Below are 72,089 nucleotides of genomic sequence, written 5' to 3'. Positions count from 1 at the left end.
GAAATCTATTCAACTTATACTCTTGCTTGTAGCTTCTTAGAGATGACCAATGTTTTAGATGGATGTGAAGAGTACCCTCATGAGGAAGCCTTTATGGAGAAGCGTCAGGGTTTTTTAAAAGATGAATCTCTAGTTTTTAGACTTTGGGGTCATTATAAGGTCACAAACATGCCCCTTGAATTTGGTATGAGAAGATGGATCCTTTTTGCTTGCTTCACATTTCACCCCTTGTCATTCCAATCATACAATATGCATAAACATAATGGGATTGATCTTTTGGTACTTGTGTTATATGTTGATGATCTCATTATTATGGGTAGCTCATCCTCTATGATTCAAAGTGTCCAAAGAGATTTGATGGAGTAATTTGAGATGAGAAATCTCAATCTTCTATACTATTTTTTGTGTCTACATATTTTTTGATCATCAATGGGATTTCCATACTCCAACAAAAGTATGCTTTTGATATGCTTCAACATTTTGGCATGCTTGATTGTAAGCATGTGCCCCACAACATTTTAGTCAGGTGCTATTTTGTCCACCACATGCACTACTCCTCAAGAGATCCCAAATTATGTAGATAATTGGTTGGAAATTTGTTGTACCTAACACATACTCATCCTAATATTTCCTTTGCAGTTGGCTTTGTCTCTAGACTCTCAAATGATCCTCATCAGAGTCATTGGCAAATCACCAAACATATTTTGAGGTACATTCATCACACTACACGTTAAGCAATTCACTAGACATCATGATTTCCTCACGTTGTTGGCTTCACTTACTCAAATTAGGATGGTGATGTCAATGATTGTAAGTCTACTTTTGGCTTTTCTTTTTGTCTTGGTTTTGGTCTTATCACATGGTTTTGCAAGAATCACACTACTATTACATTATCATCTACAAATGTTGAGTATTGAGAAATAATTTTAGTTGGTCATGAAATTCTTTTGCTTCAATAATTCGATGAGAGAGTTTGGGTTTTCTTTTGATGGCCCCACTAATCTTTGGTGTGACAATTAGGGTTTCATTCACATTTCATGCAACCTAGTAGAGCATCAATAGGATAAACAGATTGAGATCCATGTGCACTTCATTGGACAATTGATTGAGGATGGTTCTTTCATCCTTGAGTACATACCTACAAAAGAGTAGGTTGTAGACATTTTCACTAAACTGGCATGAGCCCTAATTAGTGTGTACAATACAAATATATTTAAATACACACACTTTCTAAATATCTTATTGATATACTTAATTAATGAATATGCTATTTATCTTGGTAATATTACTATTAATCTATAAAAATTTAAAAATTATTAATTTTTATTTTTAAATTAATTATAATATACCACGATATAATATAAATCATATTACATTTATTATAAACTAATAAATTACTAAAATACTAAACGAGATATATAATTTTTATTAAATATTATTATACAAAAAAATACTATCAAATAGCATTAACATATAAGATGTATTTTGGAAACAACACACAACTTTTCAAAATCTAGGATATATAAATTTAAATAAAGGAGAATGATAGGATTAGAAAAGTTTTTTTTTTTAAACAATAGAAAAAGTTCTATTCAGTATAGTGGAACATAATCCTGTCATTCCTCAGGGTAAAAATAAAACAAACAACTTATACCAAAGTGTGTAAATGAAGATGCATCAGATACCTAGAAATATTCTACATACTATAAGATGAGATGGCTTAAACATTACACACTAAGGCTTGATTCCTAGGCAAAAAGTGTTAAATAGTTAAAGTTCACTTATTTTATAAAGCTTAATTTCTTCTTTAATGTGTGACATTTAAGAGTGATCCTATAAGAAGACTTAATACACAAAATCTGATATACATAATAAAATGTGCAGATTAAGAGGCTGAGAAGAGCAAAAATAAATAAAAATAATAAGAAAGGATCTATATAAGAGATAAACCATGCAATAAGCGAGTTAAAATTGACAATGGAAGCAACCATGGATCACTTCCATCACATAGAAGGCCTTGGAAGGTTCAACAAGATTTTACATAATGAACGATTATAGATTTTTACTAACATAAGTGTTAAGAGAATGATAGACATTTGGAGTGTGGGATTTTAATATTATCTCCATAGGAGTGGTGAATCTAGTGATATAATAGTAATACTAATGTTCTGTTGAGATATTCAGCAATAGTGAGTTATTACATGTCATTGCAGTGGTCATTTGAAATAAGGAGTTCAATCTGAAAAGAGTAAACTTATGAAATTCAATCAACATAGTACTTTAATGATATAGTTCTATCCGATGCTAGAAATATAATAATAATATTACTACCTAATTTCCTTGGCATCAATCATAAATTATCATTTGGCCATCAAACATTGTTAAGATAATGGATCAATATAAGGAACATAGTGACAAACATGAAAGAAGAAATATTCACATCCATGCATTCAACACCTAGGGCCAATAGCATACGATGAGGAGACTATGTTGGTGGGAGAAATTACAAAATCTAACATTTCTATTTGTTGCATAAATATTATCTATACCTCTAGAACATAAGAGAATTGGATTGAGATTATAAAAACTACACATGAACACAAGGCAAGTTTAAGGAGAATATTGTGTCCTTGGATGAATGAACTGGGAAGCCTACAAACTAGCAAGTTTCAATCAGTCACTGCCACCTTCTAAGGATAGGAAGTATAAGCATCCAAGAGTGTGAAGTTTATAATTGTTGGAAATGTAGTATAGACTGGGTGACTAAGAGGGCGAGGGGGGGTGAATTAGGAACCAATAAAACTTATACTTTAATTCACCAATTAAGCATTCACCATATAATCTAATCCAATTGCATGCATGAAATACTAAAAGCAATAAAACATTCATAACACTTGACACAATATTGGTAATCCATAAACCTTCCAAATAAGAAGTAAAACTAGGGTGAGGATGATACCCACAAGCTTTATTACTATAGTATAAAGTTAGCCTATTAAAGCTTACAATTGATCACTTTTGATGATCTACCCTATTAGGAGCAATAAGGACTATTAGGTCCACCTTGTGAAAGGATTTTCAACATACAATGAAGTATGCACTCTGTTAGGAGATTTGGAAAAGACTGTTAAGTCCACTTGGTTAAAGGATTTGGTTGATGTACCTGTTAGGATGAATCAATGGTTGATCTCTGATCTGTAACTCAATTTTCTAAATGAGATTCCTTTGAAATACAATGATCACCTAATTGTGATAGATAAGACTCTACTTTTCCTTATATTACTTGTAGCCTTCTTAATTTGCACTTATATTGCTTGCTTGATTCACTTCCATGTTATATCTATCTCATTGGATATGAAAAGATATATTACATATATATACCAGTCCAATTAAATTACCTTCTAAAGTTGGCTACAATACCAAATTCAAATAATTTTCACAAAGTCAGCTCATTGCTATAACACGGGTTTTGAAGACCACTTAGGTGATGTTCTAACACACAAAAACACTTTTCAACACTTGGAAAACTCTGGGACTTGGTTGATGTAGATGCTCAATCCATATTGATCACTTGGGGTAGCAAGAACTCGGTCAATGCTAGATGGCTTGATGAACACTGAAGAACTCGATAGACTTGGTTGAGGCTAGAATGCTCAGTCAATAATGCCTTTATTCACTTTGTTAACATTGCCAACTCGGTAGGCACTACAAAGCTCAGTTAACACTATACGTGTCTCAGATGCTCAGTAGACATTATGAAGCTTGGTATGAACTACAATCAGACTAATTGGCTTGGTAGAAACTGAAATACTTGGTTTGCATTACTAGTAGTGTGATAAGCTCAGTAGCAACTATAACCAACTGACTAAGTGTTAAGTCATTGATAGACAAATGGCTTGACCTTAATGTCAACAATCGCCCCCTTTGGCATTAGTGACAAAAACACTTATCATGCCAAAATACTAAATACTCAAAAATTCAAGTCAAAACTCCCCCTATCAACATGTCTAGATCTGTAACTCGATTTTGACTATTGTCTGCTGCTACTACTACTCGGTAACCTCTGACTCTATTTTTTATTTTTCAAAACTGTTTTTGTAAATATATTTTCTACTTTGTATATACATCTTTCATACTATACATGTATTTCCTTCTTATATATATACATTCCCATATACATTCACTCTTGATTTACATATGATATACATTCTATATTCCCCCTTTTTTTACACAAATTCCAAAAATGCATAACTACAAGGTAACACCAAAATGTGAAAGGAAATCACTGTGTAACTTCAAAATTATGGACATTTACTTATCCCAATTCTCTTGTAAAACTTTTGATGTGTGCAAAGCTACATGCACCTCTGCTGATAATTACATCATGTGATCTGCAATAGAGAAATTGTTGTCATGGACTAATGTCTTTGCATGTGCAATATGATTTTGCATTGCATCCATGTTGGGAAGTATCATGCCTTATATTTCTACTAGTGTGGCCCTTATCCTAGCTTCTTACCTCAACAATTCTTCCTAGAGATCTGTCAGATATTTAAATTTTACAAAATGTATAGAACTACAACTAGGCTCAAGTGACAATTGATGTGCACTTGGCTTTTATGTCAACATCTATCTCAGATAATTTCTCCTTTATTTCTTTAGTCAAGTTAGATATATTACTCAATTTCACAAATAAGGAAACAACATTATTTACAGAAATTTCAAATGTAGCAAGAATAGTAGATAATTCTACTTGATCAATAGTTATCCTATTGGCTACCTTCTCCATAAATTTATTTTCAGATTTTCTTTCAGCCCTCTACAGAAGTTTGTCTTGTCCATCCATTTCCTCATTTACTTGTGAACAATGACAAGTTGATCCAAAATTGGTTGTTTATCATCAACCTCAATATTCAATGCATCAATGAATATGTTCTTGATGTCTACAAGCACTTGATTCTTCTTTTTCTCTTCCTCTCTGGGCTTTTTTTGTTTTGCCTTCTTTTTCCACAACTCGCCAAGGGCATCCATTTGATTAAGAGTCAATTCAAAAATATCCCAATCTGGTATTACAAAGTCCTCCTCTAGACCAATTTCTTCAATAGAGGCTTATACCTCTTTACCCTTTTCCTTATGAATAATTGGAGGAATAATTTCCTTGTCTTTCTTCAAAACTTCAGTGCTCGATTAAGGCTTAACCTCAACTATCATTGCACTCATTGTAGATGTACTCGATAAAGAAACAATAGTAGAAATAGTATCAATAATAGTCATAAGAGGAAAACTTACTGACGTTGGCTTGGAGTCTGATGCTGAGATTATTTGAGCTTTTTGTTGGGTAGATGAAGTGATGGAAACTTCATTCATCATTGCACTTGGTAGTATTGCTCCAATGGTTAGTTAGGTTCTTGGTGAAGTAGTGTTTACCTCAACTAACTTGGTAGCATCCTTCTCTAAGCTAGGTTGCACTAAGGCTTTTCTCAGAGAGAGAGGAAGGGAGTTCGTTACCTCTTCTGTTATCTTTTCAGGATCTAAGTCTTCAATACTCTGAATTTCCTGAAGATCTCCTGATGTTGCTTCTTGATCATCTTCATCCTCTGTATCATCTTCTTCTACATTATCAATAGCATCAATTTCTCCATCATTTATTTCCTCATCATCTTTCTCAACATTTACTTCATCATCGATTTGTACAACCTCCTCACTAGGCTTGTGTAGACCATAGATGTTTTTCCAAGCAATTGTGTTAGACTTCACAACTACTTCAATATCTTTTGATAGGATTAGGAATGCATTGAATCTAGGGGTCAGCTTTGTTTCATTCTCCTTCAATGATTCCTTCACTTCCTTGTCAGATAGACTTGGCATAAGTTGTCTCATAGTTTGTTCTATGATGTCGCTAACAACATTTAATGCATTCTCCCAGTGATGTATTACTCCCTTCAATAGGATATTAGGAACTTGTTTTGTCAGTTCCTCTAGGCAGTACTTCCATTTTGCAATTTTAGCCACTAGGGCTTCTTCAACTTGTTTATGCTCCGCCTTGGTCCTTGTTTCGTACTTCACAATTTCAAATTAGACATACCTCGACTATGTTGAATTCTTTTCAAAATTTTGTTCAAAGGTGAGGGTTGATATCTTGAATGATATTTGTTGATCTTCTTCTTCATCATCATCAACCAAATTCAACATATTTATGGACTTTGCAGACCTTCTAGTGAATACTGCAAGGGAGGACTTTGTGGGTTTGGTTATGATAACCTTCCCTTTCTTCTTGGGTAGTTGCTCCCTAGATTCTTCTTCCTGTGCGGATTCATCTACCTTTTCCTCTTCCTCGATGTCATCTCATTTTCCCTCTGTCAGTAGAAGAGGAGAGTTGGACTTCTTGGTTTCTTTTAGAATCTTTTTAACTTTCTTTCTTCCTCTCTTCATAACCTAAGGAAGTTTGATCTCCAGTGAGATCCTAGCCTTGGCTTCCTCATAGGTACCAAAGTATGATGTCTTAGGGTCTACTAGCTTATTCACAAGAGATTCAATTATATCCCTAGTGTCATCTGTGTTAACCTCATATTTAAGAGGCTTAACCCATGCCACTCTAGACTAGACCTTACTGCTTGGATATGCACTTTGTCACAATCCACCAAAGAACAAATATCTTGCTCATAATCTTCCACAAGTTTCTTTGGAATCCTATATCTACTCTATATTTTCTCCTTTAAAGTTTCAAAATAGACTTCCATAATGCTTTCAAAATTATCACACATCTCTATTATGAATTTATTGATTTGATATAAAATTGGTGTATCCTTCTTCCACACCACAGTTCCTTTGGAAGGAAAGAACTTTTGCACATAAAAGAATAAACAAGTCAACAAAGATCCAAACTTACATGGATTGTTCTTTTATGACCAAATTCTTTCCATGTTCTTGCTTAGTTGATTGAGTTGTAGCTTGGCAAGGTTGAAAGATAAGTTGTTCTTCACAACTTTACACACTAGGCCAACAACTTCGCATGAAACATTGTTTAGTCTACTCGAGCTATAGATCTTATGGGAAATGACATGAATGCTGAATTTGATCTCCATGTTTGTGAATTTTTTTTATCTTCATGCCTTTGTCATCCCACTCGACAAGAATCCTCTTAGCAAATTATACCTGACCTAGGATTTTGGTGGTTTTTTCTTTGTTCTGCATTGGCAACCCTGTGACTCTATGAATCATCTTCTTGGTGTTTTGAATAGGTTGATCCAACCAAAAATGCATTTCTTGAAATCAGCTGAGGATTAACCTAATCCATTTTCCTTGGAAATCCCTTGGCATATGTAGGATATGTGTTAATCCTTTCATCTCCAAATGCTTGTGCTCGAGTTTCAAGCTCCCATCCACACACAACTCATTGTATGCCTGGTACATTTCTATGGTTCCTAGCTCTTGAATAGAATGGTGATAATATGACTGAATATCATGAATTAGAATTACCTTGGGAGGAATTTGATATTGTGCTCCAATTGGGTCAAGTTCTTCAAAAATGGTCAGACTCAGCTTGAATGTCAGAGCTTTACAATCGACTCCTTGAACTAACATCTCTGAACCTTTCTTAACTTTGATGCTAGAAGATGCCATAACGCTTGATAAAACTTCAAATGTTGAAAGAACTTTGATGAAATTTCTCTTAATCACTTAAGGGCTCTAGAATTCTTTTCACTCTATTTTCTCTAAAAATTGGGGTGAAACAATAACCTTTGATTTCTCCTTTTAACAAAATTGTCTTCAAGTCACCTTTAATGCATTTTACAACAGTTGGCTCGGTGACAGGCTATCCTCCACTAGGCTAATTCTTCAACATTTGGAAGATACCTCCGACTTAGTAGGAACTTCAAACTTGGGAAAGTCTTCAACTCGATAGAGTCTTCAACTTAGCACAAACTTCGATCTCACCATCTACATCCAAGTTTGGTTAGGTCTTGCAACCCAACCATGCTCACTAAGATCTAAGACATCCTTTATCTATCATTCCAACTTGGTGATCCTTGTGCATCTAAAATATTGATATGGATCTTCTGCTTGTTTACTAGAACTGATGCGAAATAACTCCTTTTGAATCATAGTTCCAGTAATCTCCATAAATAACTAGTTTGAAATGGTTGAGTCACCCAACTAATTAAATTGGGTGTCAATATTTTCATTACTTTGATTTGCATCCTCAGAAGATTTACTTACCTATTGCTGCCTCATCTGACTTTTGATATTGTCAGTCTTTGCTTTCTTTTCATCTTCAACTCTTCCTCGATTCACATAGTTCTTAGCAAGGTGTTCACATTCTATACATTTAAAGCATCTCTTTGTAGTGTCTCTCTTCCTTGTGTGATGTTTTATGCAATTTGCTCCAATGTGCCCAAACTCACACATTAGTGACATTTGCACCATGTATTGTAATCCTAACCGAATATAGCTTTGGCAATTTGTTATGTTGGATTCCATTTCTTGGTCTGTCATTCTAAATATTTGTGCCCTTTTTTGTTGCAATTGAAACACTTTCCTTCAAACTTAAGTTTCTCTATGCATTCACTTGCTCTATGTCTTGGTTTGTTGCAACTATAACACTTTCTACTAAACTTTGATTTAGCATTGCTCCAATACTTGTTTGATGTATTTCTTATCTTTCCACAATGATTACAAGTAGGCCTTTTATTCTTTTGAGCTCCTTGTTAAGATGATTCATCTTCTTCTGTGTATCCTAATCCAGCTTTGCCTTAGTGTCTAAATTGAGTTTGTCCATTCAATTGATTCATGCTTTCATGAGATTTCATCATCCTCTCATTGGTTTGCTTCTCTATGTTGAGGTCATTCCGTAATCTTTCATTCTATGTCCTCAAGTTGATAAGCTCTTGATTTGCATCATTGATTTGATCAATCAGATCTATTTGTTGAAGAGATAGTTGTTGAATTTCATTGTCCTTTTCTTGTATTTCTTCTTTGGCTTTGTCCTTTTGTTCCATGACTTCACACATTCTGATTGATTGAATTTCTTGTTCTCCTTTCAACTTTTTGACTTCTTCATGAAGAGTAAGATTCTTTTCAAGTAAATCTATGATTGTTGCATCAGCTTCATCCAAACTTCTTTCTTAAAAAACATCTTCAATTCTTTCTTCAATGTAGAGATTATCATTCATCTGTGCTGCAAGATCTTTTCTTCTTTTTTAGGGATTCAGAGAGTTGCTCCATTTTATTGAATTGATCCATGGCCAATTGCATATCTAACTTTTCATTTTCAATAGCTTTCTCCAGTCTATAGACTTCCATTGTCTCTAATATTTTATCAAGCTTTAAACTCTTGATGTGAGAACCAATAGCTCTGATACAAATTGTTGGAAATGTAGTATAGACTGGGTGATTGGGGGGGTAAATTAGGAACCAATAAAACTTATACTTTAATTCACCGATTAAGTATTCACCATATAATCTAATCTAATTGCATGCATGAAATACTAAAAGCAATAAAACATTCATAACACTTGACATGATATTGGTAACCCATAAACCTTCCAAATAGAAAGTAAAACTAGGGTGGGGATGATACCCACAAACTTTATTACTATAGTATAAAGTTAACTTGTTAAAGCTTACAATTGATCACTTCTAATGATTCGCCTTGTTAGGATCGATAAGGACTATTAGGTCCACCTTGTGAAAGGATTTACAACATACAATAAATTATGCACTCTGTTAGGAGATTTGGAAAAGACCGTTAAGTCCACCTGGTTAAAGGATTGGGCTGATGCACCTATTAGGCTAAATCAGTGTATGATCTCTGATCTGCAACTCAATTTTTTGAATCAGATTCCTTTGAAATATAATGATCACCTGCTTGTGATAGATAAGACTCTTCTTTTCCTTATACTGCTTGTAGCCTTCCTAATTCACACTTATATTACTTACTTGATTCACTTCCATGTTACAACTATCTCATTGGATATGAAAAGATATATTACATATAATACCAATCCAATTAAATTACCTTCTAGAGTCGGCTACAATACAAAATTCAAACAATTTTCACAAAGTCAGCTCATTGATATTACTCGGGTTCTGAAGACCACTCTGGTGATGTTCTAACACATGGAAACACTTGTTAACACTCAGAAACTCTGGCACTCAATTGATGTAGATTCTTGGTCCATACTGATCACTTGGGGTAATAGGAACTCGATCAATAGTGGATGACTCTGCAAACACTGAAGAACTCGGTAGACTTGGTTGACATTGAAATGCTCGATCAACACTACCTTTAATCACTTCATTAACACTGACGGCTTGGTAGGCACCATAGAGCTCAATTAACACTATATTTTGTCTTAGATGCTTGATAGACATTATGAAGCTTGGTATGAACTGCAATCATACTTATTGCCTTGATAGCAATTGAAACACCTGGTTTGCATTACTAGCAATATGATAAGCTCGATAGCAATTGTAACCAACTAAATAAGTGTTAAGTCACTGATGGACAAATGGTTTGACCATAATGTCAAAAATAACATGGAACAATGGGTAAACCTTATCTAATATTTTTAGGGGTAGCTGATAATTAATCTCAAGCTTGTAAAAATAAGTTAACTTTGACTATTTAACACTTTTAGTTGAGGAATAAATCCTTAGTGTGTAATGTTTAATCCGTCTGCTAGTGGAAAAAATTATAAGAATAACTAACTTATTTTCTGCCCAACAAGTGGCCTAGTATATATGCCAAGACATTTATCAAAGGAGAGAAGGAATCTTTGTTTTAATATGGAGCACATGGTATTGAATAAAGATCATGAAGGATTCAAAATTAGTGTTCACCAAGTGGTAAGTACTCATGATAGAAAGAAGAAAATAAAAGAGACCACCATTGGATATAAAATAAGGGATCAAAGACATAAATTAAGGTAATCAACCAGTGCTAAAAATTGGCATACTTCACCTCTAATGATAAAGGAGTGTAAGTGTTCAAACAACATGATCCCACATACACACTATTGTAAAGGTCAAAGGTGTTGAGCATTGAAAAGGATTGAATTAATGGAAGACATTATTGGGTGGATTGTACACACAACACAGGTACAAAAGGACCCATCGCTTATTAAGAAGGGATTTAATGTTGCAGATTCAATATAATGGGATCCCATCATGGGAATATGAAAATGTAAGTTCAAGTATGATTATAATAATTATTAAATTTTGATTAGATTTATAAATTGGATCTCTATAATATATTATCTTAGGATATTACATAATTTTATAGTTAGAGCCTCACTTTGTGATAACACTTCTTAAATTATATGTGTGTTCCAAAGGAGGGTTCTTATGCCCCTTAAATATATGACACAAAAATGTGAACCAATTCATTACCCAAGTGACATGTTTAATCGAGCATCCCATGGTTTTGAAAACAAGATTAATATTTCTCATTAAACAAAGCTGGTAGTAGATAAATATATCAATGACAAGGCAAGAACAACAATAAAAAGGTAATAAAAACATACATGAGCGGTGCACAAGAAAATAACTTGCCACAATAAAATGACTTGACAATGGATTTAATTTGACTCAAACATAGATGATGACATGGACTTCTACATTGGTCAAGGTAAGTATGAGTGTTTAAAACAATGCCCAAGCCATAATCAATATAATACTTCATACTATCATTGGCCAATGACATAGTACAATTGATAAAGGGGTGGGTCTGAGATTTATCAAATAGTAACACACACATTGATATGAATTGATTATTCATAGTTATACTATATTAATTATATTGAAATGTCATCTAATATAAGTTACAAACACTGGCACTCCCTCTTAGCTAGGGAGGATGGTCACGAACTAATAGTCTACTTAATGTCAACTCATTTGACATTCAATATGTGCCTTTGAGTAATGGCCTTTCGAATGTTGAGTTACAAGATATTCACCAGGTACCATGAGTAACGGCCTCCAGAATGTCAACTCATTTGACAATCACCAAGTACTTTGTGTAATGGACTCACGAACATCAATTTACATAACATTCACCATGTACTCAAAAATGTTCATAAGGCATGTACACGCACATTCTCATAATGCTTACCATGTAAACATCCACCATGCAAAGTATGATCTATCATGATCTACATAGACATCGTAAGATATCCACCATAATATAAAAATTAAGTTATTGTAAGATTTCAATAACTTCTGCAAATACAAGTGATAATAATTCAGAAGTCATCACTTCCTCATGATGTACACAAGGCCCATATGAAATAACTTCTATTAATGAGTAATTCATTTGTACAATAATAAAATATCCTGAGACTCTTCTTAGTAATTACAACATACCAATTTTACCTTGAAAGTGATCCACTTTTTTCTAGAGGCTTTGGTCTAGACGATAAGGAACTCCCTCTTAATTTGAAATTTCACATATTTTAGTTTTGAAGCTCCTTACAATAGATCTTTCTCTGAAGCCAGGCTTGAATTATTAACTTTAGTGAAGGAAGCTTGATGTTCAAGTTTTTCAAGACTAGTGTGATCATATTTGTCACATCGAAAACTTTAAACATTAGAAAGATCTTTATGTTTCTTGAATGGATGTTTATCATTCTTCCCCTTTTCCTTTTTTAAGTTTTTGGTGAGAGCTTGAATGTATTCATCTATGGACTCCATGTTGATTCCTCTATGTTTTTTAGTACACTCTTCTTGAATGCGGTCAACTTTTAGTTGATCGAATTCGGGACTAGCACCTATTCCTTATCTAAAGTTTTCCCATGAAAAGGCAGCCCATTTAATGATACCATAATTAACTCTTTGTTGTTATAGTTGTGACCAATTGTTAATAGTTTCTTTCTTAACTCTATTGTCCTCATAATGTATGAGGTTGTGATCTCTCCTTTCTTCATCATTATATTATTGAGTTGATTTTTTAGAGTGAGAATCCTGCTAGTGTTGTTGATCTTGAACATGTGTTTTAGAGCTTTGAACATACCATACACAGACTCTAATTTTGTGATAGTAGGTAGTAGATGATCTTTTACTCCATCGGTGTTTTCAGTTTCGCATTCATTAGTCTTCTTATTTTTAGGAGGATTTTCCACAATCGTTGTTAACTTATGTTTTCTTTGTGTCATCATTATATGCAATTTCCAAGCTGCAAAATTCGAAGCACCTTCCAATCTATCTTCAATCCTCATTCAGCTTATCATTTTGATAAATAGGGTTTAAGAATGTTTGAATGCACTGAATAAATAAATCTAATGTTAAATTTGATTAGATTTCTAATTTTGATCTCTATAATATATTACCTTAGGATAATATATAATTTTATAGATAGAACGTCACTTTCTAATAACACTTCTTAAATTATATGTGTGTTCCAAAGGAAGGTTCTTACCCCCTTAAAAATATGCCAAAAAAATGTGAGCCAATGTGCTACCCAAGCGACATGTCTAGTCAAGCATCCCATCAATTTGAAAACAAGATTAATATTGCACGTTAAAAAAAATTGGTAACGGATAAATATGTTGATGACAAGGAAAGAACAATAATAATAAGGTAATAAAAACATAAAAGAGTGGTGCCAAAAATAACTTGCCACAATCACGTGACTTGATAATGCATTTAATCTGACTCAAACACAGATGATTACATGGACTTCTACATTGGTCAAGGTAAGTATGAGTGTTTAAAACAATGCCCGAATGATAATCAATATAGTACTTCATTCTATCATTGGCCAAACACATAGTATGATCAATAAAGGGGTGTATCTGAGATTTATAAAATAGTAACACACACATTGATATGAATTAATTATTAATAGTTATATTATATCAATTATATTGAAATGTCATCCGATATAAGCTACAAACATTAACACTTATTTATAAAGGATTATATAATTTCTTTTTTATTATTTAAAATATGAAATGAAGATTTATTTTTAGTTTATATTTATTTGGAAGAAATATATATTTGTGATTAGATTAATATTATTTGTTTCTTGATTCATAAATCAAATGATAATAACATTGGGTATGTTGGAAGAACTGTTGTTTTTTGTTAGAGTAATAAGATATTGCCTTATTAATTATATCATTTTGATTTAGTTATTAATTCACTTATTGTCTCTAGTTTACTTAAGCTAAACTTTAGGCATATAACAATTAATTCGTTTATTAATTATTATCATGTAACCTAGCTTTTACCCTATTAGAGTTTTGATCTCCTTTTATAAGGATTAATCTCTTTGTAATTTTATTAATTCACTTTTGATAATAGCAATCTCTCTTTTTGCTCATCTAAAATGTCTCATCTATGGATATGGCAATTCCTACCTCTATAGTTTTTTGCTTCTCTTTCTGTGATAGGTGTTTGCATGCAAGTGATTCTTGGGAGTTGTGGGGTTGATATTTTATCAACTTCAACATGGTATGAAAACTCCATATCTTCATGCCCCTATTTAGTTTATGAGAGATTTTTTTGGCATTCAAATTTGTGCATTTTTTTATTTCAGAGGGTTTTAGTTTTAGAGTTATTTTGTATTGGATTTGGAGGGTCATTTTTCGATGCATTTTGAGCCCAAACGGACTCACCGTTGGATTCATAGCACCCAAAAACCCCTACTTCCATATAAAATTTGTCTAATTTGGACACAGTTGAAATTTAAGGAAAAATATTGCTCCTAGGTTTGGGCACGCTTCATGAGGTGATGATTTAACTTTTATTTAAAAAATAAAACAAAAAACAAAAAAAGGAAGAAAGCCTTTTTACAAAAAAAAGAAACACATTTTTTTCCCAAAAAAAATAAAAGTTTCAAAAAGCACTTACATGCTTTATTTTATTTTATTTTTGTAAAATCATGTGATGCTTGCATCATTAAAGGATGCATATGTTAGCAAGGTACTAACACATGTCAGTCCAAGTACTGACGCAGCAAGTCTAACAGTCATAGGTGTGATGTCAGCAATTTTGGAGCTAAAATTTGATGGCCTTCAAAATGTCTCTTCTTTTATTTGTTTTGTCCTAAAAAGCTATTTGTGGTTTTTTGGTCATATCTTTGTCATATAGAGGTATTTTTTGATGAATCTTATATCATAGGAAAGCTCTTTCTGATCCCATCATTACGGTGTAGGTTATTTGGAGTTTTGATGCTATTTTGTTTTCTATTTATGAAGTCAAAGCAAAAATTTCTATTTTGCACTCTGAGAAACATATCTTGAGCATCTGATCTCTGATTTGGGAATTCTTTATATCATTGAAAAGGTTTTTCCAACATATTTTCATTGATGCTAGTTTTTTTTCTAGATTCCACTCCAGGCACATTCTATCCAATCTTTTGCATTTTTTATTTTGGTGGATAACCTAGTTGTTTCAAGTCTGGGGATCGATTTCTTTGCTTCAGATGATTTGTCGTGACTTTTACTATCTAGTGTATTAGTCTTATGTCTCTTCTAGTCTATTTAGACATCATTTGTATGCATTCTTGCAAACGCACTAAGATAAAGTGTCATACTGCATCTATATTTTCGTTTCAGCTATTTTGCCTTCTTTTGCCTTCTGATTCAAGCAGTGTCAATTAAGGACACCCATGCAGATTATTGTATTCTTGAAATTCATTATGTCTTGTGCCTTATTGTACATGCACTACTCTAATAAAGTGTCATGGGGGGTTGATGTTTTACCTTTGTTTTCCATCTTCCTTTGTCCAATGAGTGTCCCTTCTATGACATTAGCCTCATGACATGTCTGAGATTGATCACCTCAATACACACATATGTACTCTTTTGTACATCTGGATCATGGTTTCTTGACATACAGTTCTTTTTGGCCCACTTTTTTAGTTGCTTGTCACCTCACCCTTGTCCGCATTAGGGAGGGTTCTTATGTTGTTTCTCATGCTTCCTTAGTTCAATTGATTAGCTCTTCATGCTTTGGTGTTTCATTTCATTTGTATCTTTGAGTTCAGTTGTTTTCCTTTGTGTGCCTCCTGATTTAATGCAGATTATAGTGTTCTCTACCTAGTCAAGTTCTATTTCAGTGGAGGTTCTTCAGATTAGCAGATACTTTTCGACAGAGCTTTGCAGCTTCTACATGCTTTAGTGATGTTCTTCATGATCATCTTTTGTTCCTATCTTCTACAACATTCTTTTCATCTCTTTTTGTAGTAGGGTTTTTCCCATGTGATTTTCTGTATTTTTCTCCTCTTTATAGAGATTTGGTTGTACTTGGGTACCTCATCAGGTCTTGTTGTCAAGACCCAATTTCCTTTCAGCAATAGATTCTAGGTTTTTAGCTACTCCCTAAGTTTATCTTAAGGGGGGGTATTAGAGTAATAAGATATTGCCTTATTAATTAAATCATTTTGATTTAATTATTAAATCACTTATTATCTCTAGTTTACTTAAGCTAAACTTTAGGCATATAATAATTAATTCTTTTATTAATTATTATCATGCAACCTAGCTTTTACCCTATTAGGGTTTTGATCTCCTTTTATAAGGATTGATCTCTTTGTAATTTTATTAATTCACTTTTGATAATAGCAATCTCTCTTTTTGCTCATCAAGAATGTCTCATCTATGAATCTGACAATTCCTGCCTCCATAGCTTTTTGCTTCTCTTTCTATGATAGGTGTTTGCATGCAGGTGATTCTTGGGAGTTGTGGGGTTGATCTTTCACCAACTTCAACATTTTTTACCCACCCATAAATGTAGACTTTAAGAAGCCTATGACAAAATACTGCATCTTATCTTAAGCTAATAAAGAAGCATCAAAAGGATATATTGGATAGTAAATATAGGTCTATAAGACCTCTTATATTGGTATGTAGTGGATAGGGAGTGTGCATAGGGGGAGGAGTAAATTGCTCACTTGGGGGCAAGAGAATCCCAAGTAGATCATGTCAAGACTCGAGTAGTAGTAAATCTACCATCCAATAGAGAACTAAGCACATATCGAGTGGGTAGTGAGTGTGCACAAGGGGAGGAGTAAATTGGTCATGTTGGGGCAAGAGAATCCCAATATGGATAAAGATTTGAGTGGAACCCAAGCTAAGCATGTCCAAACTCAAGCAATAGTAAATCTACCATCTACAACAGAATTAAACATGTACCTAGTGGGTAGGGAGTGTGTACTGAAGGAGGAGTAAATTGGTTGTACTAGGGCAAGAGAATCTCAATATGCATAAAGATTTGAGGAGGCCCTAAGATGAGAGTGTCCAAAATCAAGTAGCGGTAAATCTACCATCCATTGGGGAATTAGACACCCTATTTTAGTACTAGCTAAAGGAAAGTTTTTAAAATTCACATCTTCAAGATTTTTTTTTATTTTTGGATAGGGGAAAAGAGCACAACATTCACGACTAAATTCAGTAAAATGTCTCCTTAACCTTTTCTTATTTCAAATTGTGAAGAAACTGGAATCTGACAAAGTTTTTATCATGTATACACTTGTCTATGTCATGTCTTCACACATTAGTGTGTTTCTTTCATGTCTTATATGTCTTCATGCATTGGTGTGTCTACATTGTGTTTGCATTGTGTATTCATGGATTTATGTGTCTACTTTGTGTATGCCTAGTATTTTCAATCATATACTCTTATATAGGCCATCATAATTAACACCACATACTTTTGTAAGTGTTTAACACAGGTAGGTACAATAATGAACAAAATCGTAACCAAAGCCTCTCACAACAATTGCTTGAGGACAAGCAAATTTGAGAGGGTTGGACTTGTCATGAGCCCTAATTAGTGTGTACAATCAAAATATATTTAAATGTACACACACTATCTAAATATCTTATTGAAATAGTTAATTAATAAATATGATATTTATCATGGTAATCTTATTGTTAATCTATAAATATTAAATAATATATTATTATCAAACTAATTATATTATAACAAGATATAATATAAATCATATTAAATTTATTTTAAATTAATAAATTACTAAAATATTAAATGAGATATATAATTTTTATTATATTCTATTAGATATTAATATATTAGAAAAAATAAAATAACATTCTTATATAAGATGTATTTTGAAACCAAAAGAAACAACTTTTCAAAATCTAATATACATAATTTTAAATGAAGGAGAACAATGGGATTAGGAAGGTTTTTTCTTTTTTTAAAAAGAAGCAATGGAGAAAGTGTGGTTCATTACATAAACCATTGACATCTTTGTGCTATCTTCAGTTGTGTTCCATGCTTGAGGTGAAGGAAGTAGTCATTAGGGTGTCTCAATGAGACCATCCTTCCTACATATTCTTTTCTCATCATTCTTTCCATCTCTTTTTGGAGTAGATTTTTTCCAATGTGGTTTTCTCTATTTCTCTTCTTTACAGAGATTTGGTTGCGATCGGGTACCTCATCCGGCCATGCTTCTAGGACTGAATTTTCTTTTAGCATTTTAGTTTCCTTATTTTCTTGCATTCTTTGTAGCTGCATTGTTGCTTATCTTAAGGTGGGTGTTAGAATCAAGTATTAACTTAATTATTAATTTATCATTAACTTACCTTTACTTCACTCTTAAGATATCACTATATGCATTATTGATATATAATAAATATATTAATTATTAAATGATTGATGTTTAGGGTTTCTTATTTTAGGTTACTCAATCTCCTATATTAAGATGGATCATTATCTATTTGATTCATGTGTTTAATCTAATAATATAATATTTCATGTTTTTTAGAGCTCAAACCCTTCCTTTGTTATTTCATTCTTCTTGGTGACAAGTTGTCTTTGGATAGACATGATATTGGCTTCTTGGATTGAAAACTTCTACACCTTGCTCCATTTTGTATCTTCTACTCATTCTCAAAAACTTGTTTGAAGGATCAATGCCTAGGGTCCCTCGAGGTTGTGGTTTACAAAGAAATGTTTGAATGCCCATTGTCAAGAAAGTTTGATCTCATAAAAATAGAGAAATAAATGTGAGTAAAGGTAGGAGTAAATGTTGAGAGGAGGATGACCTCCCATGTGCGGGGTTGGCCTCACTAGGAATGTGGCTTGGGTCAAGTTGCAGAGCCCAAGTCATTCATTTTTCCTCAATTATAACTTTATTAATAGTTAGATGGATATTTTTAACTACGACTCGCTACAATATTTGACAGCATATCTATAAGTATGATTTGGTTATGCCTTGTTTTCTCTAAAATTCTAAATCATATTTAGGGTTTAACTATTCATTATTGAAGTTGATAATTAACCCCACAACTCCCAAAAATCATTGTCAAATATGAGGATAAATGGGGTCTTAGGATAAAGGGGTGTGATTGATGTTATACAACCTTGACAAAGATTTGATCTAAATAGGAATTTGATATTAAGATTAATATGTAAATGAATTGGATTTATTGATAAATACAGTGAATGCTCATAAAAGCATAATAGTAAATCCTAGATAGAGGACTAAATTAGAGATTGACAAATGTCTCAATCATATTGAAATAACTTGGCCTACAATTAGTTTAATCTATATATAGATATGCACTCTTAAGTTCAACTTAATTATGTAGAGTAATAAGGATCTAATTAGATAATTATCCCAATAAATCTAATGCATCCTTAATATTAACTAAGGTTGAAACTAAAAACCTAAATGTAAATGCAAAGATGAATAGATATATCATGACAAAAGTCCTAATTAGGTGACCATATATAAACTAATGCAATCTCTTGCACCTAGGAAAAGGGAGAAAACTACATAGGAAAAGTATACTCTCCAAAAGAGAATGAAATAATTGCACAAATGAGAGAAGGATAGTGCTTAATGTGACCCTCCCAAGAACTACTTATATCAGACAAGTATAATAAATGTTCCCCCACAAAAGAGATTTTTTTATAGGAATCATCTTGTTGAAGTAGCTTTTGTCCCAATTATGAATACCTAAAGACATCAAGATTCATTGCCCATAAATAATATTTCTCCACATATGAAGAAATAAATCCATTGGAGATTAGAAAATCCATTCACATAAGTCATAAGAATAAAAATTCTACATCCAAATAGAGTGCCTCAAAAAACTACTCAATTGTTGCTATGTCCATGAAGGATGACGATGACACAAACCAATAAAGTGCATGCTTAATCAATTTATAACAATCCAAAACTATGCACAAATTGTTGTAGAACAAGCTCCATAGGAAATGGTGATGAGTTAACAATGATGATGTGGTTGTCAAAAAATAAGAGATAAATGTCCTCAAAATTATCCTCTAGATCCATAATTTGAAATTTTCCAAACAAGAATAATATGTTTGCAAAATATGAATCTTGAGTAGCTATATTTGGAAGAAATTAAAATGATGATCAAACAACAATAATATGGCTCTTCTTTCCCAACTCTCACTCTATTTTTGGGACATGTATTGCATTGAGGCCATTGAAAACTCTGTAATTCATTTCCTGAAGGTCGATGAAGCTATATGAACATAATGGATCACTCCAATTTCACCCACATCTTAGTTGATATGAATGTCTCAAAACCACTTTTGGAGGATGTAGTGCTCATGGTTTGGGATAGGCCTTAGATTCAAGTATTGGATTATAAGGGCCTCCCCTTCCATTGTGAGCGCTACTTCTCCACTAGGCATATGGATACAAACTGCTCACTTTCATATTGAAAAGGTGATGCTAATTAGTGGAAGGATGAAAATGAGGATCATTTGACCATTTGTGCTTTTGATTCTCTTTCCAATTCTTCCTTTGAGTACCTCTCATAGGATATTGATGAAGATGAAACCCCTAATCAAAAATTAAATGATGTCCTTGTTGATATGAGGGTCACTCTTTCATTGTTAATCTAGGTATTGTTCTAGTTGCTACTTTAGGTGTTTCCCTTGCTACAACAAATGAAACCCCCTCTAGCCATGTGATCCATTCTCCTCCTCCTTTTACTCGTTTTTTCCTCCAAGATTATGTCAATTGCCCATCTTATTCAATACTCTAGTCATTGCATTGACAATTTCCCTAGTGGAGTTCCTTTTGTCAAGGATCCTAAGAATATAATTGCTTTGACAGTTGTCTAACGACATAGGAATAACTATTCTTCAAACTCTCACTCATCGCTTGTGGTGTGATCGTGGAATGTTCTTTGAAGGACTCCTAGCATTTGTGCTATGTGTTCTATCTTTTTAGTCACCATTTGTTGTGTCATTTGTGTTGTTGATGGCTTGCAATTTCACCTTCAAGCTCATTGTATAATGGTCTTCCCCTTTGTTAGATCACTCTATTTATCAAAAGCTATGAATATAGTAAGTGATAAGTTTAATAATACTTAAACTAGTTATAAAAGCCATTAAAGAAACCTTATAAAATTTTGAATTGCCCATTAAATGCACACACTATTTTACAACTATAATGAAAAGAAATAGCACGACAAGTGAGTAAATCTAGGACTAAAGGTAGTTTATAGCCAATAATTTATTGGTAAACCTCAATAAAATAATTAATAATGCTATTTTTATTAATTGATTTCACTGCAAAATATTGAAATGTGTACAAGGCACATGAAATGTGTGATAAAATTTTTTATGAAATCATCAGTCTTGCACATGGTTCTCAAATTTGTTTGACAAAATGCCTAATATAAAAGAGATAATTTGCCTTTAATCCATGTCCTTTCATTCATTTCATAGCTAAAAATAATACAAAACTAGTCTTGAAATATAAAATGGTACTAAAGGACCATAACCCTATTGGAGATTATCATAAATATAGTTTTAGTCATGAAGAAGCTAGATAACTATTAGTCCACCATCATGAAATGAAGTCAATGTTGGAGTATAGGCTTCATTGCTAGTGATCTAAAACATGTAAAATAACCTTCATGGGATAGAGAAATATTTCACCACATAATGGATTGTGTTGAGATGCTTGTACAATATACATAAGCTTGCTTATATAGACAAGACGGTACCTAGTGACCCCACAATAATGGGTTACTTTTTCAGACATGATTTTTGCTGAAAAGACACATTTTAAAGAAAAATATGATGATTTGATCCTTGAAAGTTCTCATTTGAAGGTTAATTAAAAATGGTTAGATCAAAGCCTCTCATATCAAAAAATATTTGATATAACCTCTCTACTCCTCAATCACACCTGCAATGGAGTCTTCTTCGCACCTATTAAAATGGTGATGAAAAATCACTTTATCTTTTAGATGATCAAATGAATTCATAAGAAAAATCAATGTATTTAGTATGGTGCTACTCAAAGAACTTGTTTCCAATGATTGTAATGTCAATATAAATTAATTTTTATTATAACTTCATATTTTTTGTTTTGCTAAACATAGATATGTCACCATATATCAACCTTTGTGCTTGAAGCCTATGGAAAAAATAGTAAACAAGAGAAAATCAATTCAAAAATATGTGTTCACTAGGCATTGAAGTCCTCTTTCTATCAAAATAAATAAATTTGAAATTGGACAAATACAAAAGTCACAAGTTACAAAATGAATGTATGTTAAAATTAAGGTTATGTCAACTTCCAATAACATGCCCTATCCTTCATGAAGGATGTCTAGATGACCTAACTTCTACTAGAAACACATCTCCCCTTAGGAAGAAACAAATTTGTTAAATGATGAAGAAATCTTGCTTTGTCTAACTAAAAGGAGGAAGGAAGGCTCCAAATAGGAATCACCAAAAAATGATAAGGAAATTCCAAGCTCAAGTAATCGTCCACATACTCATGATCAAACTTAACCAAGGAATGTAACAAAGCAAATGAATGAGGAAACTCATCAATATCAATCTCGAAGAACAATGCAGATGTGTCAATATTTTTGCTCAAAATATCATTAAATAAGAGAGAAATCCCCTCAAATATATCTCTTAAATTTGCAAGACGAGACTCCATAAATAAGTCTTAAATTCCTACCAAATACTCATCACGCATAGAAAAATCTAGAACATTAGGATCAACTTGATAAATAGAAGCAATCTCCAACTATGAAGAAGAACAACGTGATGGAGGAGGGAGGTCAACACTAGTCTCAAGAAATTCAAACTTTGAATGACGAGAGTTCTTATAAACATGATTTACCTTTGTGGTAGGGTATGAACATCATCCAAAGCAACAACATTATCAAGCACAAAAATGAGAGGGAAAGAATCAAGATACATGCTCCACCATGCACATGTAGCAATGATCTCCCTAGTCTCCACATATCTAATGCAAGCATGACCATGAGTGAACTTCACAATCTTATCTTATGCACCATAGAAAATTTGATAAACTAAAAGGAGGTTGGTGGTCAAGGAGGGTACAGAAAAATATCATTAAATGATATTTCACCCATATCAATAGAACTTGTTCCCACTAACCTTGTTCTATGCATTGTTTCCTATCAAAATGTTAGGCAAGTTTCAAGGCCCAAAAGTAGAAAATATGTCTATTAGCAATATAATAAATCTTGTATTGTGATACAATCTTCTTGTTATTCTCTTGTGGAAGTTTTTTTTTTTCATTGATTGTGGGGGTGTTGTAGAGTTACCCAATGCTTTAACCATCAATAGATTCCTATATAGATACTCACAAGAAGTTAGATTTGATAACCATCCCTAAAAACATGGATGACAAGAGATGTAATACTAAATATTAATTATATCCATGATAGGCATCCACCTCTGAGAGTATATTCTTGTACCTACTAATTGAATTCTAATCAATTAAATCTTCCCTATGAGAGAGTTACCAAAAAATTTATCCATGTGATTGTTTCTCAAAGTTTCTCATTAGTGTGGATATTTTGGAACAAAACTCAAAAGATGCATCTTTGTCGTCAGATGAGACGCTTAATTATGGAACTTCCTCTAATTTGATCTCTATTTGATTTTGGATTTTCTTTTTCAGAAAATTTGGCCTTGAAAAGTTGATTTGGAAGGGACAATTCTAGCATCAAGATGGGGACACTTGAGCATTTTTTAGAGATTTCATCATCCCTTAAGACTAAGGAGACTTATTAATACACCTTTGGTTTTGTTTGTTTCCCTCTTATGAGGATTGGAAGGTCTATTGATTCTATATTTATGATAGATGTAGTCCTTCGAGGGTATTAACATGTCCTCCATTCATCATTGTTAAATGTTTTTTATTTGGGAGGATTTTGTCCCTCTAGATTTACTCATTTTCTTTGTTTGTGAGAACTTGCATTTGTACATGGGTACCTAATGTGGCCTAATAGGTGGGAACCTGTTAGAGTGGGGTTTTCGTTGCACCAAAAGACTAATTTGTTAATTCCCAATACAACCACTTAACTTATAGTACACAGGAGGCGGTTAAGCCCTTATCACAAATCCCAAGTGGAGCGTTGAACAAATTTTCAGTCTCCACCTTAGCATTACCTTAGGGTTTGTCGTTACACCAAAAGACTGATTTGTTAATGCTCGATACAACCACTTAACTTATAGTACACATGAGGTAGTTAAGCCCTCGTCACGAATCTCGAGGGGAGTTTTGAACAAATTTCCAACAATCTCCCCCTTAGCGTTACCCAAGGGTTTGAGGATTCAAACCCATGACCAAGCTTTGATACCACTTGTTAGTGTGGGGTTGTCATTGCACGAAAAGACCAATATGTCAATGCCCAATACAACCACTTAACTTATAGTACAGAGGAGGTGGTTAAGCCTTTATCAGAAATCCTAAGGGGAGCGCTGAACAAATTTCCAACAAAACCATCATTGCATTTTTGCATCCTTTGCATTTTTTCACAGTTCTCCCTAATTTGCACTTAAGAGAAGATGTTGGTGTGAGTAGCATTATTCCCTATCTATTTTCTCCCTTTTAGGCGTGAACATGGTACATTAGCAAGCTAGTTCCTAGTTAAGACATTTTCACATATGCTCACATGTTAAGTTTACTTAGTTGGATAGGAATTTTCATGGAAGGTATTAGGTGTCATGTGATCTTATCATATCATTTGTTGTCATGTGACATAGGATTAAGACACTTGCCAATGTCCTAGTTAGTAGAATTGCTCAACCTTGCCTATATAAGCAAGGCATCATATGTTTGAATATTTTCAAACTTTTTTATTGATTTATGCTTATGTTTCATTGTTTTCCAACAATTGATCATGAGCGATTAAAAGTGGAGACATACATTATGTTGAGAAAAAAATTCAAGACAAATAAACTTGTAAAAGCTAAGTATTTACCACCTTAATAAATAATAAGGAAACTCAAGGACATGTAGATGACCCTATTTGATGCATAAGTGTTTCTAGGACATTGTAGGAATGGTGGGATGAGTTAAGGACATCCCTAAGCAATCTAAAAAAAAATTGAAATTCATCAAAAATGTTGTACAAACTCAAGGGTGTGTATGGACTATAGAGGAAATGGCCAATTGTCCCCCTTTCCTCCAATAACATTATAAAACAAAAATGTTAAATCATTCAAAAAGTATAATGGTTTATTCATTTTGTATAGGGAACCACACCCAAGTCTTCCTAAATAATAATGAAATAATGTATTTTCAATGCATGAAAGTTGATTAGTTTGTACAAAAATTAAAGTTTATAACAAGATTTAAAGGATAAACATATTTTTTAGTAGCATATGAAGGGGAAGTTGTAAGAGGTTGAATACAAGGTGTATTTGGCAGTGAACATGTTTAATTTGGTGTATCATTTTATTTATTTAACCTCACCCAACATAGGAACCTCATTGATTCCCTCCCACTCAAAAGAGGGTCGTTAAGTAGAATCGTTGCTTGCTTCCCACAAAGAGCAAAGCATAAAATAAGATATGTTTGATCCTTTTATTTTTCAGTTTAACTTTTCGTTGAATTTTTTTTTTTAAATGATTAGCAATAAGAATGATAATAGTTACAATTAAATGGAAGAAACTCAAATAAGTATAGGTGTTGTGGTGGATGTGGGCAGCCACCAAATCAATTTGAGTTTCCTTCAATTTTCTTTAAGTGTATGCATGAGGCCCTTTTAACATAAAGAGCCTCCTTTCCAACTTGTTATAGCCCTCAATACTAAAGGTAAAAATGTACAAGGGAGTGAGGTCAAATCATGTCACATTTACAAAAAAGGGATTTAAAGGGATGTATATAAGGATGTCATCTCATTTCTTGGGTGTCTCAAGTTTACGAGAATAATAAAGTATAGGCTCATAGATTCCACATGGAAGCAAAAATGAGGTATCAAGGTGTGACAATGTCGACACATTCTTTTGTAATTAGAAAATCATCAATGCCTATTACATTTATGGTTGGTGGTTGTACAAGGGTTATTGCTACAGGAGAAAAGAGAAACATTAGTCATTGTGAGAAGGACGAGACAATTGCAATATGTTTAATGTGCAAGTGCAAAATGCAATAGAGTTTTCTATTTCCAAATTCTTTTTCCACTATCACTACATTTCATGTAGACCATTCATTTTATTTCAAACAAATGATGGTCCTTCTTGTAACCCTAGTGATCATTAACTATGCACCACCCTTAGACAAAATATTTGAAGGTTGATTTTTTTAATGGAGTATATGAAACATACATGGATCAAACAAGATGTTTTATTAATGAGGGATGGGTAGACCATATTAGATGACCACTCGTCCATATCATAGTCACATGTCCAACTAGCTCTTATTTGCACAAAGTCATGGATTGTATAGGGAAGTGTAAGCATGCACACTTCCAGTTGGCATTTTGAGATACATCATGGAGGAGGTTGAGACCTCAAATATTTTACAATTGGTAACTAATTCAAGATGTGTTTATAAATTACTTGAAGTTATAGTGGAGGTTTCTTTCAAACACACCTTTTGGTCCCAAATGTATTGAAAGACATTAGACAAACAAATTGGGCGAAGCAAGTGGTTGCAGAAGCTAGACATATTCAAATCTTTATTTGCAACCACTACACTTTTCAGGATGTTTCAAATGAGAAGTTTTCAAACCTATTGAGAAAAGACATATATCAACTATTTCATTTAGTTTAAGTATGATCAAGGCACGTGGCTTCTAAAATTGTTGATTGTGAATCTAAAGTGGAGTAGATGCCTTGACTCAAGCTCTATCAAAGGAAAAGTCATCAAACAAAAGATTCATGATGATAATTTGTGGCACTTTGTGAGGAAGCACATTGCTAATTTTATTGAATATTTAATATTGCATTTTTTCATTAGTAGTGGGTCGAAGCCTAGATTAATTGTTATTATTATTTGTTGTAATTAATTATTATTATATTTTAAGCTCGAGTGGATTTCAACCCAAGACCTCCCACGAAAGAGGCTAACAAGTTATCATTGTGTTGTAGGCCCTTGCCTATTTATTGTTGCATTTGTTGATTTTCGTATTTTAATTTTATTGTTTAATGTTTCAACTTTCAAAGTTTCCAATATGACCAACAATTTATCTTTCATCTAACCTATTGTAGATGTCATTAGATTTGTTAAAACACGATATCTTATTCTTGGGGAGATATATGAGATATTTAATAACATATTCAAAAGATAAAGAAATTAATTTTGGCTAAGGGTCCTACTTTGGAATTATATGAGCAACATATTGAGCACATATGGAAACCTTTACTCTAAATCCTAAATGATATGCACCAAATGATCGAAGATTGCCTCCTTGTGAAGGTAAAAGAAGGGATAATGAAGGGCTCTTCAAAAACATATACAAATAAGAAGTCTATATACTTCATACACAGTGTCTTACCTTCACAAATCTCCGAGGTCCAACATTCATTTATACTAGAGACAAAGAAAAAGAGAGCTACATTTTCTCAAGGTGACCCTATTGGATGGTGGACATGGCATGAAAATGAGACACCACAATTGAAGATGCTTGTAGTTAGCCTTCTTTCACAAGTTGTCAATTTGTGGATTGCAAAGACGAAGTGGTCTACATATAGCTTTATTCACTCCATGAAGACAAATAGACCTATCTCTTGATGAGTGAAGAAGCTAGTGGCCCTCAATAGTGCTCATTTTTGTCATGATCCTAAAACTATAGAGTATCAAGAAACTCTCCTTAATAGTTGGATCTTAATCTCAAAAATACCAATCACGTTCATAAGGAGGCACCAAAGGGATTGGTTCAAATTCCATTGGATGAATGTGCCCTCACAATTATAACGTTTAAGAGGACTTCTATTTTGATGTGGTGGTCAGAAATATAAATTAGGAGCAACATTGTAGTTTTTTTTTTTCTATTTTAACAACATAATTGAAAGTGTATCTTGTAGCATTTGCACATTTTGTAGAAGCTTGTACACTATCTTTTAATGTCACATACATATTGACAATAAATTATAAAGCAATTTGAAATAAATTTTGAGTTTGACATTTCGCATTTGCAAATTTGTTTGACTTTGACTCTCATGTAAAACCTCTATTCAGCACAAATATTTCAAGTTCTATAATACATATATAAATTATTCACCAACGTTGTCATATAAATATTTTACGTTTCCCTATTTTTGATATAGTCATCCCCTTTGTTGTCCTTTGCCTAAAAAAATGGCCCATGATATTAAAGGCCCTAAATGTGTCCCATGTTGTCTATCTCAAAAAAAATGAACAGACATATACAAAATAATACTTTATAAAATTAATTAGAAAATGATTATTTATTAAATGCCATTTTTTATGTTATTTTTAAATTACAAGAGTGAAGTAAATATTGAAGGGGTCCTATACCCTTTATAACAAATAAGAACAAACATTAATACTACACAACAACAAAACTATAATTACTCCACAGTACTTATATGGTATACACAACCCCGAGGATTGCATCTCTCACACCCTATACTAGGGTATTGGGACCAACTCACATGTTATTAGTTTCACAAATATAATGCAAGTATTACAGTACAATTAAAATTGTATACCCGCCATATTAGATAGTGAAAACGTCTAAGTACAACTATCAAATTTACAATCTTCCTCACGTACATTAAAAATGACTAGTTTTGTTCTTAATCTTGAAAGATCATACCATGCTACTCGTCTTTATTTAGCGTAATGCTCCTATTCTCGTAAAAGATGTTAATGTGAACAAAACAAATTGACACTTTCCTCTCTCAAAAATGAAGGAATCCTATAAATAAAGGTTTCAACCCTCTAAAGCCAAATCCAAAAAATTGTCATCGTCAACCTAGCTAATGGTGTTCATCACAGAAGGAGAGCAAAACAACATTATCAATTAGTCCTAAAAAAAATTACAGGGAAGAAGGCACACATAGTATCATCAATTGTGCCAATAATGCTCAATAGGCAAGAGAAATGCAAAGCATTAAGGATGACACATGAGGATAAAAGAGAACAGTAGATTAAAAATGGAACCAAGTAAAAAGCATCTATAGCCATGAAAACAATCAACAACCATTTCTAAACAAGAAATTAAGCCAACCTACCCCAGGCTAATTAAAAAGCTTAATGCTCCTGTAAATTCTGACCAAGAAATCCAATAGTAAGGTCATTTTCCAATATATACAAAGCAACCTCTCCCAAATCAGATCTATAAAATGATCTAGCAGGTTGAGTGCTCTTCCCTTTAGTCAAGCACTTCTTGTTGATTGAAGGGTGAACTCAATCTATTGATGAAGTCCCTCTCCTTGATCCAACCCTAAAAATGGTCAGGTACTTTCACTCAACCCAATTCTTAAGATGTTCAAATGCTCTCCTTTAATCCAACCCTAAAGGTATTGTGCCCTCAATTTGGCAAACAAATATATTTGCTGAATTCTTTGGGTCAAGCTCTATCGGTCAATGTCATCTTATCCTTGATTGTCTAGTGCCAATCAAGCACATAAAGGACCTTAAATTTTTATATGGACCGCTTAGATCAACTCTGACATGTGCGATTGTGTACATGTCTAATTAATGTTCCGTTGATAGATGAAATACTGTAAGATTAAAATTGTCCGGCACATGCACCATCCATTACATCATTTGGCTTATAGAAGGTCAAAAGAAAGTTGCAATGACATGCCAACTCTAAAATATCAAAATGTTTTGAGAAATCACTTTATTCGAGGATACATCAAGGTTAAAAAGAAATAAATAAAGATTACAGTTCTGGGCAGTTTGTATATAGTAACATGTGAATAGCCCGTACTCCATGCCAGAGTCACTTAATTGTGCTACAAACAAAACATACATACCTTTACCCCAGTAGTTAAGCATTCCCTTAAGTTTATCATTTTCATGCTTCAATTTAGATGATTGTCATTCACAACCATTTATTTAATTCCATGTGTGGTCAGGTGAATCTCAGTGTTGTCAACAGCAAGAACAAGGGACAATAATGGGTTACATAGCTTGAGACTTTTAATATATGGATGAAATAATGAATAGACTGTAGGAGATCTTTTAAATTTTCATGCCTTGTTAGCGACTTATAGATCCTAATTTTTTCTTCCAATGCACAGGATTGTTCCATCTACAGATATATTTACAAAAAATTGCTTGCAAATGTAGAAGTTAGGGAGTTAAATCATGCTCATCCTTAATGGAAAGTTCGTCAATGTTTCTTTTACCTTCAGGCCCTTTAGTGTACCATGCATTGACATAATCCCCATACAGGACCTCCCTATAACGTGGCAAGGAGTCCTTAGCGATGAGCTCTGGAGCTGGACGTATCCTGGTTTGCCTTGAAGGATCATAAAATGTTGCAACAGAAAGACGTGCCTTATGAGCATTGACTATAGCACGATGTTCGGCACTTTTGTAGGCTCCATTGGTCAGAATCTGTGGTAGAATTAATAGCTCAGAATATAATAACAGTCACTAATGATCAGAAAACTAGCACTGCAAACAAATTCTTAATAACACAACTCCACAATCTGAGGGAAGATATACCAAAAAAGGAGCAAGATCGAATCAATGTGATACCACAGCTAGGAAAAATATAACACATACAATTTGCATATCATTTGGAAAGGCTAATCTAATCAGCATTGTCCACTAATGCAAAGTCAGGAAAGTCTGATAAAACAAATTAAATATGTTATATACAAAACCAATATGACGATTTCAACTCTGATTTTAAAAATGCTGTGAAATTTGTTGAATCCATGTGGTAGGGAGTCACAGTTTTCACCAACAAATTCCAAAAAAATATTGTTTCCACTTGCAAATTACTTTACGAGTTGTTTAGTTCACATACGCTTCCACAACTACAGACAGACAAGGTCATCTTGGGATCTGTCTACAGTCAATCTGTTAGTTTTACTCTTTCAGTCAGCAGAAGAATCAGTTCAAATTACACTGGAAGATTAGACTAGTTTTCATCAGTTCTGAATCAACTATTAATAGCTTGAACCAGTTTATATCAAAAAGCATGGAGCCTCTCAACTATTATCAGCATCAGCTATTGGGGTAGGTCATTCAACTATTTGTATTCCAAAATAGGTGGGTTGGAAGGCTAGCATAGCCATGGAATACTTGGCAGTATATTAGTAATAGAAGCAGAACCACCAACACCTAATTCAAGTTGACTATCTGAGTACAGGAATCAATAGCACTAGAGCTTATGATGGAAGAGTGAGGATTTCCCTTCTCCAACAAGGACTTGACAATGTGGTAGAGGGCCTCCAGGGATCAGGGTGGTATATCAGTTTTTCTTCATACACTTCAAATGGATCTGTTCTTAGGCTACTATTTATTCAATGATCCATTGATCCTCTCCAAAAAAGAAACAATCAGATCTTATTTAAGTCCAAAACATGAATTAGTTGCATGGTCTATACAACATGTTGGAACACTACGTATTATGTTTGAAACTCTAAACATAATCTTGCATTGAAAAGGTAAAGATTGGGGACATAATGTAGTGCCTTCAAAGTATATTCAAGAAGTAATTGGTGAACCCTAACAGAATATTACTACCAGTTATTATCCAGCATGCCCTCAGCTAGAGCTCGTTTTTGAGTTTGCAAGCACATTTCTCATATGGGTGCAACTACCCTTGTAATACAAGATGAAGTTGAAGATCTACAGGTTCTTAAAGACGGGGATATCCGTTGCCATCCCTGTGACCTGGAAAATGCTTACAGGACAGTGATGCAGTTCTAGAGGGTTTTGCAGTGGTTGTGTATCATAGGACATTATCTCTTTATAGTCTGCCTGAGTTCATAGAGATTATAACTAGTGTAGCGTATGAAATAGGAGTCCTTGGAAACCAAATTCATCATGAATGTAGAATAAAAAGACGCTACAAATGACAGGTTTTGAAAACATTAAGTAGGTTGTACAATAATTTCAATAATCTGAATCATCCATTATATAGTTACCACAATTGAAACAAATCATGAAAATTACCTGAGTTTGATCTCCCAGATTGACAACTATAGCATCATGCAAAGGCTGCACAGTTATCCATTCCCCGTCTTTAAGAACCTGCAAACCTCCAACTTCATCTTGTATTAGGAGGGTAATTGCACCCATATCAGAATGTGCTTGCAAACCCAAAGCGAGCTCTGGCTGAGGGCATGCTGGATAATAACTGATTGTAATATTCTGATAGGGTTCACCAATCACTTCTTCAATATAAGACGATTGTAAGCCAATACTTTCAGAAATTACACCCAATAGCCTTTGAGCAAGTAGCTTCATTTGCTCGCTATATTCCTGCACTGTTTCTCTGCATTAATTGAAAAACAATGGTTTAGTGGCATGTATTCCCAAAACAAAAGCAATGCAAAAAATCAGATAAAGAAGATCATGTCATGCCAAGTTTCATTTACTAGAAACTTTTGCATGCCATGGCATCAAAACCCCACAGTTCTAACTAGCTTTGTATGATGATGTGCAGAAATTTCAATTTAGGTCCGCTAGTCCATGACTGAAAGCAATATGTTCCAAAAGAAAATTTCCAAGTACCATCAATTATTCCTTACATAGCTGGTCAATACCTTTTTCAACATGTCTGTCATTCAATACATTGGCAATATAATTTCATAATACAAGAACTGCTTTGTTTCTAATGAAAGAGAAATGTGAACTGAGACACAAGACATAAAAGCTGAAATATCATTCCCTTTCAGAGGATTTAAGATACTTCTGTACTTTTTCCACCGTGGAGCCACTATGAAACTACCATATTACAAAATTGAGGTTTGAAGGGTATAATGGCATCAAACAAACTGTAAGGGGATACTATAGGTTTAGAAGCACATGAACAAGTAGCACTAGGAAAAGTGAAAAGATTCATTTTTTACTTTAAGGTCAAAGATATACAAACCGGCAAAAAAAATTTGGAAGTTTGAGATAAATCTCTGAGCCATAAGAAGAAATATTCTTTTAAATATAAAAAATCCCCATCCAAATTTTCATTTAAAATTTTCTGGAGCAAGACAAGACATCAACAAGATAGTGATGAAGGAAGCAATGGCAGTAACAAGAGGGAACCAGAATAAGTAAAAAATATAGGTGCAACGCCTGAAAACCATCGTCTGCAATCTTGAATGGAGGCCTATGTGACTGGCATCAAGTTGCTTAGTGATTTTAATTGTTACAAAGCATGTTGTATCATCAAATCTATGGAATACACAATTAATCATATTTGATAAGCAAGGGTTGCCACTGTTGGCAGTAGGACAGCGTCCCTTGTAGGTTTTGCGACATGGCTTAACCGTCTCCTGTGGTTCTATAAGACTATTGGTTGTATCAAGCATTGATAGGTCGATCTTTTGGTATAGCGGCAACCCTGGCCTTTCTAACAATTGGTACCAGACCATTAGGTCCTTGAAGGAAAAGCTTAACAGCTTGAGGAAATCAATGGCAGGTCATTTCAGAAAAGAAAGTCCTAAGTTCGATGGAGTTAACTATGACAGCTGGAAAGAGAAGATGAAGACACAACTGCTATGCATGGGTCCAGAATATTGGTTGATGATGAAGAATGGTAAGAGAATTGTGGAAGAAAGCAAACTTGAAGAATGTAGTGAAGCTGAAAGAGATCTGTTCATGTGTAACATGCTTGCCAGAGAAGCACTTTTGTCAGCTCTTCCTGAAAATGAATACAGCCAGATAAAATCCTTAGAAACATCCCATAAAATTTGGACAGCTTTGGAATCTACTTTTGAAGGTGAATAAGCATGCTAAGGGAGTCGGAATAAAAAATTGGATATGTTAGTTTCAAGAGGCTAAAATAATGGAAGATGAATCTATAGGAAGTTATATTGGCAGAATATCAGAAATTGTTGCAGGAATCAAGTCATGTAATGTAACTAAAGATGAAGATGAGATCATATGGAAGATCTTGAAGACTTTGACACCGCCATTCAAGCAGACAACGCAGATGATTGAGCAAGTGATACCTTGTACTGAGAAAATTTCTAGAGAGACTCTTCTTGGAAAATTGGAAACAGTAGAAGTAAGCTTGAAACAGTTTGGAGACTTGCCTAGAGTGGAAACTACTTTTAGTAAATTAAGTCTTCACCCTTCCTTGTCAAGAAGTGCAAGCACCAGTGGAGATTATGCTAGTAGCAGCAGATCCAAATCTAAGGAAGAACAAAAGATTGAAGAAGGAATTGCCTTGCTTGTAAGGAGATAACTAGATGGTAAGAAAATCATAAACTTGATCTGGGACTTAATAGGACTGGAATTGGATTCACTAGATCTTTACAATGTTGGACTTGTGATGAATTTGGTCATTATACTTCTAAATGTCCTAAAAGAGTGAAAAAGTACAAAAAGTATTTCAACTCTAGAAGGCTTGGAGAATGTTCGTATGCAAATGAAGATGATGAGTCTGCTGAGAGAGTTCATAGTGAAAGTGATGATGGCTTAAGATTTGTAGCTATAAAAAGAAGAAAATCCTAAAAAAGAAGTCAAAGAAGAGAAAGCCCTAGTGTCACAGGTTGAAAAGAAAGCTGACTGGATCATAGACAGTGGTTGTTCACATCATATGACTAGTGATATGAATAAATTTGTTAAATTCAATAGCCATGATGGAGGAATTGTTAGAGTTGGTAACAATGCGGTTTGTCATATCAAGGGAAAAGGATCTATTACTCTTGATGGGAAAAATAACACAGATGATGTTTACTTTGTTGATGGATTAAAACATAACCTATTGAGTGTTGGACAATTGGTTGATAAGGCATACCGGTTACAGTTCACAAAAAAGACGCATTATTAAGGACAAAAATAGTAAGTTGATTGGTACTGGCACAAGATCCAAAGGTAATGTTTTTCAGTTGAACCCTACAAAGATGACATGTTTGGTTGCTAAAGTTGATAACAGTTGGTTGTGGCATAGAAGGTTTTGTCATATAAATTTTGATAATATCATGAAGGCAAGTAGTACATTTGTTGTTAGAGATTTACTAAAAATTGTGAAGCCTACTAATGTTGTGTGCAAAGAATGTGTTATGGCTAAGCAAAAAAAAAGCTCTTTTCCTAGCAAGAAGTCCACTACAACAGCAAAATTGGAGATTATTCATACAAATCTGAGTGGTCCCACTAAGACAAGAGGATTCTATGGTGAAAGGTATTTCATGGTTATTGTTGATGACTTTACTAGGATGATGTGGGTAGCATTCCTTAAAGAAAAGTCTGAAGCATTTGAGAAGTTTAAGTTGTTTAAAAATAGAGTTGAGAATGAGTCTAGATTAAAGATTAAATGTTTAAGATTTGATAGAGGTTGAGAATTTACTTCGAACGAGTTTTAACACTTTTTGTGAAGTGAATGGGATTAAGAGGCAGCTATCAGCTCCTAAGACTCATGAACAGAATGGAATTACTCAAAAAAGAAATAGCAGTGTATACAATGAACAAAGTGCGGATCAAAAAAGGTACGAACAAGAAACCTTATGAACTATGACTTGGACATGTACTATTAGCGAAATATTTCAGAATTTTTTGAATTAAATGTTATATCAAGAGAGATGATGACATTGGTAAGTTTGATGCAAGAAGCGATGAAGGTATGTTCTTTGGTTATTCATTGAAAAGCAAAGCTTATAGATGTTTTAATCAAAGAACTAAGACTATTGTTGAGAGCGCAAATGTAAAAGTTGATGAGAAGTTTACAGCTAAAGAAAGAATGCTTAATTATAATTTTGATGATAAGAAGTTAATCCTAAGCCTATCCAAGAAAATTTTGAAACTTTCTATGAGACTAACAATGATTTGTGGAACAGAGCGAAGAACAAAGATTTGAACCTAGAGAAGAAGTAAGAATTGAGTCAATGACACCAACACCAAACAAGAATTTGACAAAGAATCACTCTGTAAATCATATTATTGGAAGAAAAGACACGAGTTATGACAAGAAACATAGTTCATGAAGAATTATGTTTGATTTGTCAAGTTGAACCAAAGAGTGCAAATGAAGCATGCAAGGATGATCATTGGATTCAAGCAATGAACGAAGAACTAGATCAGATTGTGAAGAATGAGACATGGGAATTCGTCCCTAGACCTAAAGATAAGAATGTTATAGGAACTAAATGAGTTTTCAGAAACAAGATGAATAAACAAAGTGAGGCTGTGAGAAACAAATCAAGAAGGTATAGACTATGAAGAGACATTTGCACCTATTGCTAGAATTGAAGCAGTAAGGACGTTCTTGGCTTATGCAACAAATAAGAAGTTCAAAGTGTATCAGATGGATGTGAAGTCAACATTTCTAAATGGAGAAATTGAAGAAGTCTACATTGAGCAGCTTGAAGGATTTTCTTTAATAGTAGGAGACATGGTATGCAAGTTGAAAAAAGCGTTATATAGACTAAACCAAGCACCTAGAACCTAGTATGTGAGGTTGGACAAGCATTTGGCAAAATTGGGATTTGTGAAAGGTACTATAGATAGTAACTTATATTTGAAAGAAATTGAGAATGGAATGTTGATCATTGTGATATTTGTGGATGACATAATATTTTGAGATAATGATGAAGCAAGTCACAAATTTGCCAATGAAATGAAGAATGAATTTGAGATGAGCATGATTGGTGAGATGAAATATTTCTTTGGTTTACAAATTGTGCAAAATAGTGATGGTATTTTCCTATCACAGACTAAATATTTGAAAGACTTGTTGAAGAGATTTGGCTTGGAAGGTTGTAAGCCTATTGGTACACCTATGATAATTGGTCACACGTTATCTAGCAAAGATGACACACCTACAATTGAGCAAAAGAAGTACAAATCCATGATTGGAGATTTGCAATATCTAACACACAAGACTTGCAATATCTAACACACAAGACCAAATGTAGCAAATATAGTTGGTATAGTAGCAAGATTTCAAGCAGACTCTAAGGAATCACACCATGCAACAGTAAAAAGGATATTCAGATTTTTGAAGGCTACACCTAATTTTGGGTTGTGGTATGATAGATCAATGACTTTACTCTATGTGCATATACTAATGCAGACTGGGCAAGCAGTATGGATGATAGAAAGAGTACCAGTGATGGAGCATTTTTCCTTAGAAGAAGATTGGTTTCTTGGCTAAGCAAGAAACAAGATTGTATTAAGAAGAGTATAGAAAAAGTAGAGTATGTAGCAGTGGCAAACAATTGCAACCAAGTCATGTGGATGAAACAAATGTTGAAGGATATTGGGATAGAGTTTTCAGAACCTGTTATCATACATTTTGATAACACAAATACAATAAGTATGTCTAAGAATCCTGTGTTACATTCTAAGACAACGAATATATCGATTAAGTATCATGTTCTGAGAGAAAGTTGCAGAGAAAGAAATCAAATTAGAGTATGTTAATACAAAGAAGCAAATTGCAGATATTTTTACAAAGACTTTGCTTAAGGATACATTTGAGTATTTGTGAGGTATGCTTGGGGTTATGCTCCTGCCTACTTCAGAGTAGATGATGCAAAGATTGCATAAGTCCAATGGTACAAAGCACTGTTGTTTATCTAGACTGAATGTCGATGCTTCCTATATGGGGGAGTATCTGTGGTTGAGTAGAGTCATGAAGGACTCTTGGTAGCTGCTATGAAACGATGTCTTTGGACACTTGAGTTGGTTGAAGACGTTGAGTTGTTGATTGACTCAATGATACCTTTGTCATTGATGTCAATGGGGGAGATGATCACATGAAAAACATCTTCTGATATTATGGGGGAGATGTGTAATAATGGAAGAGATGTACTTAAGGACAATGATGAGCACATAAGAATGGGGGAGATGAGAATAACAACTTCTAAGAATGACATTTTTTAGCACATTAGGAGAAGCGCATTGAATTATATCAATAGGGGAGAAGTGTGAACAATTGATGCCCATCCATGTAAGCATGAGGAAGAACTGATGAAGAGTTCTTCCTGAGAATTTCAAATTTGATTGATGAAGAGGATTTGAAAAGAGGAGAGCAGTAGCAGCAATAGAGTTAGATTTGGTATTCTAGGAACTTAGATGTTTTTCATCTATGTTGTCATCAATGCCAAAGGGGGGGATTGTTAGCATGAATGTTGATGATATTCCTTTGGGGAGTATCCTAAGCATTGTTGGAACATTTGGGATATTGACATGTTGCATTCATGACTGTATTTGTCATTGATGTCAACATAGTATTATTTTTGTAAAGACTGGCAGAGTAGTAGACAGAGAACGAGGTCGTAAAGATCGAGTATTGATGATGAGGTCAAGTGCAGTTGAAGGTATGTTCTACAGTGTGTCATGATGACGTGGACAAGTGCGCATGCAGGAAATCGAAGATATGTAAGAGTTATTTGTGATTTACAGAAGACAATGTGCAGACAAAGTGCTTGAGAGGCGATTTCTAGTGTTCGGATTATATCTCCTAACAGGGATAGAATCATGATGAGCGAAGTTAGACAGTGATAGTAGACAGCCTAATGATGTCAACGAATGCACGAAGTTTCAGGTCGCACGTGTTAAAAGTTGTAACTATTGTGATCCAACAATATTTTGTAATTATTAAAAGGTGTAATGAATTGTATTATCTTAACAAGGTCCTATTGTAATTCATTGGGAAAGCCTCAAGGCTGACTCAATCAATTATTTTGAGGGCATGGTATAAAGGAAGGTTATTTTCCTTGTGATGATAAGTGCATGTATGGAGTGCATGTGCGAATTGTGAAAGTAATATGTGAAGTTGGTAAATGCAAGTAAGCAATCAAAGGAATCATTGTGATGCGAAGATAGAGATCTGGTAAAGCAATTTGTGAAGTATTTGGTGATGTAACTGTTATCTCCAAAATCTGCACCCTGAAAATTTGCCTTAAGTCCTAAAACTCGCAGCGATTTTGGAGAAACATGGAATCAGCCAAAAGTTGTGGGTAACTTAAAACTTGGCTGAACCTCCAGATTCTAGGCTAGTTCCTATATGATATATCTTATACCTTACTTATACTAATGGAGAATTGAAACTTTCAGATGGAAAAGGGTAAAAAGATAACCTAGAACACGGAAAACTTAAAGAAATAAGGCGATACACCAATATTGATAACACAGATTACTGCTATACCCGAGACACAATGAAAATTTTTGACAAGATAATCACAAGAAACCTTATTTGAAGATCCGCTAATTCATATTAATAATTCAAGAGAAGGTTTATGAACTTGAAAACACAACTCAAAACCTATGAACAGCTATTTAGATAAAGAAGGTACAAGATAAGACATCATTCAGAAAGGCCTATTTTTAAAACACAATTTGAATAACATCAATCACCTTAACGCACACAGCTAAATCTGTCAACTCCAAAACTGGTTCCAATGAAAACTTTATTTCCATCAAAGGCCCTCAAAACAGTTTATTTGCATAATGGATCAGAATCATATAGAAAAATACACTTAAGGATGAAATCACATAAGCGTCCTCCCTCAAAATCTGAACCCCTTCCTCAAAATTAAGAGTATATATCAACAATACAACTGTCTCAAAGCAGGAAAAAAGGGTCGAAATAATGAGTTAACTCATTATTAAGGACCTCTAAAAACCCCAAAAACATGCTCAAAATATCTCGAACTGAGGTTCCACCAACCATGCATAAGAAAAGTCTAAAAAATGTCCCCCAAACTGCCACAAATCACTCCATAATGCACTTTGAAGTCTTCAGTCTAAACGGTGCCTCTAAAAATATCAACTGAAGTTACCCCTTAAAAATTGGCATTTAAAAATACCAACCTCTCCTCTAACTCATTTGATTTTTGACTTTTAATAATTTTTAATTGCATGAAAGTTATTATTTAAATAATTGATTCATAGAATATCAATTATAAAATAATAATTACAATCTCAATATTATGCAATTAAAGAATAATATAAATAAGTCAAAAATGAGTTTACTTTTTTTTTTTTTTTTAACTTTTAAATTAGCACTTATTATTATTTTGCATTCAATAAATTATTATTATCTCTTTAGTTGATTTGTAAATTATCAACTTAAAAGAATAATAATATTGCAATGTGCATGCAATGCAAAAAATGCCAAAAATATGCCTTAAGTCATAAAAATCTCCTCAGCATACTACGGACCGGAAAACTCATAAAATGCGATTAAGGAAATGATAAAAAGGAGGAAAAGGGTTTTATTGTGTCGTTTCGAATGCATGATGAACAGCAGCAGGTAAACACAATAGGGTTAAACAAAACCCTAGCCGTCCAAACTCAGGCCCCCATTGCAATTTTTGCTACTATATTCGCCATTTACTGATGTATATGCTTTTTGGCCTCTGTTATGGTGTATTTCTGCTGTCCAACATGAAAACGTGTGGATTTGAAAGAAGCCGACTGGTGTTTACTGTTACTTGGACTCCATTTTTGCATTTTTTGTTGTTTAACAAGCTTGGAGACACACGGCTGATAAGGAAAAGTGAGCCATACTAGTTATCTGCAGTTGGTTTTTTCCTTGGACGTCATTACAATTTTCTCTTTTCCTGATGCCGTGAGGCTGACTCTATATTTGATATTTTCTCGGGCTGTGGACTCCCATGCGGATTTTGAGACTCGAATGCTTGGAAACTTATCTCTGCTGTTTGGAAACAAAAGATAAAACAACGTGGCCCTGGTAAGCGGTCTTGTACTCTTCATGTGAACACTTCTTTGCTTCATGGGTAAAAAGTAGCATGCTGCCTGGTTACCCTAGCTGTTGTTTCTAAAAATATATTTGATTCTTGCCATTTCTGTGGTAATTGTGAGCTTCGACGCCATGTGGGTTTTAGAACTAGAAGAATATTAAAGAAAAACCACCCCAGATCTATTGTTTCTTATGAGATCTTCTGCTTGTTTTGTCTTTTTAAAACACTCTTTCCACCTTCTACTTCTGCTGGAAGCTATTATGTATAAAACTACTGCATCTACTTCAGATCTGTGCCATATTTTTTAAGGATTTTCTGCTGTATGCTAATTTTTCTCAGACATTTGCAAGAACTGCTGTAAACCATTATTACCTTCCTGAAAGTAACTATAATACTAGATTTCTCTGTTATTGGCTCTTTGATGGAAATTGTCATGGCATTGTATTTTCTTTATGAAGGTTTCTCTGCAGTTTGTAATATCCACGAATTTTCCTTTTTGCTCCTTTTGTTGCATATGAAATTTCCATTAAGCCATTTGCAAGTAACCTGTAGATAACTATGATACTCCATTTGTGTTAACTCCATGCTGGGTTGCTGTATGTACTGGTATGTCACAAAATTTATGAGGATTTTTTGAAGAAAGTCATACCAGATTTTCTTTATTAGTTCCTACTTTCATTGCTGAAAGTTGTACATGGCCACCATATTTTCAAATGTATCTATAACAGATGTGAGAATCCCTGTTGATTGAATCTAGTTAAACTCTTAGAAACTGAGATTTCTTTACTAGAAACCATACCAGATTCTTTGCTTAATGGTTCCTGCTGTGCATGAAAAATAGACACCATATCCACTGATGTATTTGCCAAAGATTCATGAAGCTCTATACTGATTATATTTGTTTAATCTACTAGAGACTGTTTTCCTTTGCTGAAAGTAAACATTCATACCAAATTTGATGTTTTTGTCTCTTTGCTGTATATGAATTTTTTTTTGTCATAAAAGATTTTAGTAGAGATCCTGAGCATCGCTTGCATCAATGGTATGTTTCTGTAACATCTTTTCCTTTTTCTTTTTCATATCAAATGTCATATTTCATAAAATTCAGACCTGTGATATCCTATATATGCACACTGTGATATTAAAAAAGATATTGTTGGTCATGCTGTAACACATCATAATAGATGCATATGCTCTTGAATTTGTTTCGGATTCCTTTTAATCTCACTTCTACTAGCTGCCTGCTCATTGTCTTTATCTGAGAATGACATTTAATTTGCTCACTCTGCTCTCTTTTAGCTGTTCATGAATTTCTTGATATGCTTCTATTGCTTTACACCAGTCTATAAGTAAAAGGTTCCAAAACAAAAAATGAATTGTCCCTTCAATACTTTTATTTTTCCGCTATTGATCTCTCTATCTGCTAATGTATGTCTGTATTTTACTGAGATGAATAGCATGTAGGATGATGAAAGTGAGATGAAGTGAGCTATCAGCATTGCTTAGATCCATTGGATCTAACCCATTCTCTTTTATGGACGCAGGGATTGGAAGCACGGGAAGGGTGAGATCCGGAACATCAAGAAGGTGGATGCAAATGGACGCCACTTCACCAGTCATTACAGGCAATGATTGGTGCCCATGACCTTTTTCTCCCTTTTCTCCTCTTTTACATTACTCATTTCAGTATAGTATAGGTGTATATCAGTATGTAGGGACTACTCTCACAATCAGATGTGTGGGAGAAGTTTACTTTCAGCATTTGATTTCTATCATGATTTGCTCCATCATACAAACATTGTACATTATTTCAAAATCAATAAAGTACTTTTCTTTAATGCATTCCTGAGAATTACTTTGAAAGTAATAAGCATGTATGTTTTCCTCCATTTGAACATGTGTGAAAATTGAGCAACAGTAACATCTCAATTTCTCGGGTCTAAATTAACAACTAACATACTCCAAGAAAATGCAGTTATCACTTCATCTTCATAAGAAGTCAGTTATATCATTCATGTTCATGTGAATACCATTAAAATTAGTTAGACAAAATTTCTTAACTAAGAACTTGAAACACCATCAAATGAAGTTACTACAGAAATTGAAATCTACATACCTTGAAAATTGAGACCGACATTAAAACTAGGGATGCTTTTGCAACCACCCGGGTTAGTCCACAATACCTCTAATACAATATCACGAAATGACTTCTATCCAATATTGATAAATCAAAATCAAATGACGATTATCATTAAATACCACTATATAAAATTAGGGCATCACTTGCCACTAAAATCATTAGGGCATCAATTACCATTGGAATCTTTTGGGGCTTCTGATACCGTTGTATCACTTAGGGCTTCCAATACCACTAATTCAAATAGGGTTGTCGATACCATGGATTCAATTAGGGCTTCCAATACCATGGATTTAATTAGGGCTTCTAATACCACTATATCATTTAGGGTTCCAACTATCACTCAATCAATTAGGGCTTCAGATTCCTTTCCTTTCGATTACTTAACTGTGACAATAACTCAAAATTAGAAATATACTTATATTCGATATTCATATAAATGAAAAACAATCCATGAATCTATCTCTTGTATCTAGGTGTAAAATAACGGTAACAATAAAATAACTCAATTTAATCTTACCTCATCATAAATAAAAGTGATAATACCTGTTTCCGATAAACAATTGAATGCATAGCTTATCTCTGTCTGATGCACGTCTGACATCTTGGGGAGAGGTGAAACATTGTCAGGGGCTTAACCACCCAACCTCGGACCAAATCTTATTCCCTCATGATCTCTAACGAGAAAGGCCCTCCCTACCCGGAATAGCCAAGGGACATCTTGCCATCTTTTGGGCTTCCTGGTATTTTAACATGCAACTTAGCAATAGGAGATCACAATTTATGCATGAGTTATTAATTTATTCATATTAAAAATGTTAAACATTGTTCTATCATAACTGGTACTGATTCATGTTGTTGATGATTCCTTTCTCTCACCTCATTACCCATCTTCTTGGCTACACAGTCGGGTGTGTCTCAGGTATTCAAAATTCTCAGAGCAGACAACTCTATCAATTATTCAAGAAGATTACATACATCAATCATCTCACATTCTGTGATTACATAATTATGTTCTTTAAAGATTTCAAATTTGAATGTTTAATTAATTAAATTAATCATAAGTAGTTCCCTTTCTACATTATGACAGATTAACACCACCTCTTCACCATTTCATGGCTTTCTCTACCAGTGAATTCCTCGGTGTTACAAGTATTTGAATTTGTTTGGAAAAATTGTAATAATATGTGTATTAATGATGATTCATATAAAATTGCTACAGCTACCATATGAATTTGAAATGATATTGCATTCCATAGAGATAATACTAAGAATATCCCGGTGACTCTATGGAATTACAAGAGATTAACAGCAAAGTATTTGATTCCAAACAAAGTATAGTCAGCTATAAGAAAACTTATGACATACAAATGCATGTAATATCTTATTCACAGTCCTAGCAATGCATATCCGGCTACAATCGGACTTAAACCTTAAAGAAGAAGGATTATGAAAACATAGTGTATCAATCAAAATCCTAGCACTGTAAAGCCAGCTGCAATTGGTTTTAAACTTGGGTAAGAAAGAAATAAAGAAACACAAAAACATGACCTAAGAATGGCTTGAGGTTTGTTTGGCATGGCTCCTCTTGTCCTCTGCCACAATTCTTGTTGGGTAGTTGTTCCATCCCCTAGCAGAGACTTGTATGCAGATTTCTTCAAAGTAATCACATGACTTGTATGCAAACTCGGATTCCTCTTTCCGTCGGCCGGTGTTCTTGACCTCCCGCTATATATTGCTCTATTTGGAAATCCTAACGCTGTTAGACATAGAGGAAATCAGAAATGAACTAGATTTTAGAGCAGGGAATGGTTAATTTCTCAGAACGATATTCACAGGGCTCATTATTAAAATGTTGCAAGTTGGAAGGAGAGTAAAGAAAATGCAAAGAGGAAGAAGAGTCCCCCCAAATTGATTCATGATATTCTTTATAATGGTTCGCCATGACTGCTCGGCTACCATCGGTTATCAAAAAGACTCTTCATATACATCATAAATTCGAATTGAAAAAGGAGAGAAATAAAGAGGAAAAGAAAATAAAAGGTTGGAAGAGAAGTTGAAAAGATTAAGACAATTCGAATTGCCAGACATTAATCATGCCAAGTGTTAATCGATTAAAAGAAAAAATATTAAAAAGAAAGGATAGAATTGAAAGATTATAATTGAAAATTATTATAATTCAAATGTTATTAAAATTTGAACATTATGATAATCTTATATTTATATTTACATGTGAACATCACTTTATTATTAAATTATAATGATGCCAAATCATTTTTATATTTAAATGCACGAATTTAAATATTTACTATAATAATATGATGAAAGATAAATTAAAATCCTTTGAGATATGTTTTATATTTTAACTCAATTATTTTAATTAAATTAATTATTTAAATAACTTATACGGTTCCACAGATGTATCCTCTTTCAAATCGCTAGGTCCTTTACCCGTCTGCCCAGTGATGGTGATGTCCTGCCTAATTCTTTTTTGTCCACCCCTTTCGACGTGTTTCCTGTAAGGAATTTCTTCGTAATTAAATTCATATTATCATAATAAATTATTTAATCATAAATAATCAGAACGGTTAACCATCTTCTCAATTCTATGAATTCGTGATAAATGATCAACTAACTTGATATCTTCACTTGAAATTATAACGACTAACTATCTTACCATTTTGCCAGATTATGACAAATTAAATTGCCAACTAACTTCATGAGAACCTCAACGGCTATATTTCAAATTAGGTCAAAATTTGGGATGTAACAGGTGCGGTATTGGCAACGTAAGAGGACAGAGAAAGAGTTCGAGTTGCCAAGATCAATTGTATTTCTATTATTCTGAAAGGAATAATATAGAGGCCAGTTGGACAGTGAGTTGGATGGTCTTGCCCCTAAAGCTGTTTGGCAGTGGGCCCATCTGCCTTCTACAACTCCTTACAGGGTTGGCACAACTCCTAACAGGGTTGGAATCTCCTCTCAAGAATTCAAAATCTCCTAACAGGAATTTTTTTGTACTTAATGTATTCCATTGGCTCCTACCAAATTTCATCCTCTTATAAGGAACTTATATATTAGTACATCATTTTGTAGGTACTATCCCCACTAGGATTTTCCCTTTGATCAAGGGTTTCCCTAATTAACATATCTAGTATTATTGTGTATGTGTATCTTCTTATGGTTGTTGACTATACTGATCACATGTTTAAGGTTTAATAAGGTTAATAAAAGTTGTACTGATTTGATAACTGATTCACTCAAGTTATTTTCCTTGTGATGATAAGTGTATGTATGGAGTACACGAACGAATTGTGAAAGTAATATGTGAAGTTGGTAAATGCAAGTACGCGGTCAAAGTGATCATTGTGATGCAAAGTTAGAGATCCGGAAAAGCAATCTACGAAGTATTTGGTGCAGTATTGGCAAAGTAAGAGGACAGAGAAAGAGTTCGAGTTGCCGAGATCAGTTGTATTTCTATTATTCTGAAAGGAATAATATAGAGGCCAATTGGATAGTGAGTTCGTGGTCTTGCCCCTAAAGCTGTTTGGACAGTGGGTCCATCTGCCTTCTACAACTCCTTATAGGGTTGGCACAACTCCTAACATGGTTGGAATCTCCTCTCAAGGATTCAAAGTCTCCTAACAGGGATCGCTCTGTACTGAATGTATTCTGTTGGATCCTACCAAAGTTCATCTTCTTATAAGGAACTTACATATTAGTACATCATTTTGTGGGTACCATCCCCACCACAATTTTCCCTCTGATCAAGCATTTCCCTAGTTAACATATCTAGTATTATTGTGTATGTGTATCTTCTTATGGTTGTTGATTATATGGATCACATGTTTAAGGTTTAATAAGGTTAATAAAAGTTGTACTGATCTGATAACTAATTCACTCCCCCCCGCTCTTCAGTTGTTTTAGTGGACTTTACTTTCTAACAATTGGTATCAGAGCTTGGTCACAGGTTCGAATCTTGTAGGCCATGACGAGTGACATTGGGAGGGGGATTGTTGGCAGTAGGATAGTGTCCCTCATAAGATTTGCGACATGGCTTAACCACCTCTTGTGGTTCTATAAGACTATTGGTTGTATCGGGCATTGATAGGTTGATCTTTTGGTACAACGACAATCCTGACCTTTCTAACACTCCCAACTTCCATTTCAATTTTTATTGGACCAGAGCAATGTTGTGGGTAATAAGACTACATAGATCAACTGAGTTGGTCAATTTTCAAAAAGAATTGTCAAAGAAGCAACAAGAAATGAAGGGGGAAAAAAGAGAAATATAAAGGGTTAGAGTGGTAGAAGTTCCTTAGAGAACTATGAAAGAAATAACAAGCAAAGGTCGGAAAATAGGTTATTAGCAGTAAAAGGGAATATGCTTTCCTTGTATGGTCTTACAGCATACATGGATATCATCAAATCATCATTATCTGGCCTTGCTCTAGATATATGGTTAAATCCATATAGTAACATTATGTTACATCGAGCACAATAAAAAAGCCCATACCGATGGAATTCTATGCAAGTAATTTTGTAAATGATTTGACAAATGGATAGCCAAGAAATCATTTAATTATAGCTCATAAAAAGGGAAGAATTTTTGTCAAACAGCCCAAGGCAATACAACCTTTACTCAGGAATATTGTAAACATGGAAACAAAGACAGACATTCTAAACTATGAAGACACAAACAAATCTATGGTAAGAGAGAATGTAAAATTTCTATCAGATTTCAGTATATGTTGACTGATGCACGATTTTATTTGTAGGTTCAAACTCTAGTGGCAATGGATCTGATTTACTTCAGAATATATATATTACTCTACAGTAATATAACAAAGATGTTCTTAAAATTGTGATGCTTATGTTCCTTCGGATATGCTTGCATTAATAGATTTTGATGCTTAGCAAGATCAAGCAGATCGAACATATATATGCCAAGGAAAGGGTGTGAGAGTGAATGGGCATGGTCTCTGAATGGAGTCATGACCATTCACTTACATACCCATCCAGTGTTTGACTATCATACCCACTCGATATTATTAGACATAACAAAAGTCTGATTATATATCAAAGACCATAATGATGTCGATTCAATCACAGCCTAATAATGACAATTAATCAAATCGACATTGATCTAAATGAATAAGGATTAGAACATATCTCGATCATTATGGAGATACGATCTTATATATATGAACATGGGTCTAGATGCAGAGATCATCATATGTAGAATACGATTCAATTTGGATTATATATATGTGTATGTGTGTGTGTGTGTGTGTGTGTGTGTGTGTGTGTGTGTATCAGTATGTAAATCATACTAGTATGTGTACATATATATATATATATATATATATCATTGATCATAGATATTGTCTGACCGAAGCTACATACTTTAACACTCCCTTTTAGCTAGGGAAGACAAAGTACATATATATAAGTTCTCCTTATTTTGAAAAGCGACATCACCTAACTTGGGACATGTTTAAGAAAATCAAGTCATGATATTCTTTCCAATTATGGTGTGTGCACAGACATCAAGTCTCATGATGTCTACCATAAGAGATCATGGTATATCCATTGATATTACGTCTCATAATATCCACCATGATAAGTGAACATTATGATCTTCTACAGATATCACGTCACATGATACCTATCAATATGTCCTTTTAACTATGATGACTTGTCCATAAATATCAAGTCACATGATATTCATCATGATAGTAATCTAATCATCATAAAGTCGACACCTTCTAATGTTAGAGTCAACATTTCATTATAAAAAATCATCACCTTTTAATAATGTACATAGGATAGACCCATAAGTCATATAGTCACACATATGACAAAAGAGTTTACATTTTAAACATCTTTATTTATATTAATACAAAATTTACAATGTTGAGACTCAATCTCATAAACTCACATTTCAGCCATACCAAGTTTCTTTCTTAAATGATCAACTTTCACCTTTGGGAGAGGCTTGGTGAGAATGTCAGTTGTTTGATCACTTGTATTAATATATTCCAACTGAATAGCTCTTCTTTCCACCAGGTCTCTTACGTAGTGGTAAGGGATTTCTATATGCTTTGATCTATCATGAAATACTAGATTCACGGATAACTTGATGCAACTCACAGTGAATAATGGTAGGTTTCAAAGGCTCACAGAATAAACTCACAAGCAATTTTCGAAGCCACACTGCTTCTCTTGCTCCCATTGTTGCTACAATGTATTCTATCTCGATTGAACTCTAAGCGACTGAAGCTTGCTTCCTGCAAATCCATGAGATCATAGCTGATCCTAAACTGAAAAAACATTCTGATGTGCTTTTCTGGTCTTTTACACTTCCAACCCAATCAGAATCAGTATATCCATGTAACTCCAAGCTGGTATTCTCATATTTAAGTTCATACCCGATAGTGCCTTGAAGATATCTTAATATGTGCTTCAAAGCAACAAGATGTACTTCTCGAGGTTCATACATGCACTGACTTAATGCATTCACAGCATAGCAAATATCCGATGGAGTATTCACAAGGTACATCAAAGATCCAATTATCTGTCTATATAAAGTGGGATTGATAAGTTTAGATTTAGCAGTTGCTTCCTTTAGCTTGTGTAAGTTAGTTTCCATAGGTGTTGACATAAGTTGACTGTTCCACATTCCAAATCTTTTCATAATATCGATTGTATACTTCTTTTGATATAGAAAGATGTTTACTGACTTCTGACGAACTTCCAATCCAAGGAAGTAATGAAGAATCCCTAAGTCCATCATGTCAAATTAAAAAATCAATTCTTTCTTACACTGATTAATGAGATGGTCTTCTCTTGTAATCAGAAGGTCATCAACATAAAGTATTAGAATCAACATATCACCTTCAGTTACTTTAAAATAAAGATTTGGATCAGCGTCATTCTTGGAGAATCCAAGACTTAGTAGATATTTGTCAATCCTTTCATACTAGGTTCGGGGAGCTCTTTTGAGTCCATATAGAGCCCTTTTTAATTTACACGCATAAGAGGCAGCATCATGAATCACAAACCATTCAAGTTGCTCCAAGTATACTTCTTCCTCAATAGTTCTATTTAGAAAGGCAATTTTCACATCCATTTGATGAATTTTCCAACCTTTGGCTACTGCAATTGCTATTACAGCTCTGACTAAGGTATACCTAGCAGCTGGTGCAAAAGTTTCTTCAAAGTCTATTCCTTTCTTTTGAGAAAATCCTCTAGCCACAAAATGGGCTTTATGTTTTTCAATGCTACCATTTGCAGCATACTTAACTTTGAAGAGCCATTTGGATGAAACAATAGATTTTCCTTTAGGTCTAGGAGATACGTCCCAAACATCATTTTTTTAGTATTGACTGATATTCTTCTGCCATTGCATCTTTCCAAACTTGATGCTTGAGAGCTTCAAAAGCATTAGAAGGTTCGGCATTTGGAATCTCACAAATGAATGCATTGTAAGTTAATTTGCAAGGTCTTTTACTTTCTCTGAATGTTCCTAAATGTGCTGCAAATTCATCTCCTTCCTCTATTATTTTTCTTGCCCAAAGTGGCCTCTTAGAATTATTGTCAAGACTCTCTTCTTGAGTCTCTTGAAGGATCTCATTTTCATTTGAAGTCTCTTCAAGGTACTCCCTCTGAATCTTAGGAGTAGGAACCTCTTCTAGGGAACGGAGTGAATCATTCCTATCTAGTTCATCTGAAATTTTGGCTCTTTTGAAAACAATGTCTTCTTCAAAGATGACATCTCTACTGAGTTCTATTTATTTTTGTCTAGGTATGTAGATTCTTAAACCCTTTATTGTTTCACTAAAACCAATAAGGATTCCTTTCCTTCCAATAGGTTCTAATTTTGTCCTTTTCTCCTTAGGTACATGAATGTACACAGGACATCCAAATATCCTCAAACGACTAATGTCAGGTTTCATACCTGAAAAGGTTTCTTTAGGAGTTTCGTTGTCCAGATGTGAGGGAGGCCATTTGTTTGAATATAGACTGTTGGCTTAGATGCTTCAGCCCAAAATGACATTCTAAAGTTTTGATCATATATCATAGCCCTAGCAGCTTCTACAAAAGTTCTATTTTTCCTTTTAGCAACTCCATTTTGTTGTGGGTTGTAGGGAACTGTAAACTCCCTCTTAATCCCAGTAAGTTTGCAAAATTCTTTAAATATTTCAAAAGTGTATTTTTCCCATTTTCTATTCTTAGAATTTTGATTTTCTTTCCTGAGGAGTTTTCAGTGATAGTTTTGAAATCTTTAAATTTAGAAAGAATCTCTTCAGATTCTTTGCACTTAAGGAAGTATATCCATGTCTTCCAAAAAAATCATCAACAACTATCACATAGTACAAAAAATCTCTAAGGATGTTGTAGACATGGGTCCAGATAGGTCAAAGTGTACTAGTTCTAACACATCTTTAGTTTTGCTCAAACTATGGGAAATGATTTTTGTGTTTTTCCCCAAGGTACAACCTTTGCAAGATTCATTTAGAATTTGACAAATTTGGACATTCCAGTAACCAACTTCCCCATAGATGTTAGGGCATGAAAGTTGATATGACCTAATCCTCAATGCCAGATTTCGTTTGAATCTGAGGTCTCGTGAACAAATGCATGATTTGTCTTAGTGCAAAGCTCATATGGCAGTCCTTGTCTTACTCCTATCGTTTGAGCCTTCTTTATAGTTGAATTCTTTGCCCATGCTAGTACTTTTCCTTCCATGAATGTAACTCCATAACCATCATCTCCAAGTGCTGATATAGATATTAAGTTCCTTTTAATACTTAGTACATTTAGAACTCCAGAAAGCTGAATAGATTTTCTTGATTTTAATTTGATGATGCAGGTCCCAATTCCTTTTACGAAATGAGCAAAATTATCCCCAACTGTAACTTCTTCATATGTTTCTATTTACGTGCTCTCTAGATTATCTTGATATCCAATGATGTGTCTTGAAGATCCACTATCAACTATCCAAGTGTTGGACTTGGTTGATATTTGACTAGACAAGGCTAGGTAAAAGGCATACTTCTCATAATCTTGACCTTCAATTGATTTATCAATTTTGGCAAATGATGCTTTAAGTTTTGATCGATCAAGACAATTTAGTGCATAATGTCCATATTAATCACATCTGAGAAACTGAATTTTAGACAGGTCTTTCTTCTTTTTTGAAGGTCCTTTTCCATGAAAGTTTCTTTTCCTTTTGGAGTTCTTTTTCTTACCCTTCTTATGAGAGTTGGTGTTAAGAACATGAATGTCTTCATCTATAATCTTTTGTTTTCCTTTAGTCATTAGTCTCGACTCTTCTTGAAGACAATCAGATCTTAATCGATTTAATTTTGGAAGCTTAGATCTTGCACTTATACCTTGTACAAATGACTCCCAAGAATTTGGCAGTCCTCCTAATGCTATTAGGGATAACTCTTGATTGTCAATCTTGTAACTGACTGAAGATAATTGATCTCTCAATACAGTGATTCTCATGAAGAAGGCATTTACTATTTCTTCTTTATTCATGCTAATATTATTCATTTGTCTTTTAAAAGCAAGTTTTTTGCCACTGTTATTTACTATAAATGCATTTTCAAGGGCTTTAAACATGCAATATGTTGTTACATGTTTTGCCACAATAGGTACTATACAATCTCGAACAGCATCCACTATTATTTTCATGTCTTTCTCATTATTCTCAATCCATAGAGTTTTCTCTAGATCATCTTTTGGTTCTTCTTTACAAAGGATTCTAATTCGTTCTCTTTTAATAGCATCATTATTCGAGTTTCCAAGGTTTGAAGTTGTCAGCACTTGTAAGGCAGTGTTTGAATCTTAACATGTTTGTCATTTTTGAAGAATAGTAAGATACTGCAACTCAATGTTAAAATCTGATCTCTCAAACTTAATAAGATTTTTCCTTAACAAGGCTCTGATACCATGTAAAGTTTCTATCAAATTTCAGAATAATGCTGACTGATGCACAATTTTATTTGCAGGTTCAAACTCTAATGGCAATGGACCTGATTTTCTTCAAAATATATATATATATATATATATATATATATATATATATATATATATATTACTCTACAGTAATATAACAGAGATGTTCTTAAAATTGGGATGCTTATGTTCCTTCGGATATGCTTGCATTAATAGATTTCGATGCTTAGCAAGATCACGCAGATCGAACATATATATGCCAAGGACAGGGTGTGAGACTGAATGGGCATGTCTCCGAATGGAGACATGACCATTCACTCACATACCCGTCTGGTGTTTGACTATAATGATGTCGATTCAATCACAACCTGATAATGACAATTATTCAGATCGATATTGATCTAAATGAATAAGGATCAGAGCATATCTCGATCATTATGGAGATATGATCTTATATATATGAACATCGGTCTGGATGCAGAGATCATCATATGTAGAATACGATTCAATTTGGATTATATATATATATACATACCAGTATGTAAAATATGTATATATCATTTATCACAGATATCGTCTGACCGAAGCTACATACTTTAACAAACAACGGCGTTACTGATCATAACTCATATTGAGAAGCAAACAAGTTTACAATCGATTCAATCTGAATGAACACAGGCCGAAAACTAATACTGAGGGCAAAACAATCTTACAGTTAAATTGATAGAGCTAATCAAAATTTCCAATCTTACAATCAATTTGGTCAACATTGGTCAAAATCTACAATCTTACAATCAATTTCAATGCAAACCCCAAAAAGGCCAAAAAACAGTCCAAATGGCGTATAAATGGTAATCCGAAATACCGTGAAAACAAGATGAACTTCCACGGACCTGTAAGAAGGAGGATCATCAGGCCAACAGCTAGGGTTCCTCCTAGATATCGGCTGAGTATGGTGATTAAAAAAGTCCCTCCAGTCCAAAATCTGATCTTCCTTAACCAGCATCTTGCTGCCATACCCTTCTGAGGTAGGTGATCCAGATTTGCAGGCGTATTTCAATTTCTGTTCAAGTGGGGTCTCAAAAAACTTTAGCCCAATATCTCTCATATCATCAAGAAGTCTTGTGGGTACCCCGTGGTTTATTACCTGAAACACGCCCCACTCTCTGCAAGCCTCACCAACATCTTGTCTGATTTTGTGCAAATTGTTCGACTGAAAATTGTATAAATTTATGACCGGAACCTGGGCAGACGAAGGTTTGTGATTGACAAGTTTGGGCCTTAGGCCTGGAGGTTGCACATACTCCTTCGGGATGCATTGCAGCCCGTTCCCATCTCTTACTAGTGCCTCGACTCTCTCCACACGCCCTCTACTCTTCTCATCAAGATCCATAGCTGGCCGTGATCAAAATATTCATGAGGTCGTTAGCTCTATAACAAATTTGAAAGTAAGCAGTTGTTAGTCCAGATAAGAAGATATATGAAAATTAGTTTGGATATGGACAAGGTTAATTTCTAATGTATTTACTGTGTGTCTCATTGAATTTGCCTAGGTAACTTGTTTTTAATTATGAAATTATTTTTGTTTTTATTTTTCATTTTTCATTTTACTAATGTGAAATTTTTAAGTGCTAACGACTATATTTTTGTATGTTAAAACTATAAGTTTTTGACACATGTATGTAGTAGATATCAAGAAAACTATGATTCTTGAGTACTTCTTTCTACACAATTTACTTTCATGTGAAGTCTTCAAACTTACACCTTAAATCTCATTAATCTACTTCATTTTTAGTCCCAATCATATTAATCCAATTCATTTTTAGTCATTGCCTTATATAAGGCAGTGAACTAATGTTCCCGATAGACCTCCCGTTGCATTCATATTAATTTTTGCCCTAAAAAATAAATGTCATATTAGAAAGTTTGTAAGGTTTGATTTTAAAAAATAATTATAATACACTAATTTTGATTTTCTGATTGGTCGGTGAGTATTTTTCAGAGGTTTATGCTTATTTTCATAAGCAAAAAAAATCAGGAAATTGAAAGGCAGTGCTCCTAAAATAATAAACAATGTTTTTTGTAGTGAAGTTTCCAGAGCATCCTCATTTACCATGGATACCTGTTCATTTATGTATATGTAACACAGAAAGACCATAGAAATGCTCTAATACCATAGAAAGACACTGCAAACATAGCAACATCGATAAAAAATAATGATTGTGACATTGTTCAGCCAGGGCTTCAAAGGTTTTCGCAACTGAGAACATGAATTTTGGAGCAGTTTGGAGACCTTAAAGAATTTCACAACATTTTCTGTGTCAGATTATGGCGTTGCTAGGAAAAGCCATTTGGCCTTGGATATTGAAACCCCTCAACTGTAGGCCTAGATGAGCTATGTCTGGAAGATGGCGCGCAAGATCCATGGTCCTTATTAGATCATTTTTGTCATGTATTTCAAGTCTTTATTGATCCTTTTAACATTAGGCATTAGGCATTAGGCATTAGTCATAACATGGATGTTGGTAGCATTCTAGATCCTCTAGCATGGCGACTTAATATGTATTGGCTCCGGCCCTAAAGGGAATCTTCTTGAATTGTTGTAGCATAAGCCTTTGCCACTACAAAAATCCTAGGAGCACTTGCACCTAATATTGGAATATCTCAATTAGAAACAGGGGGGAAGGGCAAAGTAAGGATACTCATTAGGCACTCGGACGGGTAAAGATGTTGGGAGTAATGGAATTGTATCCACTAAATCTCCAATTTGCGGATTTGTGCTTGGAATGGATTAGAAGAGTAGGACAATGGGTGGCTCAAGAGAAATAATTGTTGGTGGGATGACTTAATAAATTTATGCTAATGCCTTTGGTCATTCAATCACATGTTAGTTTCGAATTGATGAATAGGTTTATGATGATGCATAGTGACACTGCATCATATATAGATAGATACTCATATTTCCCTCCTCCCCTTGGTGAATCTTACACATCACTCGAGCCTCTGCACCAATTGAGAATTTTTTAACCTATACTCTAATCACATTAAAATATAGAAAAAACAATTGGACTCAACCCTCGACCACCCCCCCATTATTATAAGGCTCTTTGCATGCATTCAGCCTGATTCGATAAGAATAGGAGTCTAGCTTGGGCTTGGGTTCAACCACTCTATTGTAGCTTTAAGGAGATAGCTCTTCACACCTCTACTTCAATGCCTCTACTATTCTATGGCCAGTTTGCACCCCCTGGCAAATAGTAGGCACATCTAGCTTGGTCTATCTTCTTCAAGATTGAACTATATAAAGAAGGGGCTTGGAAACTCAGCTCGACACTCTAGCTGACGATGTAGAAGCACCAATTTAGATTGATAGTGGAAGAAGCCCCCTACACCGAGAATAGTAGGCATTCGACACTCCTAACATCCTCACCTCCCTTGTACTCAATGAATAGGGGTCTAAGACTAAAATATTGTCTTTCGTGTATTTTTCTTTTCATGTTTTCAACTTTGAGCCTCTAAGTGAATGTGGTTGTTTTGCAAAGCACTAGATTTGGATGAGAATTCCTTTGGTAACTAAATCATTGAGCTAGCTTCTCCAACATTGTGTTCACATATACACATTTTCTTTAGTTAGGGGAATACGAAGCCTTTAAATCATTTGAAAAAACGATTCGATTTAAACAAACCCTTGCAAAAAAAATTGAAAGCCCTAGAACTCGTTTGAACAACACAATTTGTGGCATCAATCTTTCTATCTTTCTAACAGGCATTTATCTATTCATTTAGTATCCTCTAACCTGGAGCCACAAGCCATGTAAGAATGTACTTACACAATGTATAAATACCCAAAAATACATATATGCATGTCATAGTTTATCTCTCAGCATCTTGTACAAAAACCTTGAAAATAATCCTTTTTTCACAAAACAGGGTGAATCTTCCCTCGATTATGAAACAAGAGAGGACCCTAAAAATGGTTTGCATAATGAATTAATGTACCTACTTCAATAGTTAGCATACATGCTTGTAAGACATAAAATGCTATTATTTACAAATAGTTGTATTATCACAATCCTTGACTTATCAATTGCAAAAGTAGTTGTCGTTGTTATCACCATTGCCCAACTATAAAAAGAACAAAAGAACTATAGAAAAAAGAGTATCCTAAAGCCTAAAACCTGGCAGTATAATGCCCATCAATCTCTCCATTTTCAGATTTAGGATTCTATTTCATTGTCATGAGATAGCTCTTCACTCTGGCAAGTAGCATGATCACAATCCAGTGCATCTGGCAGTCATAAACAATGATTCTAATAGGCTATGCCAGACTTTCTCTATGATTCCTCATCCTCCTAAGGCTAGAGAGGACAATACAGAAGAAGATCTTGCAATAATTGGAGTCCATAAGAAAATATCTCTTTCAGACATCTTGCCTTTTGCATTTTGCATACATGTCTACCAAGGAACTCGCAACTACTTCTGACAAAATTTTGTTATCTTGTATGCTAAGCTTTGATAGATGTCCATATCTTGTTCCAATGCTCCCATTTTGGCTCAAGCTGGGATAGTCTTGCCAAATATGAATTGACCGCATTGGAAACTTGCTACTTGTATTTTGTGAAATAGAGCAACTATCTAATGATCTGACGCTATGATAATTATTTTCAAAGAGACACTCTAATTTTGTTACTTGTTCAAACATATTATCCAAAATTTTACACTTGGCAAACATGGAAATTATCTATTACTAGAAGTCCCCTTCATCCACCTCCAAAAACCAAAATTTCCACCATCAAATGAACCATTCATATCCAATATTGCAAATGCTCTAATTTCATTTCATAATTCCATTACAACAAGATTGGCAACCACCCTTAAATCCATCTAGCCTTTGGAAATAACATTGTTCACCATTTTCCCCGAGGAACATATTGTTTTCATCCAAATAATAATAAACATGAAACTTCTCATTCCATGTTTACAAGTGAGTGCAGATGCACTGTAAGTTGTTCGATCAAATTTATGAAGGATGGCTATGTAAGATGCAAAACATCAACTACATTTGATAGTAGAAAAAAATTCAAATTGATGTTTCCAGAACTACAAACATTGAGTAGGTACCTTTTTTTAATCCTATAAAAATGAGAGATTTTTGTGGAGAAGGTACTGGTGATTGTTGATGCACTGTAATTTTTGTTCAATTTGTGAATAGGCTAATTTTGTCCATTCATTGTGTCTTTTCAACTAATATTAATATTAGATTCTATTTTCTGTGAGAGTAAATTTATAATTTTAATTTTTGGAGGCCAAATTGATAGTTGAATTTTCTTTTGCCTTTTTTTAATATTTATAATTTTAAATTAAAATTGTGTTCAAATTTTTTAAATAGATAAGTTTTTTAAAAAGTTGGGTATAACTTTTGATTTAAAAATTAAAATAAAATGCTAACATTTAATTAACAACAATTACTATAATTCTTTATTTTTAAACTCGTATATTTATAATATATAAAAATAATCTATTAATTTTTTTATAAAGCAAAGAGTTTCACAAATTGCATAGGCAAGGACTCAAGCTTTGTGCATAGAGCTCTCGTTTGCACATCAAAATTTGAGAATAACTCAATTTGGACTTTGTACTTGATACTTCCAACACATTCTAAAATTAAAAAAAGTGAAAAAACTATCTATGGGCTGAGTACTTCTATTTAATATTTTCTATTTCAACTAGTCAAATGTAATTATTTTTGTTTCTAAATTAAAATTGTGTTCAAATTATTTAAATAGATAAGTTTTTTTAAAAGTTGGGTATAACTTTTGATTTAAAAATTAAAATAAAATGCTAACATTTAATTAACAACAATTACTATAATTCTTAATTTTTGAACTCATATATTTATAATAAATAAAAATAATCTATTAATTTTTTTATAAAGAAAAGAGTTTCACAAATTGCATAGGATAGGCAGGGACTCAAGCTTTGTGCACAGAGCTCTTGTTTGCACATCAAAATTTGAGAATAACTCAATTTGGACTTTGTACTTGATACTTCCAACACATTCTAGAATTTAAAAAAAGTGAAAAAACTATCTATGGACTGAGTACTTCTATTTAATATTTTCTATTTCAACTAGTCAAATGTAATTATTTTTGTTTCTATTATTCAAATTTTTTTATGACTCTTTATTTTTTATTTTATTTTACTATTTTACGTAATTAAACTAGACAACAAATATCGTGACACTTGTAGACTAAGTACTATTGTATTCATTTTGCATTATTGTTAAATTAGCTTATTAATTATTTTTCTAATTAATCAATTAGTTATAAAGTTAAATATTGATTTATTAATATAATTTATTATTTAAACTATTTTCTCAATCATGATTGGTTCAAACCCCTTTTTCTAGGCCTCTTCGTATTGCTTTATTTTAGGCTATATTTTTGCTTTATTTTTTGGCTAGATTTTCACCTAGTTTATGAGTATTTAATATATTTTTACCCTTCTAATGAAATTATTTATAAATTTATTGATGATTACTTTTATCTATTATTATACAATTAATTACCTTTTTATTAGTTGATTTGAAATGCTTACTTTCTCTTTTTACAAAATCATACATAATACATTGCTATTTCAATTTTTTTTAAATTAACTTCCAATATATTCTTAATTTGTTTGTTTATTAAATAGCATGTTATATATTATATTTTGTTTAATATTTTAGTATAAATAGTGCATGGTTAAAAAGTAAGATATATTTATTAACAAAATAGACCTCTCATTTCTAAAAACAAAATTGCTATCGTTAACTTAAATTATTCTATTTTATAATACTAAAATATTACATACTACATAATTAAAAATAATATTTTTCTTATACATTTATTTCTAAACCTTTCATTCACTCTATCCATTAATTATTATAATAATATTTAATAACTATTTCTTTTACAATATTTACGATAAGTACATGTCACTATGTGACACTTGTTAGTTTTTGCCAAGAGCTAGGAATTCTTATGCATTTGTTGAGTGCATAAAAGATATTTACTCCAACCAATAGCATTTTCAAATTAATTCATTTGCAATGTGTGTTAGATAGTCTATTCTTTTCATATAAAAATTTAGTTAAAAAATAATTAATTATCTAAATTTTTATTGGCTAGAACAGAAAAAGAAAGGATAAAAACATATTTTTTGAATTAAAATTAGAAAGAAAATTTAAAATTTTGACAATAGTGTTAGGCTTTTGTAACTAAATGTCACATTAATCATTTATTAAATTTTTTAATCATTTTTTTGGCTACCACCATATTCACCGCCTCTTTGATCTCTCTATTGTTTATGTCCTATTGTAACATTATGGAAATGGAATGCATTTTTTTAAATTTATGTTCTTTCTCTCTCTGCCCTCTAGCTTTTCATTGCACTAGGATGCCCATAAAGGCCTATGTCAGATCCCAACATTAGCCCTCACATAAATTGTTATTTTGTGAAAGTGTGAGGTTTGTGCAATAGTTTTTTTTTTTTTTGTGGCTAATGATTTCTTTCCAATATTTTTCCATTGAGTGGGCTCTATTGTGCATCTCCTACCAATCTCTCAATAAAAAAAACAATTGAAGAATATCATCATTTTTCCTTAAAAACAAAGCTTTGCATTGGAATTTGTAATTCTTCAGCTACTTCACTTCCCCTTTCATAAGGATGTTGATTTTTTATGTAATATTTTAGTGCAAAAATGATACAGAAATTGGCAAAGTCAAGGTTTTTATGTGTGAAAAAGATGGACAATATGCTAATTTGAATTTGCACATGTAGAGATTTGGAAATTGTGGCATTTTTATTTTTGTAAATCTAAACTTTTGCGAACAGGTATTGCCAAAGCCATGGTTTTGTAGTGATTTGAAAACATTGCATTCTGCTTCATTTACATATCTCAATGGAGGTTTCTAGTTTTTTGTCCATTGAATTCCTTTTTCTTAAGGTAAAGCATGATCATTTTTCTTTTTACCTGTCTTATGTTCTCTATAGACCAGAATCAAGGGTTACAAGGAATAGTCTACCAATTTATTTTAAATTATACTAGTTTAAACAAACAACTTTTGCCTCGTATTTATTTTAATAGAATTCCTTGTCAAAAACAGAAGATTGACACTTAAGGACTACTAAGGTACATTATCTAGATATTATATTTATCGTTTCAAAAATTTCAAGAATCTTCAATTCTCCTTTGTTTCTATGTTTTTATTTAATGTATAAAACCATACAATTTTGTAGGCTTGGGATGGACATGCATCCTTATTAATGGAGGCATACTTTTCATTGAGTTGAAGGATTGATTTCCTCTATTGCTATGTTCAAAAGATTAATGTTTCCTCCATTGTTACCATTTAATGTTTGTATCTGTTATGCCAGTCTTAAACATTGCACACTAAGAAAAAAATTAAGTTTGGAAAAATTAAGTGAACTTTGGCTATTTAACATTCTAGCTTAGGAATCCAACATTAGTGTGTGATGTTTAAGCCTCCTGATGTGATACTAACATAGTTGACATTTTTAATTTGATAGATATAAATGACATTTAGTTGATGGTTTTAACATAAATAATGTTTTATTTGTCTCTAATTAGTTACTTCTAAAGCCATTGCAGTTGTTCTTTTACAGTCTATATTAAAGGAAAATGATTATTATCAATAATAGAGACAAAGATCTCTATTAATATAGTAAGAGATTTATTAGAAATCCTGTCTGATATGCTATCATGATTATTTTCTAAGATTTTATTGAAGATTTATTTTTGAAGATAATGAAAGGTAGCCAAAAAGTGAAGCATTAACTTGATTTCTAATAAATAAAAATATCTTTTCGAACCACTGTTTACCATGATTTCTAATTGGTCTACAATTTCATTGTTTAAAGCTAGCAAACCAACTTTCTTGTGATGTAATAAGTGAAGGATATTCCAAATTCTAATAAGTGAAGGATATTCCAAATTCTTCATAGTCAAATGACAAGAGGCTCAAGGTTTTATTAAAATATTTATAAATTTATTTTATTGTGTTTGTGACTGTAGTGCCTCTCCCATTTGACTTTTGTAAGTTGTCCTGATGGATGCAACCTTGATGATCTTTTGTTGTGATGGGATCATGATTGTGACCCTGAGTGGTCTACACCGTTGAGGTGTTTGGATTTATGTTTCTTTATCAGTTGCTTTGATTATGCTTTTGACTGATCTTTGAGATTATGATGTGATTTTTGGTTCACTGAGGTTTGTGCCAGTGGTTACCAAGATCGATGTGGTATCATGAGGTTGTTCTATGATTACCCTGAGATGTGTGCAGAGATTGCACTATGTACTATTACCATGCTACACTAGACTGGGTTCCTGTAGCAATGGTTAGTCATGTTTATGATTGTGTTTGCTTATGTGTTTTAAATGCCTTTTTAATGCAAAGTAATCAATCATTATTAAATGCTTAAGTAATTAGAATGGATTGTTCTTGTTGGATTATTTGGTTATGTGCTGCGGACATTTACCTTGTTTTATTTTGATCTGAGAGATATCTGTTCGTATGTGATGTTTTACATTTGAGATGACCTGAGGGTCAAATGTTACTCCTTGATTCTAGTATCATAGATATTAGACTACTATGCTGTTCAGTTAATCATATTGCATGATGATGCCATTTTGAGATGACAATGTGTTTTATGATGTTATCTGATTATCTGGTATTTGGACATACCTCTGATTATGTTATGTGATGGATTTAATGCTATGGTTATTTACTTCATTCCTGCATTGCTATGCCTTTTGCGAACGTGAGTGATGTAAATAGATTATTTTAATATAATTAAATAAATGGTTAAATTAGGTGATTTAATGCATTTATTGCTTCGGCTATGTTATTATATGCAATTGCACTTGATCGTGTTGTTTAGTGTGCAGGATTTATATCCCTAGCAGTGGCACATGGAGTTAGTGATTCAGTCGTTCATATTTTACCAATGTCGTCCTTGTATGGTCGACGTATCCTTAATTAAATGTTTAATTTAAACCTTTCGGTGATTATTAAATCCGAACTCATTTGCATTATGTGATTAGACCAGTAAGCGTGTCTATGCATTTAGAGTTTCGCTTTGTCGCGAAAGTTGTTCAGGAGATTTATGTGTTTTTGAGTTTTCGAGCTTCTTAATTGATTTATTTTATATTTCTGGCAGCTTTGCCATAGATGAATTCCTATTTATAGGAATAGCCTGTTTTCATTTGGGTTGATTCGAGGTTTAACTAGATTGGCTGGTTAAATGCCCTAATCGATTATTCACCCAAAAAGTGAATAAGTATCCAAAGAGGAATTTAATTCCTCACTTCTCACTTTCAAATTGGAAAGTTGGAGAGTAAAACCCAAAATCCTCTTCATGAGGATTTACTGTTTTGTTCATTGTGGGAGCTACGGGCATGGGATCATCGCGAGGTTAGGCTCGTTGGATCCAGCTTGGGGAAACCTTGGATTGCCGCAATTTTTAGCTACTTTTGCGGGATATTTATTTTATGGTTCAGATTCTCGTTTTGCCCTTTTGGCTGTGAGGTAGGGCTTTCCCATTTTATTGTTTCTGCTCCGTTTCAGCTTCTATTTTTGGTAGCCGTTTGTTTGGAGGCTGAGAACTAGTGTTCCCCTCCATTTCTATATGTTAGTTCTACCCAGTTGGGCGGGTATGAACATTTCCCTATTTTTTGGGAAGAGGGTTTGGAGTTTTGCACCGTTATGCTAGCCGTTTTTGCATACGGTGTCCGATTCCATTTATTTTTGGATTTTTGGTGTTTTTGAACCCAAAGGCCAAATGGGTTTTAATGTTGTAATTTTCCAAATTTTTGGAGTTTTCACCTCGATTTGTGTGCCGCCCTATTTTCTCGAGTTTTCTTGGCACATTGTGGTTCGTGGACCTGGATGATCCATTTGGATATCAGTCAGACCACTATTGCACTTTTATGTTGCATTGAGATGTGTGCTGCATCCGTACTCCCGACATTGTGTTTGGTTGAGTGATTTTATTCCTGTTATGGTTTTCTTTTGGACCTTTGCCTTGTTTCATGGACATTGGGATTCGTGTAGAATCCATACTCTCGGATTGAGGCCGGTTGAGTAAGTTCATGTCTTTTGGTCTTGTTCATCATTGGGATTCGTGTAGAATCCATACTCTTGGATTGAGGCTGGTTGAGTGATTTCATGATGTATGATTTTATTGGCTTTGGGATTCCTATAGAATCTGTCCTTCTCGTGTTGCTTTCAGTTGGGTGTTTTCTTTGCATTGTGTTCTCATTCCTGTCCTTGTGTTATGATCTTTGTGATGGTGGTGCGCCACACACGAGTACGTACGCGTACATTTGTTGGGTGACTTGTGAGGCCCGATCTTCCATGGATTTGTCGAAAGTTATGATCATTGGGGTTGGGATGGGAGTATGCATGCCCACGGGCACTTGTCATAGGATGAGCATGGGTAGGGTAGGGTAGCATATGGAGGGGGCTTCTATCCTGTAACCTGGTGACTACTTCCCAGTTGGCAGAGGAAGTTTTATATAAGTGATAATTAAATTAAAACTTTGGGTGGTAATAAATATAAGATAATTAAAATGTGTGGGTTGTGCGCCTTCCGTCATGAAGAGTAGCTACCCTAGGTTGTGCGCCTTCTATTGAGAAGAGTAGCTGCCTATACTAGCTTGGGCTTGTCGATGCCAAGCGACTCTCCATGATGTCAGCCCCTACTTAGTAGCCTATTGAGTGTCTGACCAGGACCTGTACTCCTTGCATTGTCTTAGGTTCTTGGTTGCAGCCATCATACTATCTAGCGTGAGTGTTAGCCTTGGATGTTGTGTTTTATGTGTGTTTGTGGTTGGATCTTTATCTCCATCAACACGGCGAGTGTGGACCTATGGGTGCCATGTGGTTGGGAGGCGTAGCTACCTTTACCACTGCTAGGGATCGGTGTACAGAGACGATCTTTTGTCCTAGTGCGACCGTTGTTGGATGTCTTCACTTGGTACTTCGGGTTCCAGAGTATGCTTTCTTGTGATTTATGCTTTCATTGGGATGCTTGTATATCATGTTTAGATGATGTTATTTTATTTGGCGCATTCCCTTATTATGATGTTTAGCATATGATTAGATGCTGTGAATTATTGTATTAGCATATTTGTTGCTTATTGCTGTTTAGCATGTGATAGGTGATGTTATCTACTGGAGGATTATCTTATGCTTTACTACTAGCATGTTAGATTTCCTTATGCTTATATTGTTGCATGATTTTAGTAGTGACGTCCCTATTACGACAGTACCGACGATTTGGTCGATGGCTTGGGATTTTACGCGCGGGGGATGGCTAGGACCCACGATGGTCTTATGATGCTATTGACGGTTGGGAGGAACCGCGCATTTATTTGGTTGTTTAGTTCTGAAATGTATTTTGTTCATTGCAATGTTTATTTCAGTATGTGCTTTGCTTTTATGTTTTAGATGGTTAGATGTTCCTCTTTCCTTGCTGTTAGTTCTCTCGAGTGTTCATTCCTCGATTTACGTGGATCTGGTACTCCCCGGTGTGGAGGTTTCCTTGTTTGTTTAGCTTTTTGATTGTGTTTTGTGTCGCGCTGATTTGTTTCCTCGCGCGAGATTGTATTTTCCTCGCGCGAGACTGTTTCTTCCTCGCGCGAGACTGTTTTCTCCTCGCGTGAGACTATTTCTTCCTCGCATGAAAGAATACACTTCCCGCGCGAGAATGTAGATCTTCGCGCGACGCGTAGGGAATCCTCGCACGAGAATGTGAATCCTCGCGCGAAGCTCAGTAGTCCTCGCGTGAAGTGCGCACTTTCTCGCGCGAAGCGATGAAAGATCTCGCGCGAAACTCGAGACCAGTTTTCTTTCTCGCGCGAGAAACAGGGGCTATCTAGGCTTGTCGGATGAAAGTTTGGAAGTTGGTTTTGGACACCCTTTTGGTTTTTACACCTTCCTGGTTCAAAACAGATTTCCTAGGGGTTTAAAATATATCATTTAAGTATAAGTTACTTAAGATATATTTTAATATATGCGACAAATCGTTTGAGATAGGTTTCAGACCTCTCAGAGATAAGTTATGGATTCTAGGAAATTTCAGGGCTTCATAAATCCAGACTTAGCCAATTTTCAGGGCTTCAGGATTTCAGGCTTAGCCAAATTTCGAGATTCTGCATATTACCCTAGCTTGGTGTTTTGTTGATGAGTGGTTATTTCTTGTGCCCTCATCATGTGCGTTGTCGTTGTTGGCTTTGGTTGTGTGTGTCAGTTTGGTGGTGGCATTTGGAGATTTGTTGGTTGCCAGGATGGTGGTGAAGTCTTCCGTTGCGATCGTTGTGATCCCTGTATGATGTTGTCATGTGCATTCATACTTGTAAAAAAAAAAATCTTGGCTTGATTTGAATCCTTGTTTCCAAGGATCTCCGGGCGGGGCATTATAGTGACTCTCCTAATACCTTTTATGTGCATTCATTACTTTTTCAAATAATTCATTTCTCTATCTTACGCATCTGATTTATTTTTTTCTTTATTTATTTATTTCACACAAAGAGTATTTTCAAAGTTTAGAAGTTTATGAGGAAAGTTCTTCAAGTTAGTATTTTTTATCATTTAGACTTTGACAAAGAATATTTGTTTTAGTATGCTTTAGTGTGGCTATCTTAGCATGATTTACTTTTTCTAAATATTTGATAATAAAAAATTGGAATCTACAAGGTGCTCCCTTGCCAGCTATCACCATGTGAATTCTTTCTTACATCCTTGAACGTATGATTTAAAGTATCTTCATGTAGCTTCCAAAAGTATCTCATTTAAGAGTGTGTTGACATCTAGCATTTACAGTTTCTTTAGAGCTTTAACAAGACCTTTGATATTGGGTGAATTTGGGTTCAAATTGGAAAGTAACTCTTGCAATCAAGTATTCTTTTGTAGTCCAACTCTTCTCCTTGGTGGCAAGGAAAGGGTCATAGGCTCATAAGTATGTCTTTAGAAATATGGAGCCAAAAGAAGGATAGAAAAAGATTATTTTATCAATAGATTTATAATTTAAAGGAATATATCTTTTTGTGTTTTCATCAAGGTAAGTTGTAAAGATAGGCTAACTTTCTAGTCCTCTTAGTAATCATCTTTCCCCATTCGCTAATATAACGCCATTTCTAAATATTTATATAAATTAAGGGAGGTTGTATAGATGGGATAAAATTTCTCTAATCAAAACTATTGTTTCCACTCATGTGTCTAGTTTAAATTTAATTTTATCTATCCTTAGTTGTCTGTATGATTGCTTACAATCTATTGTTACCTACTCTCACATCTATTTGAACAATCCACCTCTTTTAATTATTATTTATTTCTATGTATAATTTGAATAGTTACTATAGCCTGCATGCATACAAACTTGACGATAACAAAATTAAATAGTTGAAGTATAGTTACACTACGAAGATCATGTGACATTCAAAATTTGGGTCACCTAAAATCAAACATTCAAGCTAAAATGGAAAAGAAAATAGATAAGAAAAATCTTTAGCCTTATAAAGATAATCAAAAGATCAAACTAAAGTACTTTTTTTTACTTATAAAAGCCATCCACCTTCAAAGAAAATATGGATTACAAACCAAAAAATGAGAAGTAGCTTCCACAAATTAGGCTCAGGAACTAGAAGGTGGACTTACTTGGAGAAACATTAGACATAAAGAATCTTCCAAGTGTTTTTATTTAAAGAGAAGTAGAAAAATATGTCAATTATTTTTATAATTAATTTTATTGTAAGACTTTTAGCCTGTTTCTATCTCTTGTGAGATAAAGGATCTTTTCAAGGAAGGAATTTAATAATAACATTTTAATTTTAAAAATATATATACAACTTTATAAAATGGTAGAAATGTTTTTAGATGAAATATCCTATTAATTCTTTTATGATTAGTTTTGAGTAGATAAATAAGTAGAGGAACATAACTCTTAACACATAAATAACATCAAGACAAAAAAAGTTTGCACAAGAAGTTAATTCTAGAACATCCATGCAACATTGTAGGATGTAGCAATGAAAAAAAAATTCATTGGAAAATTAGTATATCCACATTTTGCAAGGTATACGTTCCATAAGGTGTAACTATGAACTGAACATTCTATTTTGAATCAAATTGTGATAAGTGGAAATACTTGTTTTAATCCTTCAAATTAAACATGCCTACAATTTGACAGCTCCTTTCAATGTCGTTACAAGTGGAATGCAAAATGAACTTCATGAGAACTACTTGGCACATGTGGAAAAATAGAATTTGTCAATTTACTCATTTTGTCAGAATCTTCCATGCAACTCTGGACATCATATCCAGTTGAAGACAAATTAGACATAGCCACATCATGAAGGCTTTCAGGATGTGTATTGTGTATCAATTGAGGATGACAATGGACTTCTTGTAGGACCTTGGGTCATGTTTGTAAGCCCTATTGTTCTGTCCATGCTTGTGGTAATACAGAAGAAGGTGAATGACAACACCTTCCTCCAAAATTTTCATCTCTAATGTGATAGATGTACTTCTATCAAATAGAACTAGCAATACAATATCATCAAATACTATTCTAAGGTAGGCCTGTATAAACCTTAGAACAACCTCGTAGACACATTCATAAACACATCCACATTTGTAAGTATGATTACAAGAGATAGAAAACTCCTAGTCTTGAAAAGGAGGAAGATGATTCACAAGGAGAGGAATAAGAAGAGCTCAATATGACTCAGAGAGAGTCACTGCACTCAATGGAACTGATGCAGAAAGGTCTACAACTAAAGCAAAGAAAGATGAAGAACTAGTCATTTCCTTACTATTTATACAAGCAAGTGAGAAAACCACAAAGGAGCAAGTCAAGTCACTAAAAGCCATGACTCAACAGAAGATTCATGAGACAATCAAGACTATAACCATATATGTTGACTCGTCATTGAAGAAGGATGATGATAAAAGTGAATCACCTATATTAGTATAGATACCAACTGATAAACCTTTAGAGGAGAGGTCCCTAGAGATGGAAGAAGATATGCAATCACCATCAAAGCAAGGTGGAGAGGAAGGAAAACCATAGAAATAAGGACAAGATATTACAACTAGACCTGCATCTTCAAGATCAAGAGTGTCTAAGAGCAAGACACGTGAATAAGAGAGTAGAAAAAGAGCACCAAGCATATCAAAATAAATAGAGCGAGACTGTCCTAGGAAGAAGAGAACTCAATGAGAAGTGTCTTCATCTTCATCTTCATCTTCATCATCTTCAAGTTCTAAAGATGAAGGAGAACTCAACAAGAAGGATGTTGGAATAGCTAAAGGAAAAGAGAAGCTAGATGCACTCATGGTTCCAAAGAAAGCGATGATTAAAGATGTGGATCTGGAAGAGATCAATAAGTATAAACAATACTTAAAGAAGCATAGATAATTTAAGAAGCAAAATGAGCAAGAACATTGGTAATCACTAGAATCAAATTATAGCAAAATTATCTTCAGATATCCAATTTGATCCTAATATGGATCTCATTAACCAACTCTGTACACTAGTTAACAAGGTGAAAGATGATCAAGGAAGTGTATGAGCTTTAGTAGAGAAGAATCTTGAAGCTAAAATAATGCATACTTTGAAAAATCTAGGAGAGAAGAACAAGACCACTCTCTAGGAATCCAAGGAGAAATTGAAGGAAAATATTTAGGCTTCAGCACCAGTAATGAAGAAGTCCTCAGATCCATGAGCACTTGGACCTGATCTAGATCAAAAGCTACAACAATCTCAACTAGAGCTGGAAAATCTAAAGGATAATTTCAGCATAGTCACCAACTCGAAAGTTGACTATCTATCCAAAACTCAAGGGACACTAAATATCATACATCAGATCTCAAGGAAAAATAGGAAAAGAGAGTCATCAAATTGATGGAAGTTCAATGCAAACTATCCCTAATGACAAGCATCATCCAAATACTTACAGGAAATGTAGATCCACTTGTTAGTAAAGTTGTAGGCAATAACATGAGTGAATTGGAAACACTCTCGGGTAAACTAAAGAGTGAGATCATATCTCTCACAAATCTGAAGGTATCATGGGATACCCATCTCACCAGTGTATAAGGTCAATAATGGGACATATTCAGTAATCCATAGCCATCCCACATAACCCTTTGTCATTGATGAAAAAATGGGGGAGTATATATACAAAAGCAAGAATCGTATACAAGGGGGAGTATACAAAAAGGGGGAGAATCCACAACCATTAAAAGGGAAGAATATAATAGAAAAATAGTTGAATCTAGAAATATAACAAGAACAAAAACAAAAGCAAGGACAACACATTTTTAGAGGGAGTTTCTATCAAATAATTGGCCAAGTCCATCTACTGGTACAGGTGAAGGAAGGGTAAAAAAATTTGCCATCAAAGGAACTTCACAAAGAAAAAAGGAAGAACATCGGTAAATGATGTTTTGCAATCAATCCCAAAGGGGGAGGTTGTTGACCTTGCAAGTATCTTCGGAAAGAAGAATGGAAGAAGTATGAAGTGTGGTCATTGATGGCCAAAACTATGTAATTAGCAAAATGTGTGACAATCAATCAGAGGGAGAAGAAGGAGAAGGAAGTCTATGAGCTATCAGTCACAAGGTACACTGACATACACATGTGACATGCCTACACTGGCACAATTAGACAGAAGAAAGAAACAAGTTGATCCAAGTCATCAGTGATGTGACATATAAAGAAAAATGACAGAAGCAAGCAAGGATGAAATACCACCATTGGTTCATGACAAGACTAGAAAAGATAACAACCCAAACCCTAGGCGTAGGGATCATGGGTCTCTTGTAAATGTAGTAGCCATGGAATTCAAAATTTGAATTTGATATTAAGCAGGATAATCTAGTCATGTGTAATTGTGCCCTGAAAAAAAAGAAAGGGTATTTACAACTAAATCAATCCTAATTGTAGAATGTGGTGGTTGAATGTTAGTGCTATCACAAAAAGATAAGGAGAGAACTGGGAAGAGAGAGAGAGAGAGAGAGAAATAATAGAGGCAACTATTATAGAGAAAGAAGGAAGAAGTAGTGACAGGATGTTGCAGATAACCAAGGGAAAGGTGAGAACAAAACACTCATCAAGAAAGTAGGAATATTAGTGTATCTTCGACTCAACTCCTCTTATGAAATAAATTATGTCTTGTGCCTTGAAAATAATTGTTTGAATAATATTTTATATTGCACAAAATCAAATATTATAAAAATGACTCTCAAACTATGGAATTTCCTCCATGTCATGGAATCTACTCTAAATAAAGATTATACCCTCTCAATTTTTTTTGAGCATAAAAGTAAGTTTACATTTAGATGATAATGGATAGAAAGAATAATTACATGATATTTCCATAGGATCAAATAGTTAAAAAAAATTATTAAGGACAATAAATAGAAATAATAATTTTGATATTGCCACAAAAGCATTGCATGATGAATTATATGATAGGTATAAAGTAGAACTTTGTAATATTGAAAATATTGTATATTATCTATTTATTTTATAACTCTACAATAAGAGTCTATGATAATTAAAAGAAGGTACAAAAAGATATATAAAAAAATTATAATTTAACATAAATCATAGTCATCTTTCTTTGTTTTCTAATGACTTTAAAACATATAATTACATTCCCCTTGTCAATGGTCGTGTTGGAAACTTATAATTGGAACAATTGTTGTTTTTTCATTGATGTCAAGTTTATGGATGAGACATCTTGCTACCTAATCTAAATGTCATATCTAGTTCATTAATGAAGAGGATTTGAGAGTTACTCATAACTATAGCACCTAGAGGAAAGGTTGAAGTTATGAAAAGGAAGTTACAATGGATATTTGATTAGATAGACTTT

The 72,089-nt window shown here is 33.7% G+C and overlaps 1 protein-coding gene across 1 annotated transcript; it reads right to left on the bottom strand.

Moving 5' to 3' along the window:
* Positions 1-30,022: 30,022 nt before the first annotated feature.
* LOC149574868 (2-oxoglutarate (2OG) and Fe(II)-dependent oxygenase superfamily protein) lies at positions 30,023-54,593 on the bottom strand. Its single transcript, XM_089814708.1, has 3 exons — positions 54,037-54,593; positions 32,342-32,663; positions 30,023-30,769 (listed from the first exon to the last, which is right to left on the bottom strand). Exons 1-3 carry the CDS (start codon positions 54,534-54,536, stop codon positions 30,503-30,505), a joined length of 1,089 nt encoding a protein of 362 aa, XP_089670834.1. The 5' UTR covers positions 54,537-54,593; the 3' UTR covers positions 30,023-30,502.
* Between the last annotated feature and the right edge of the window lie 17,496 nt (positions 54,594-72,089).

The sequence above is a fragment of the Cupressus sempervirens genome, chromosome 2 (assembly GCF_028749045.1).
Source record: "Cupressus sempervirens isolate cs-2001-9-10 chromosome 2, ASM2874904v1, whole genome shotgun sequence".
Lineage (NCBI taxonomy): Eukaryota > Viridiplantae > Streptophyta > Pinopsida > Cupressales > Cupressaceae > Cupressus > Cupressus sempervirens.
The sequence above is the reverse complement of the archived record's forward strand: the minus strand, read 5'-3'. Positions and strand labels throughout refer to the sequence as shown.

What these genes read in the sequence shown, in the direction of transcription:
- LOC149574868 (XM_089814708.1), bottom strand. Translation starts at nt 54,536, where the DNA reads ATGGATCTTGATGAGAAGAGTAGAGGGCGTGTGGAGAGAGTCGAGGCA. An exon ending in GATGATCCTCCTTCTTACAG is followed by an intron (nt 32,664 to 54,036) that starts GTCCGTGGAAGT and finishes CAATTAATGCAG; the next exon opens with AGAAACAGTGCAGGAATATA. An exon ending in ATCTGGGAGATCAAACTCAG is followed by an intron (nt 30,770 to 32,341) that starts GTAATTTTCATG and finishes ATTCTACCACAG; the next exon opens with ATTCTGACCAATGGAGCCTA.